The 72,089-nt window shown below is 29.5% G+C and overlaps 4 protein-coding genes across 8 annotated transcripts; 1 reads left to right on the top strand and 3 right to left on the bottom strand.

The window, feature by feature from the left end:
• Window positions 1-11,539: 11,539 nt before the first annotated feature.
• LOC111276353 (auxin-responsive protein SAUR78-like) lies at window positions 11,540-12,338 on the bottom strand. The gene has a single exon (XM_022862094.2). The coding sequence runs from the start codon at window positions 12,253-12,255 to the stop codon at window positions 11,857-11,859; it is 399 nt and encodes a 132-aa protein (XP_022717829.1). The 5' UTR covers window positions 12,256-12,338; the 3' UTR covers window positions 11,540-11,856.
• A 24,320-nt stretch (window positions 12,339-36,658) lies between these two features.
• On the bottom strand, window positions 36,659-39,682 carry LOC149511599 (uncharacterized). 3 transcript variants are annotated; one of them, XM_089754491.1, is made up of 4 exons: window positions 39,664-39,682; window positions 39,459-39,529; window positions 38,780-38,839; window positions 36,659-38,045 (listed from the first exon to the last, which is right to left on the bottom strand). In XM_089754491.1, the coding sequence occupies exons 2-4, from the start codon at window positions 39,525-39,527 to the stop codon at window positions 37,980-37,982; spliced, it is 195 nt and encodes a 64-aa protein (XP_089610617.1). In that variant the 5' UTR covers window positions 39,528-39,529; window positions 39,664-39,682; the 3' UTR covers window positions 36,659-37,979. The 3 variants fall into 3 exon arrangements, 2 of the variants coding, with proteins under 2 accessions (XP_089610617.1, XP_089610616.1); XR_016333683.1 differs by lacking the exon at window positions 39,664-39,682 and having other exon boundaries at window positions 36,659-38,381; window positions 39,459-39,501; XM_089754490.1 differs by lacking the exon at window positions 39,664-39,682 and having other exon boundaries at window positions 39,459-39,550.
• Window positions 39,683-45,954: 6,272 nt separating this feature from the next.
• On the bottom strand, window positions 45,955-48,324 carry LOC111276036 (uncharacterized). Its single transcript, XM_022861746.2, has 5 exons — window positions 48,165-48,324; window positions 47,749-47,836; window positions 47,494-47,651; window positions 47,054-47,132; window positions 45,955-46,347 (listed from the first exon to the last, which is right to left on the bottom strand). Exons 2-5 carry the CDS (start codon window positions 47,795-47,797, stop codon window positions 46,151-46,153), a joined length of 483 nt encoding a protein of 160 aa, XP_022717481.2. The 5' UTR covers window positions 47,798-47,836; window positions 48,165-48,324; the 3' UTR covers window positions 45,955-46,150.
• Window positions 48,325-48,918: 594 nt separating this feature from the next.
• Window positions 48,919-56,836, top strand: LOC111276039 (protein PAT1 homolog). 3 transcript variants are annotated; one of them, XM_089754180.1, is made up of 6 exons: window positions 48,919-49,274; window positions 50,119-50,176; window positions 50,266-50,432; window positions 51,908-51,964; window positions 52,690-52,753; window positions 54,060-56,836. In XM_089754180.1, the coding sequence occupies exons 1-6, from the start codon at window positions 49,233-49,235 to the stop codon at window positions 56,138-56,140; spliced, it is 2,469 nt and encodes an 822-aa protein (XP_089610306.1). In that variant the 5' UTR covers window positions 48,919-49,232; the 3' UTR covers window positions 56,141-56,836. The 3 variants fall into 3 exon arrangements, with proteins under 3 accessions (XP_089610306.1, XP_022717487.2, XP_089610307.1); XM_022861752.2 differs by lacking the exon at window positions 50,119-50,176; XM_089754181.1 differs by lacking the exons at window positions 50,119-50,176; window positions 50,266-50,432.
• Window positions 56,837-72,089: the final 15,253 nt, after the last annotated feature.

Below are 72,089 nucleotides of genomic sequence, written 5' to 3'. Positions count from 1 at the left end.
TGGTTTAATCAATGTTTTTGAAGGATTCTAGGAACCTATAATGCTGATTTAGTGCTTTGAGTAAATTTTTTTAATTTCTAGAAAGTTTTTTTCTAAAATTTTTTAAATTTCAATGAATTTTCTGGCAACATTTTGGCATGATTTTCTAGATCCCAACGTGCTTTTTTCAAAAATTGGTGAAGATTTAATCGGTGTTCTTTTAAGTTAGAGAGAGAAAATAGAGAAAAAATAAAAAGAATGCAGAGGGTTTTGAGGGGAAAAAAAATAGAATTTGAAAATTCATATCCAATTGACATGACATTGTTTTAAAGTTAATTAACACCTAAAGTTCGCGTGTTTTATCAAGATCTGACCTGACCCATTGCACGCTCAACTTGGCGACCTAATGCCCATTAGCTACTGTTGAGCTAAGTCGATATTCAAGCTGCTCCAACTACCGTTTGTCCCTAAAGCTAGGTCACCTATTCAACCCCAAGTCGAACCATCCTTTTTTTGGTATTGTTTTTTTTTTTTTAAATTTATTTAAATTTTATTTTATAATTGATATTGGTTGTTATTCTTTTCCAATTTATTTATTTTAGTTATGTATATTTTATTTGTTTTAATTGATATTTCTAAAAAAAATAAAAATAATTTTTTCAAATAAATATATGAATCCTACCAAACAATTGGAGGATTTTCATGGATTTAGAAATTTTTTAATTTTAAATTATGAATTCTATCAAATGATTGGAGAATTTCATATCAATTTAAAAAAAACAATAAATTATTTTTAATCCTACTAATCGATTAAAGAATTCAAATATCAAATTAAGTACTACCAAATGATTGAAAGATTTAATGAATTTTCTAAATAATAATAATAATAATAATAATTTTTCAATCCTACCAAATGATTGAAGGATTTAAATCTCTGAATTAAATCTTACCAAACTATTGGAAGATTTAATGACATTTTTTTAATTTTCATAAAAAAAAGGTTTTCAAGTAAAAATCTCACCAAACGATTGAGGGTATGTATTGATATAAAATCCTACCAAACGATTGAAAGATTTTATTGATTATTTTTCAAAACTAATTTCTTGAAAGAATACATTAAAAAATCCAATGGTAAAGCCTCTTTAGAGTGGGACGCTGGTCTTCATGAATACTCCTGATATTAGAAAATTATCTTAAATTATTACCAAATGATTAGAGTAACTTTCAGAGCAATTTTTAATATTAAATTTAATTGGTAAAATTACAAACACTTTTTAAGGCTTGGAATACACGAAATCAAACTGGTATCATTCTTTAGATAGTCGTTGTGAGAGTGTTATAACCTTCCTACATGTAATTGTACTCTAAAACTTAGATATGATTTTGTAAACTAGAATCTACCTTTTAAAGTTACCACAGTCAAGCCCAGGACTTTTCTTTAAAATGGGATAGATTTAGTTAGGTGGCTAATACACCTAAACAAAAAAGATTTGTGGTGACTTTTAAAGTTTATGTCTAGTTATAGGTTTACAGATCTATACATTATAACAGTTTAGTGACTCCATAAGGGATGTAGAGAGTTGGGCCAGTAAATGATTTTTATGTTATCCAAGCTTAACTTAATAAATTTATATATTTTTTGACCTTTGTGTTTTATTTTATTAAATCATGTTATATATTAGCATCTATATACATGTGCATAACGCGAACTTTACACCCAGGTTCTATCTCTTAAAAGAGAGTAAAGTACCTATGCTTTTATGAGATTTTTTATCTCCACATGGGCTAACAAAATACTCCCACTCAAATTGAACATTTTCTGCTTATCGACTATAATGGAAGAGGATTATGGTGCCTTACTAATTTATGTTGGACAATGATGTAAGAAGCAATTTGGAAACTTGTAGAGTCAATTCCAAACCACATATAGTAAGCCGTAACGGATTTAACTCATAGGTAGAGTTATGTCCTTCCTTTTTGTAGAAATGATCCAAAATTAACTCATATATCTTTTGTTATATGCTAACCTATTTTTTTTTCTTTTTTTTTTCATATTGGATGCTTACTTTATTCTTGTATGTTACTCCTTGTTTGCAAGAGTCATATTTAGGTTCACCATTATTTTATTTTTATTTACTTATTTGTTTGTTTGTTTGATTATTTATTTTCATTCATTTAATGCATCCTACTCATTCATAAAGCATCATCATTCATATAATACATCAATCATAGCATTGCATAATATAGAAAACTGTTACTTTATATGGGGTAGCAATTTAGAAGAAATGGGTGATCAATTAAAAACACGGATCCAGGTCTTAGAACTCATCCAAGAAGAATAGGGGCATGACTTGCGAAAAGTGAAAATACAACTTGCCAAGCTAGTGGAAAAGTTAAAAATCTTGAAATGGCCTATTCACAAAAGTTCTCACGAATTTGTGTGTACATTAAGCAACCAATTTGCTAAGATAAAAAAACCTTTCACAATACTAATGCTGGTTCAAGCTATGCTAGTGCATTGGATGGCCCAAGAAAATATCAAGTCAAAAAGGAGATAAGGCCTTCTAACTTCACGCCAACCTCTTGGTTCATACCTAAATCCTTATCCCCAACCTCAACAACCCTTTTTGGCACCCTAAACAAAACCTATACCTATTCAACCCCCACAGATTGGCCTAAACCTATACTATGGCTAGTTATGAACAATGTTTATTAGCCTATCCAGTAATCAGATTTTCTAATGAACCCTCTGCCTTATATACCCATTTCTACTCTAAGATTTGCACCTATGAGTCCACCCATTGTTCAACTTAAGAATCGTTGAGTAAGAAAAAAGAGATAATCATAATTAATCTAATCCTTGTGACCTATAGTGAGCTATTCCTATTACTTATCCAAAACTATTTGATCACAATAATTTTTTTAGAGCCACTAAAACCTCCTTATCCTAAGGATATGATGCTGAGGCTCAGTGTGATTATCACTTTAAAAATACAAGTCATTCGATAAAAAATTGCCTTGCCTTCAAACATAAAGTGCAAGGTTTGATCAAAATGGGCCTGTTGAGTTTTGAGGAAAATGGAAAGCCTAAGATTATTGAGAGATCATTGCCCAATCATAATGGCTAAAGAATTTATCCATGCAGCACTGGAGTCTTGAAACTGAAGAATAGGACTGAGAAATAGATTTTAAGAATGTTTTTGATATTTTTGTTAGAATAATTTTTAATTTTTTTAATTAAGAATTTTTTTCTCTTTTATATGAGTGTGCATCCATTCATTCATTCATAATTTTTCTTTACATAAAATTTATAGCTAGATATCATTCTAATCCTAAATTGTGGTACATAAATTTTAAAAGTAGCTTGACCGTCTAAAAACTCTACTCAAATGACCCACCATCAATACAACACTAGAGCCTGAGCTAGATAAATGGAACAAAAAAATATAAATTATCTGAAAAAAATAGAGATGGCCTAAAAAAAACTCAAGGTAGAGTTGTGTAAAATTTTAAAAACCTTAAACAAGTTGAACAAAGAGAAGGCTACAGAAAAATATGCCAACCCACAAGATCATCTATCATTGGATGTTGTTGATCCTTTTTATCCTTTTAATTATGACCTATATCAGGCCCAGTTTATCCTAGGTATTCTTTTTTAGCAATTCTCATTCTTGACATGATATACCTACCTTGGAATGTTTTTCGCATCAACTCAAAGGCATTTTCGAAGTTATGGTAACGTTGTTTTTATGAAAAAGGTAATAGAGTCAATCTAAGTCCTCAACTTGGATTATTTGAATGAGAAAGAAAAACTAAAGCTAAAGGCAGTCGAGTCTCTAAAGGATTCAAAGTTTGAACAAAAGATAAATCTACTTGAAAAAAGATTATGAGACATAGAGGGAATTGACTTTTATGACTTCATGAATACGATTGGACTTTGTTTGGTTCTTGATGTAGTTATCCCATTGAAGTTCAAAATCTCAGAGTTTGAGAAATATGAATATAGTAAGTGTTTATTGACTCATGTCACTATGTACTATCCAAATATGGTCGCTTATACAAGTGATGAAAAATTATTGATGCATATATTCTGAGATAGCCTTACTGGTTTTGATACTATATGGTATGTCCAATTAGACAGACTCACATTACTTCATAAAAGAAATTAGCAAAAGCATTTATCACCCAATATTAACACATTACAGACTTGGCTCTAGATCATCTCTCTTTGTAAAGCATGGAGAATAAGGTCACAAATCTTTCAAAGAATATATCCAAAGGTTAGTAGATATGGCTACTCGATCCAACCATTTTTTACTGAGAAAGAAACTACCATCTTATTTATCAGTACCTTTAAAGCTTCTTACTATAAGAAAATAATAGAAAATGCTACCAAAAACTTTGCTGACATAATAATCTCTTTTAAGATAATTGAAAATGTCATAAAAAATGGTAAGCTAAAAAGAAGAGAGTAAGCTAGCATGAAGAAAAATGAAAATTTAAAAAATAAAAAATGAAGCTCAAATCATGAGCTATGATAATCAGCACTTCAAAGGTTTTTCCCAATACCTACCACTAATGTATCCAATCTATTATCCATCCGTGAATAATGTAGCACCTTACACCTATCAATTTGTCTCATCATTTGCTCATCTACATACTTTTTTGTCAACTCATATATATAACTCCACCATTACACCTATTATAAAGTCTATTTTAAAAGCTCATAATCATACTAGCAATTCGAAGAGATAGTGAAAAAATAGAAAGAAGGCTTCTTTTAATCCCATTCTTATCACATATGTAGACTTATTGCTACAGTTGGTGAAAAATCATTTGTTAGTCCCTGTTTATGTTGAGCCAATGAAACCTCCCTACCCGGAATGATATGATACTAATGTTCAATGTGACTACCATTATAGGATCATAGGTCATCAATAGAAAATTGTGTTGCGTCAAGGCCTCATTAATGATGGGTTGATCAAGTTTGACGACAATGAAGGGCCAAGTGTCATTAAAATTTTTTTGTCCAATGATACAAGGGCATGTTTTTAAAAACATGTTTTTAGAGCTTTTGAGGATGGTCTTTTATGTGTTTATCTTGTGATTACCTCATATTTAAATAAAATGACAATTGCATTTTATTACATATTCTTCTTTTTATCCCAATTTTTGTGTATATCCCTTTATGTTTTACTTATTCTCACATTCCAAGTAATGAATGTTCAAACAATTGTGACAATAATTTTGGGTTCAATCTTGGAAATTTTATTCATATTGATGAGATTGACAATTTGGACTCCTAATCTGTTAGGGTGAATTAAAGTTGACATGTAAAAAGTAGGAATAAAGTCATTTTAAAAGAATGTGGTTCCTTATATCCAAAAGCTTGCTTTCATTCAATATAAGTTTTTCAAATATTCACATTTGAAATAAGAAATGATTATCTTTTCCTTTACCTTTCACAAGAAGTAAAACTATCTAGTTGTTACCCAATTTTGAGCTTATTATGATTTTTTTGAAAGAAACTCACTAAGGATCACCTTTCACATTGAAGGACAAAGCTCGAGAAAAACTTTATTTGCAAAAGAAAAAAAATGTGGATCACAAATGATTACTAGGGAAAAAAATGAAAATTTAAAAGGAAAAAATGAGATGAAAGGAAAAATAAAAAAGAGAAAAAATATGAAGGCACTTGATAAAAAAAAGGACAAAATGCCAAGTTGCTTTAAATAATGAAATATGATTATTTGGTTTACACCCTTTTAAACACAAATTTTTTAGCCTACTTTATCCCTTTTTTTTTCATAATCTTTCACCGTAGCATAAGTTATGTACCTTAAAAGTCTATTTTGATCAAACATGAATGCTAAAATTAAAGAATCATATATTAAACTAGAGCATGCCTAGGGTATGATTAAATGTCAATGAGAGAAATGAGGACTTATGTTTTAGGGTTTTATATGAAATTTGGTGGGGAATGAAAAAAAAAAAGAAAGAAAGCAAAGCAAAAATGAAAAAAAGAAGAGAATGAAAAAAGTAACAAAAAATGAATGAAAAAAATGAAAAATGAAAATGAGGAAAAATGAAGGCTTAAATTAAAAACCCAAAAGAGTGATTTAAATAAAGAAAAATGTATTGGCTGGAAACATGAAAAGATAGCTTAAGAGTATTTAGGAATCCAATAGGCTAAAGGGCAAATTTTGGATTTGAAGTTTGAAGAGATCAAAAGTGACAATAAAATGAGTTTTTAAAAAAGAATTCTGGATTAATGTAAAAAATTATCTGAATATTCATTATTTTGGATGTTTAAATAATGCTTTGACATTATTTATCTATCTATGACCATTAGACTTTTCTTACATTGAATATCCATTTTCTTTAAACCACTGTGTTTCTCATCATTGTTACTTCCCCATAATAAGAAAATATATGATGAATTGCATTTTTCATGAAATTGGAATGATGAAAAATAAATGAAAAATACATAAAAGCTTTCTACATTACTTCAAAAAAAATGATAGTTATAAAGGCAGAATGAAGATAGTGTGATGAAAGATATTTGTGAAAATGTTGATCCATAGAACTTTCGAAAGAAGAAAGAGACATATTGAGAAAAGTTCAGGATATTTTGATTCATAAAGTGGTTGATAGAAGCTATGAAGATAACTAGTCTTGAAGATGGAAAAAAAAAAGTCTTGAGAACCTTTTTAATTATAAATGCATTCATTACATTTCATGCATTGCATTCATGATATTCATTGCATACATTGCAAATAAGAAATTTGAATTAACAAAATGATAAGAGAATTTTTTACTAGTAAATCCTCAGTGGAGAAAAATTTTCAAAAGATAATATTTGATTGAGAAAATGATAAAACTTGGTTGAAAAGTTTCAAGAAACATTCTTCTATCTTAAAAGGTGAATAAGATTTGTAAGTTCTTTAGGCATAATCTCAAAACCCTTTGAGTACGATCTATAAGACTTTTGAACATGATTTTTAAAACTTACGATTGTTATTTTTAAAAACATTTGATCTTATTTTTTATTTAGGCTCAGACCTAGTCATTTTTAACCGTAACTCAGTTTGGTCACTTTCATTTTCGACCTTGGCTTAATCCGATTATCTTTTTTTACAACTTTGGTTCAGTCTGGTTACCTTTATTTTCGACCTTGGTTTAATCTGATCACCTCTATCTTCGATCTTGGCTCAATCCGATCATCTTCACTTTGACTTATAAGCTCAGACCAAGTCACTATCTTTATTTTTTACTTAGGCTCGGACAAAGTCATCATTTTTTTACCTTAGCTTAGTTCGATCACATTCACTTTGACTTATAGGCTTAGACCAAGTCAACATATTCGACTTATAGGCTCAAACTAAATCATCGCCTTTATTTCAACTAATTGGCTTAGACCAAGTCATTCTTTTCATTTTTGACTTAAGCTTAGACCTAGTTATTTTTTTTATCTTGGTTTAGTCTGATCATTTTTATTTTCGAGCCTAGTTTACTTCGATCACTTTCATTTTTAACCTTGGTTAAGTATGGTCATCTTCATTTATGACCTTGGTTCAGTCTGATCATTTTTGTTTTTGACTCTAGCTCAATTTGGTCACTTTCATTTTTTACTTTGGCTCAATTCGGTTATCTTTATGTTCGACCTTGGTTTAGTCTAGTTATTTTTATTTTTGACCCTTACTCAGTTTGATCACTTTCATTTTTTACCTTGGCTTAGTTCAGTCATCTTTATTTTTAACCTTGGTTCAATCCGATTATTTTTATTTTTGACCCTAGCTCAATTCGACCACTTTCATTTTTGAACTTAGCTTAATCTGATCACTTTCATTTTTGTACCTCGTATAGACTATTAACTTTTATCTTTAACTTTGGTTTAGTCCAATCACCTTCATCATTCAATTTTTGGCTTAGTCCAAATTAAGTCATTTTATTTTTTGACTTCCGCTAAGACCAAGTCATTTTCATTTTTTGACTTTGGCTAAGTCTAAGTCATACCATTTTCTAACTTCAATTAAGACCAAGTCATTTCATTTTGGCCTTGAGCTAGGTCTAAATAATTTCATCTTCAAACTCAAATGTAATGGATATCTATGCCTTTGTATAATTTTTGTTAAATAAAAAATACATAAAGAGGGGTAACTGTAGACACTCCATTTAGTATATGGTTTAAATCATCTGAACCCGATTTAATTTTTAACCCAATGGCCCGAATCAATCGGGTTCAAGTTTGATCCAAGCTTAGTTGTCAATATTGTAATTTTACTTTGTTTATCTATATATTTTTTAATGTATCTTTTTTATTTTATTTTGTTACTTATTTTATCTTACCTAGTTGTTGTTTATTTTTAATTGTATTTATTTAATTTCTTTATATTTATCTAATTTTTTAAAATTTATTAGGTTATTTAAAAAAAAAGAGAAAGATAATTGAAAAAAAAGAATGAATGGTCATAAATCACAAAGCAATGGCTGGGTGGAAATGGAGTTTTTTTGCTTCAGTGATAATTCATATCCTTAAATTTGAAATTGAATGAAAGTCTTTTGTGGATAATATCCCATTTCTCTTTTGGTGATAAGATAGATTTTTCAAGAGTCCAGTCTTTATCAGAATATTGATCAAGCCTCAACAGTGTCCTATAAATAGGCTTTGATTCACCACACAAGAGTAATAAAAAAACAAGCATAGGGTAATCATAGATAGTAAACACAATAGCCACAGAGCAATATAAAAAACACAAAAAAAATCGAGTAGAAGTAGAGAAAAAGTTTATGGCAAAATGAATTTTTGGAGTTTTAAAGTTGTGAAGTTTGATATGGTTTAATTAGTGTTTTGGAAGGATTCCAGGAACCCAGAAGGCTGATTTGGTGTTTTAAGCATATTTTATAAATTTTTAGAAAGTTTTTTTCCTAGAAATTTCCAAATTCCAATGAATTTTCCTATGGTATATGAATTTTTTGATGACATTTTGGCATGATTTTCTAGATTTTGGTTTGCTTTTTTCAGAAATCGATGAAGATTCAACCAATGTTCTTATAGGCTAGAGAGAGAAAATAAATAAAAAAAGTAGAAAGAGAAAGTGCAAAGGGTTTTGAGCGAAAAAAACAAAATTTGGGAATTTATATCCAACTGAAACAGCATCGTTTTGAAGTTAATTAACACTCTAGGTCTGTGTATTTTACTAGGATTCGACTCGACCCGTTGTGTGCTTGACTTGGCAACCTGGTTCCCATTAGCCACTATTGAGTCAAGCCAAGTTGATATTTATGCTGCTCTAGCCGTCGTTTATCCCTGAAGCCTAATCACCTTTTCAACCCCAAGTCGAGTCGTCTTTTTTTTGTATTGTTTTGTTAATTTAATTTTATTTATTTAACTTCTATTTTATAATTGGTTTTGATTGTTATTTTTTTTTCAATTTATTTATTTATCAATTTATTTATTCTAGTTATGTATATTTTATTTGTTTTAATTGATATTTCTAAAAGAACGAAAATATTTTTTTTTCCAAATAAATATATGAATCTAACCAAACAATTGGAAGATTTTCATGGATTAAATTTTTTTTTTTCAATTTTAAATTATAAATTCTACCAAACATTGAAAATTTTCATAATAAATTTTTTTAAAATAAATAATAAATTATTTTTAATCATACTAAACGATTGGAAGATTCAAATATTGAATTAAGTACTATCAAACTATTAAAATACTTAATAAGTTTTTTAAAAAATAATAATAATAAATTTTTAATCCTATCAAATTATTAGAGGATTTAAATTTTTGAGATAAATCTTATCAAATTATTAAAAGATTTAATAGTTTTTTTTTAATTTTCATAGAAAGGGTTTTCAAGTAAAAATCCCACTAAACGATTGAAGATATGGATCGATATAAAATTTTACCAAACGATTAGAGGTTTTTATTAATTGTTTTTTACAAATAATTTCTTGAAAGAATGTATTAATGAATCTGATGACAAAACCTCTTTAAAGTGGGGCATGAGTCTCCATGAATATTCTTGAAGTGAAAAAATTATCTTAAATTACTATCAAACGATTAGAGTAACTTTAAGACTAATTTCTAATATTAAATTTAATTGGTAAAATTACAAATGCATTTTAAAGTTTAGATAATACAAAATCAATTGGGTATCATCTTTTCGATAGGCATTATGAGGGTGTTATAATTTTTTTCATACGTAACCGTACTCCTAAACCTAAATTTAATTTCGTGGATTAGAATTTACTTTTTAAAAATACCCGAGTCAAGCTCGGAACATTTCTTTAAAATGTGATAGATTTAATCAGATAATCAATTATATCTATGTAAAAATAATTGGTGACGACTTTTAAAATCTATATCTAACTATAAATTTATGAATTCATATGTTATGATATTTATATTAAAATAAATCAAACTCAAACCAATTTGAAAGCTAAAGCGATACAGATTTTAAGTAATCTAAATCTGTAATGATATGAAACTGAAACTGAGACGTTTATAATCAACTTGACCAAATACAAAAGGATTCAAAACCGGAATAACTTGAATCCAAGATGATTCATAACCAAAATAAATAGAATCCAAAATTATCCCAACCGAAAATGACATGAACACTTGAACTCGAAGACAGACTGATATGAACCCGATCGAATGCACCCAATTACCACCTCAAGTTTTGCCTGCAAATGGGAACAGTGGGAGGGGTGTTCCGAGGAAAACGAGTGGCCACAGGTCTAGCCTTTGCAGGGGTACCGCCTGAATCAGGATGTCATCAAGCCCATTTTATTTGTTGTGAAGTTATCTTCAGAGTGGTTGTTGTTAGATATTTTTTAGTTTTAGCATTTTTTTTAGATAAGAAAAACCCATCTTTTTTTGTTTCTTTATTACTATATCTTAACCAAACATAATTTTGTCTTATGGAATTTATTTTTAATATCCAATAAACTTTTTTTCCTAAAAAAATTAAAATAATGAAAATAGTTATGAAAGCAGGCCTTTTAGATTTTAGGAAGACTCAGGTTTCTGTTGCATTTCCGTGTGGGATTTGTTGAATGAGTCCAATGCCAGAAACCGAGGAGATTATTGTTGGAGAAATGAGGGGTGCTCCATGATGCTTACCTTTGAAGGAACCTACCAACAACTAAAATACCTTCACCCATTGCTTCTCTCTCTTTTTTTTTTTTAAATTTATTTTTTATATAAAAAATGACCTTGATAATATTAATTGCCAAAAAGGTTGATGGTACATAATTACATAAATGGGTTATGAATCATGCTATACATAATCAAATAGTTTTTCTTCTAGTCTACAAATTCTACTTTCATTTTTAACCTCAACATAAGCCAATTGAAAATATTAAATTTTTACTGTTTAGGTATACCATAAAAATATATGAGATATGAGGCTTAATTTGTTGTTGTTATTGTAGGTATCTCCTAAAAACACTCTATCAATAGGTTGCATGGTAATTATAACCAACTTGTTTCCTAAAAAAAACTATTGCCAACTTTATTTAGTAATACATTAAAAAAAATTCATCCTTCAACCATTATTTGTTATACATAATATCAATAAGAATTTCAACCCAAAAAAAAGAAAGCAACAAAAAAAATTGACAAAACCGCATGAATTACAAAGAAGGGTACTCCAATTCATGCTCAATAGTAAGCACTCGATCCATCAAATTAAGTCATTGACAAATATTGAATTATCACATTAGAACACTGAATGATCATCGGGAATCAACCATGTCATGATCGCAACCTTACATGAATATTAATTGATCATGTTTTTCTTTTCTTATCTAAAACAAGATCAAAATATTCAAAAGCCATACATATTGATCGCTGCTGATTCAAAACACATAGAGGTCAGCCAATTCTTCCAAGGAATCCAATATGAGATTAGGATCGGAATTCTCAAGCATCCATAGAAGATGATCAAACAAAACTACCTCACATCTCACCAATATGTCTTCCCCTCCATGCTTCTGTTTCGACCTCTGGATCAATGCATTCAACAATGGATGATTAAGGTACTTTGAACTAATCACATAACGTTTCCTTGTACTCCCAACGTAAATTGTTTCACAATGCTGCTGATTATCACCATCATTTCTTCCTCCCATGTGATCATTCCACAGATGATGATCTTCCCTAGCCGATTTCGAGCTTAGGCTGCTATACGAAGATGATCTTCCGAGTTGTCTCGACAAACTCTTGCATTTCCTAAGTATGAGATTGATCTTCTTCATTGGATTTTTTTTTTTTTGGGAAGAAATTAAAGGGATTGGATAGAGATGTGATGAAGAGAGACTTGATTTACACTCAGGAAAGAAAAGAATAGGGTACTTAAAAGGGTTAGGAGGGGAGCATGGTGGGTGCAAAGTCATTGTATTTCGGTGCAAGAAAAAAATGTGGGGTCGAACTTTAGCAACCAAACATTTTAATTCAATGATATATGAAAGAGTCATCTTTTTAATGAATTTGAGGGAGTGGTGGGGAACTTTTACGCCCCACATAAAGACACTAAATTCTATTAGCTCTCTATTCACAAATTTGAGTGCTATGATTTAATTACAAGAAATTATCATATTTATTGAAAGTGAAATTTTACGATTTTATTGTCAGAATTAACAAAGTAATACATACATTTTAGAATATAATAAAAAAGTAAAACAAAAAATTTATAAAAGCTACGTGATGGTCCATTAATATTATAAAATTAATTAAAAAATTTTAGTGTTATCTTTGTATAAAAGCGAACAATTTTATTATTAAACATCATGGATTTTTTTGGTTGTATATAAGCCTATTTTTTCATATTTATTGATGGGAAGTGAAATAAAAACAAGACAAGATAGAAATTCCAATACGCATGGATATAATAAAATTTTGTAAAAATCACTTTTTTAAACTAAAGTAAAATTTGTTATTATATTTTTCACGGATTAATATTGAATTAATTTTTTAAAAATATTTTAGTATTTTTTTTAAAATTTTGCTAGTACACTTTCAATTTCGTTAATTTTTTAATAAATAAAAGTAATAAAATTTAAATATTTCATAAATACAAGTGGAAAACTTTTGTGCAAAAATAAATAAAATTGAAAGTGTAATAACAACAATCAAAATTAACCCATTATGTACTAACAAATTTGACCTTATTAATCACTTTTTTTCTTATATGGTATGAAGTGGAATTTATTTATATTATTAGAAACGAAAACTGACGAATTAATATATTAGCTCTACTTTTATATTATTGGAATTTCAGTTACAAATGAAAATGAAAGGTAATCTTCTTTAAAAAAAAATTATACATTTAGCTTATGATCCATATAGAAATAAAAGGACACAAAGAAATTAAACAGGAAGAAATCTTCAAATTAAAATTTCAAATTGTCAAAGAAATGTAAATTCAATCTCATAAAAACTTAAACGGTAATGCAAAAATTGTTTTCAAGAATAAACATTGATTGAATGAAAAAAAAAAAATTTCTAAACACTTTCACAAACAGGTTCAATGATCATAATCCAATGGTACAATGATTAAAGAAATTTAAGCCCTAAAGAAGGAAAAATGCAATGAATCTGATCACCATCCTAATAACCTACTAAAAGATGATCACAAAGGAATATTACAAAAGAAAACAATTATTTTTAGAAAAAATGAAACATTGGGACAAAGATGGAAGCAAAAGAGGGGGGAGTTGTCCCACAGGATGGAAGGGCTTGACTGACTGCCTCGTCCTGCATGGTTAAGTGACTAAAAAAATGCACGTGGATATCTTTGTCTCACCTAAACAGTTGAGCACTACATGGGTTTTGGTTTTTAACTGCGTTTTTTTTTACCGTTTAGTGGCGTTTATTAAAGTCACTATAAGGTTGTGGCATTTGTGAAAAAACGTCACGTAGAGTGCCACCTATACACTCGTCGCTGTAAATAGCAGTGTTTTCAAAAAAATACCTCAATATTAGAGGCGTTTATATCAGAAGTGCTGTCATTTTAGCGGTATTTATATCTTTGAGACACTGCTACTTTAGAGGCATTTGAATATGAAAATGCCCAATATTAGCTGCGTTTGTATCTTTTAGTCATCGCTATTTTAGTTGTACTTTTATGAGAAAAACGCCGTTGCATTGACGGCGTTTGTAACAAAAAACGCCGCTACTTTGGAGGCATTTGAATATGAAAATGCCTCAATATTTACGGTGTTTGTATCTTTTGGGTGCCGCTAATTCAGTTGCATTGTTATAAGAAAAACAAGTTGCTTTAGTGGCATTTCTATAAAAAATGCCACCTAACTAGTGGCGTTTGCTGGAAATAGCACCGCTACTTATAGTGGTATTTTATGCTATAAACGCCACTAAATTATTTATTTAGCGGCATTGCCCAATGCAAACGCTGCCATTATGTAAAAATGTACTTTTTTTAGTTTCTTATAATAAATTTTTTTTTCAGTAAAGAGCTTAAATTTAAAAACTAAAATTAATATTAATTTCATTCACATTTAAATATACATCTAATTAATACAAAGTTTAATAATTAGTATAATAACATTCAAATATAATAAATACATTAACCAAATAAAAAATTAAAATGTATGAAATGGATGACTACATACATTTTGCTGGCTGCCAATTAATGAAGAAAATTTTCCACCTTGGTCACTAGCGTGCTCAATAACCTATTAAATAATACCATACAATTTTTAACACTTCATTGTATGCTTATTTTTTATTTAAAAATTTTAATATTTACTAAATATAATACCTGAGTTGATGGAGCACCAAGATAATTTCCTAAAAATTATTGTTGCACAAAATTCATAAGATGATCAAATCGATCATGCAACTACTGAAATTTTGCACGCTTTACCTCTATTCTAGCATGTTCTTTTTCAATTTTGGCATGCTTCTATTCTCTTTCTTCTTTCATTTGCTGAAAACGTTGTTGCATAGTTTGTAACTCTTCTTTCAATATTGAAATGTCTCTCGAAGACTGACTTGCTGAGAGTGTAAATTGCGAAGAGTTATATCCATAGTAGGCAGATGGTGTTGGACCCAATCCAAGGCCTCAGACCCATCCATGCCTTTCTTTTCTAGCAACTTCTATGAATATTCGATTTTTAATTTCTTGCATGTTGAGAGAACCTTCAAATGCTATTTCAATCTGAGTAGCCATTTTCTCTTTTACTTTCTCCTGTGAATTTGTCATATATAACTATCAAGTTTAATAATTAATTGATTATATGTTAAAAAGAGTTAATTTTTACTTTATGTTAAAATAGATGATACAAATTACCACAATTTTTTATGTTTCAACATTCATGTAAGATCCATTTTTTTTGTATGTGTTATGCAAAAAAGTTTCACAAGTCCAATTGTACCGCCCATCTCATTCTCCTATACAAAAATATATTTTATTTGATAGGATACATATCAACCGTAACTTATTTATGCATATCAATCCTGTTAATCAAGTATTAAAATTTCGAATAACTTTAATCTCTTTTATTTATATTTTGGCCCTGTAACAACACAATAGCCTTAAATATATGCAAAAAATAAAAGTATTTTGGGCTTTCACACATATTGATCATGGAAATCAAATTCAATCATTTTCTCTTGGTTTAATATGAAGGATTGAAGCCATTTAATATGTTGAAAGGCATCCAAAATTTATTTATATATTTGCCTTTTATATGTAAAAATATTCCTAAACAAACATAACTGACAACTTTTTCTCCCATATCAAGTATAGAAACCAAGTTCAATCAATCGGACAAGCTTAATATCAAGTATTGTAGCTATCAAAAGTGTTAAAATATAACAATAATAATAACCAGATAATAAAAGGCATAAATATACGTAAACAGTAACTTTTCATATATATCATATGTGTAACTAAGTTTAAAACTTTTGATAAGTTTAATATTATGTATTGAAACAATCAAATCTATTAAAACATAACAATAAATGTTAATTTTCATATTTATCTTTTAACGGCAGAAAAAGTTCAGTCATTGGAATAAGTTAATTATCATAAACTTACGATTTCTTTTTGCTTCTTGTAAAACTTTTTGATCCACTTGTGTGGCTATATTTATGTTTCTTTTTGCTACCAATCCTAATCAGTTCTCTTTCCTGTCATAAAAAATAATTGCATATATGATAGAAATACAAATATTACTAATTGAAACCATCAAACACTTTCATCATTTAATTATATTATCCAAAGTTATAAACTAGTACCTCTCCTTTTCTTGAGAACCAAAATCTAACAAGTTGTTCATATTGTCACCTAATCACATTACGAGGTAGATTTTGCATCATCTCCTCTACAGTAGTATTTTGATTGAAATATTTATTCTTCAAACTATGCTTATAATCTTTCCATTTCTTTCCCAATGATTTAAGCACAAATAAAGTTGATATTTGAAGTACAAATCTTGACTGTAATAATAGAATAAAAAAAGTTTCAATAAGTAAACAAAATGTAAAATAAAAATTTTGAATATATCTAACTAATTATACTAATACCTCAATAAAGTTTAATGTATCGGCCTTAAGTTCTTCTGAAATTTTATGCCATGTTTCATAATGAATAGGCAATTTCATTCTATCATGGGCTAGCATGCCTAGAAATTCAGCCAATAGTTGAGTCTATTCACCAATTGGTTACCTATCAGAGTTTGCAAATACTACAATAAGCTCGTTAGGAGGTAGTGCAAACAATTCCTTCAAAGTTGTCCAACCTTTGGTCTTTCGTTGACCATTGTTATCAACTGCAACAAATATAAAATATATTTGTAAAATCGTAATACTTTTATCATTATACTCAAATTATAAGATTAGAGTATATCATAATGCATTCAAATTTAAAGCATAATTAATTGATGTGGTACTATCTAAACTTGGACTTACCGTATTGCAAGATCTAATATCAGTTGAAGGGTTAGAAGTGATAGAGTTAGATCTGACAATACGTTCATTTGCCTCCAAAAGATTTAGTCCATAGCCAATATCTACAGATGTCACAGACGGTTCTGATATAATATCTCTAATATATTTTTCTTTCAACCTACTTCTCCGCATTGTAGCTTACTTACATCATAAAAACAAATATAGAAAAAATGTTAGTTCAGAAAATATATAAAGACATAAACAATTTAAGAAATCAAAACCAACGATATATAAAGAACATTTTGATTTAATTAAATCAAAATATAATATATGATTTAGAAAATAATAATTATACAATAGCGAATGTGACATTATTTACATACAATTATTTATTACATTATGTTTTAAACACTCGAATTATAGGTGCACGGAATCATAGTTCGTAAATGTCTTTAGTAACATCTTCGCATACCCACTGAGCATAGGTACTGGAGATATTCTTATCCAAATTTTGTTCAGCAAAAAGATAACATTCAGTTTCATGTTCAACATCATCTTTGGTATCTAACCTCATATCAAATAAGTCTCTAGGTGTGTTTCACAGAATAACAAACCAACCTAATTCTTTCAAATCTTCAGAGTAAAATACTTGTTTAACTTGAGATGAAAATACATAAGGTTCATCGATGAGTTATTATCTAGTGTAAATTAATCGAGAAAAATTCATAAGTGTAAATCCTTACTAATCTTTCTTAAGACCTTTCGCACTGTTCATATCTGCCCAATCACACCGAAATAAGACAACTTTTCACTTGCCATAATAATTCAACTCAATGATGTCATTAATCACGCTATAATAGTCAACATTTTTCTCTAAAGGGTTTGTGTTCCTAGCACTAGCATAGCTAGTAGTTGATGAAATCATAACAACTCTTGAATTTTATGTACTTTTAAATCTCTCACAGGATTTTATGTGAAATCTAAATCCATTGATGATGAAACCTTTGTATCATTTCACAATCCGATTCGAACCGTATGAAAGACACTTTATCTCTTCACTAACAAGCTTTCCACTCTAAACTTATAAAAGTGGAATAAATATATATATATGTTATTAATGTTATAATCACCGTAAGCATTCTATGTAGATAAAAAATAATGGGAAGTATGGCATTACTTACAGTTGCTCCTAACCATTCATGAAAGTTTTTAGCGAACAACTTATCAACTTCTCAAGGGTTTGATCATCGATAACATGTAGGATCTCTCAAATTATTTCTATACTCACTATAAAGCATCATGATAAAGTATTAACACTAAAAAAAACACAATAAATTATGCCTAATGTAATGAATAATTTTCTTGCTAAACAACTTACGTGCGAAACGATTCAATTGAGTCATGATGAATAAGAACATATCGATGTGATTGTGCCCAAGATTTATCATCTAACTCCATCAATTCAGCTTTGCCTATGGGTTGTCTAAAACTTTGAAAAAGATAATTGTAGGCCTAGTCTGTATGCTGCATACCAACATTTCTTGAAGGTCTATTAAATATCATTTCAACATATTTCAAATAACGAGAACAAAATGTCATACACTATTTTGTTAAATATCTTTCAGCAATAGAACCTTTCGGATAACATTTGTTGTGATAATAAGACTTTAACCTTCCCAAAAACTTATAGCATAAAACATTAGTCATATGTTATTTTAAGTAGACTAGCTTGATAATTAATAAAAATGTAATCAATTTATTAACAAATAATACCTTTCAATAGGATACATCCATCGATAATAAATCGACCTTCGACTTGTGCTTTATATGGAAGGTGGATAAACAAATACATCATAATAGTGGAGAAGTTTGGAGGGAGATCTTCTCTAAATGACATAAAGTAATTGCGGCTCGATCTTGAACTTTGTCAAGCTCTTCCACATTCATATATTTCTAACATATATATTTAAATATATTACTCAATTCAATTACCACAGAAGTCACTTGCTTCGACATTAATGAGTGTAATGCAATTGAAAGTAAGTCTTGCATCAAAATGTGATAATCATATGGCTTTAATAAAGAAAAATTTTGCTCTTTCATATTCACACATCTTGATATATTTGACGCATAGCCATCCGAAACTTTGACATTTTTTAAAACCTTATAAAACACATCTTTTTCAACTTTAGAAATCATAGAATAAACAACATGCAATCGATATTTACTATTAGGAAGCAATATCCGATGAATGTCTGGGCGAATCCCTATATCAACTAGGTCAAGCTGACTCTTTAAGCCATTCTTGGATCTTCTATTCACATTGAGAATTGTCCCGATAAAATTTTTGTAAACATTCTTCTCTATGTGCATCAAATAAAGGTTATGACGTAAGAAATTATATTCTCAATAAGGCAACTTAAAAAATATACTTCTTGTTTTCCACAACTCATATTCATTGGGGTCATCTACTTCATCATCTTTTTCATCACTTTGAACATCAAGATCACCAACTTTTGTATGACTATCACCAACTTATGTAATACGAGGTCAGACACCTTTAAAGATGTCCATCATTCTTTTTTTTTATGGAGTTATTTTTTCATATGTGAAATTGATATCTTTTAACTTTGATAAGATATTAGCTTCACTAATGGGTAAAGATGATCTTTTTAACTTTCCAGTTCATCAAAGAGATATTTTTTGAATCTAAATTGATGATTATCATCAACCATCAATAATGTCCCATATAGCAGAACTTTTTACCATTACGTAATCATGTCGAACATGTCTGTGCAGCACAAGATGGACAAGCATAACGATTTTTTTTACTTCAATCAGATAAATTTGCATATGTAAGAAAATCGTTGATAGTCCATAATAAAGAACACGCATATTAAAGTTCTTTACTTTTAATGCATCATAGGTCTCAATTCTTTTCCATAATTACTTAACTCTTTAATAAAAAGTTGTAAGTAGATGTCTACATCATTACCTAGACCTTTTTCCTTGAGAATTATCATAGATAATATAAATAACTGTTGCTTCATAGCAATCCATAGTGGCAAATTGTCAGGAATCAATACAACTAGCTAAGTACTATAAGAAGTACTCATCATTTGAAACAGATTGAATCTATCAGATGCCAGTCTAAGCATAACATTTTAAAGATCAGATGTAAAGTTTGAAAACCTAGAATGAAATAACTTTCATGCCAAAAAATCTGTAGATGTTTTAATGATCCATCATCTGTCCACTTCTCATGATGCCACCTCATTGAATCTGTAGTTTTGGAAGACATGTAGAGTCATTGAAGTCTTGGTATTAATGAAAAATAACATAAAACCTTAACAGGTTTCTTTTTGACACATACCTCATCAACATCATCATTCAACCTTTCATCGAGGTTTTTATCAACCAAATGAGAAATACCACACAAATGACAAGATTCTTGATTTTTTCTATCCCCTCAATACAACATGCAATCATTGGGATAACTATGAATTTTTTCATATCTGAGAGCTAAATTTTTTATCATCTTTTTTAATTCCTTACAAGATTCAGAGATTTTTGTAAAAAGAAATATTTTTTTTATAAACTGTAATAATAAAGTCAGAGAGTTTTCATCCATCCACATAAGCATTTCAAGTGAAAAAGATGAACACAGAAAGATAACCTTGAATGCTTCGATCCCTCAAAAAGTTCTTCATTCATTTCTTCAAGCAACTTACAAAATTTAGATGCTTTTCCTCTAGGTTGTTGTTCACATACACCTATCCCAGGTTCACTAAATTCATGCATTTCAACATTGGACTGATTAAATCCTTCATTTTGGAGAAAAAGATTACGAAAATTTTGGTTATGAATGTTAAAAGTATCTCGTAATATGCCCTCAATGTCATCTGTAATAAATAGATTATATTGGTGATGGAGAGCCTTTGATGTTGAAGGAACTATAGTGGAAGTTCTTGAAAGTACAGACTCTTCATGAAAATATCAATTAACATATCCCAATAGAAATCTAATACAAATTAAATGCTCATAAACAATTTTACACATTTACCACTCGATATTAGCACATTTTACACATGTGCATGATATCATATTATCTTCACTTATATTCTCAAATGCAAAATTAAAAAAATTTTACACTCCATCTCTATACTCTTGACTTAATCTTGACTTTTACATCTAACTCTTATCCATTTATTACTTGCTACATTATCAGACCAAATGTATATAAAAAATTAATATGAAAACGAACATGTAGAATTGCATAGTTTACTATGTTTTAAACAAAAGATAATAACAAGACCAATACTTACACAAAATGAGAACTCCTTGTTGTGAAGTAATTTATCAGCTACCAGATATTATGATTATTAAAACTCTGCAGCTAATGTAGATAGTACCCAAGAGTATTTGTACTTGGGGTTGACATAAGGTGAAATAAGGTGGGTTTTGTAGAATTTTTTTTCACAAAAAAAAAAAATCATGAATTGTAAAAGTTGAAGGAATAGTTGAATGAAGTAAAAGCTAAAATCAATAAGTTATGAATAGTCAAAATAGGGTTCTAAAAGATAATGCTCGAATACAAAAAGTGAAAGGAAAGGGAAAGTAAATTGTACTTGATCTGGAAAGAGAAATAGTATAATAATGAAGATGAAACTTGAAGTTAGTGATTGGATGCGCTAAGTTTAGGAAGATTTTTATTGGACAGGATTATGAAAGGCGTTTACTAACAAAAAATGCCAACAATAATCCCTCATACATATTTTTTGAATATATTATAAGTGCCTTGAACAGACCACCACACAAATTCTAACACTATTATTGAAGGCGTATATCCAACAAAGACACCTTTAATAATTTATATCATAGTTTGTAGTTAATTACTGAAGGCAGTTGTAGAAAACAATGCCTTCAATAATTTTTTTCAAAAAATTTTTTTGGATTATTAAAGGCGTCTTTTATTATGACACGTCTTCAATATACCATGATGGTAATGAAAGGCGTTTATTAAAAAAAGCACCTTCAATATACCTTTAAACTTACTAATCCATTAGTGAAGATGTTGGTTAATACTAGATGCCTTCAGAATTTTTTCACTAAATATTTTAAGAATTATTAAAGGCATCTTCTACTGTCAAATGTCTTCTATATACCGTCACATAAATTCTAACACTATTATTGAAAGCGTATATTTAAGATAGATGTCTTTAATCATTCCTATCATAGTTTGTAGATAATAACTGAAGGCAGTTACAGAAAACAATGCCTTCAATAATTTTTCTAAAAAAAATTTTACTGATTTTTAAAGGAATTTTTTATTATAAATCGCCTTCAATATACCAAGATGGTAATGGAAGACGTTTATTAAAAAAGGCCCTTTCAATATACCTTTAAACTTAGTAATCCATTATTGAAAGCGTTTGTTAATAACAGACAACTTAAAAAATTTTTCACTAAATATTTTAAGAATTATTAAAGGTGTCTTCTACTATCAAATGCCTTTTATATACTACCACACATATTCTAACACTGTTATTGAAGGCATATATTTAAGATAGACGCCTTTAATAATTCCTACCACAGTTTGTAAATAATAATTGAAGACGGTTGTAGAAAACAACGCCTTCAATAATTTCTCTTAAAACATTTTAGTGGATTATTAAAGGTGTCTTTTATTATAAATCGCCTTCAATAAACTGTTATAAGCTTTGGAAATCCATAATTATTGAAGGTAATTTTTTTACTGAAAACACCTTTTATAATAAAAAAAATACCTTTAATAAGTTGGTTGGACAATTTTAAAGGCTTATAATTAAAGGCATCTTTTTGTAAACAATACCTTCAATAATCTCCAATAAAATTTTCAGGTAATTATTGAAGGCTTTGTTCCATGAAAATGCCTTTAATAATTAATTTTATATTCATTTTCCTACCTTGAACATAAAAATTTGCAGAAGTCTAGTACACAAAATGACTAAAGTTGCGTTATTCAACCAAACAAACCAAACCCTTAAACACTTTTCTAGCAGATCATTACTTTTTTTCTCCCATTCCTCACCATCGATTTTCCACAAATCACCGCTGCAAACCTCTATTTTAATCGGTAAGTCTTTTTTTTAGTTTACTGTATTATTTACGCTTTCAATAGTCGAATTTTTATTTTTTCAATTCCTTAATATTGACATATGCATTTATATATTTTCATTAACATCACCGTCAGTATAGTTGTCCAAGATTCTATTCATATTGCAAGTATGCTATTTATGTGTAGTACTCATTAAATATTATGGTTTGCTGAACCTTGTTGACTGATGCTGCATTGTCGAATGGTATTGTATGATATTGGGGGTCTGAATAATATTTCATGTTGAATGGTTTACTAAACCTAATTGTTTGATATTATTTTGCTGAATGGGTTTGAATGGGGACTGAATGGTGTTTTTGAGTGGTTTGCTGAAAGGTGTGCATGAGCACATTGCTGAATGGTGTGATACATGTTGTTTCTGTACATAGTATGGTATTGGTTGTATTAAATTAAGTACAATAATCAATTTATAGGGTCATGTTGTATAATTCGTATAATTATGATCAATATTGCAGGTAATATGGACTTTGAACAACATTATTCTTCTTCTAATAAACATACAAAAAAAATAGTGTAGGCCAAAAAAGAAAATGAAGGGGCCTAAATAAACAAACTAAAGTGACTGATACAAAAATTCATGTTGACTTCAATCAAAGTGGACAGTCTGTGTCGGAAGGAGCTACCAAGATGGCTACTCATATTGGAGCCATCGCCCATCGGAGGATTTCAATTACGTACACCGATTGGCGATGAGTTTTTGATGATCTAAAAGATTAAATATGACAGTCCGTTGTGGTATGTTTATTTAACTATTTCATAAAATTTGTTATATGATCATTTAATTAAAATTCAATGTGTTGATACTATTTGTGTTAACTTATTTAGGAACAGTTCGACATCCCAATTAAGTGTAAAAAGATTGTGTTGCAATCTACTAGAAAAATTTTTAGAGACTTTAAATGCAGATTGACAACCCAATATATTTTATCGCTGGTTGGTGAAGGTGATGTTTTGATTGTTCCACCTACGGCATATGCAGATGTCATAAGTGTTGAAGATTGGATAAATTTTGTTCAATATTGACTTTCAAAAGATTTTTCGGTACGTAAACCCATTACCAAATTAGTCTAAGTTTATAAGTCTTTATGCAATATAGCTTTTAATCTTCATATGTGGTTGACGTAATTTTTTGATTTTGTAAAAAATCAAAGAACAACATCGGGACATTCGAGCCAAATAGCAATATCACCATCGGATAATAACAAAAGGATATGCAACTGTGAAGTATGAGCTTGTATGTATTTACATAATTTTTTTATACTCATTAATGAATATTTATGAACATTCATTTCATACATTATAATTCTTTTTTTATGGTAATTTAATAGGAATCAATGAGCTCAAACACAGAAGTTTCCAGATGGGATGTCTGGAAACAAGGACATCTACGAAAATGGCAAAAAAGATTGTATTATAACTACTTTTTTGATATAATGTATGATTTGCATTATGGTTGTATGCATGAGTGTACACTAGTTTGTGTAGATCTATTCTAATAGCCCCTTTTATTATAGTCTTTCAGGATGATTATGTTGCTAAAGTAAAATTTGGTGAACTGGCAACCTAGTATAGCGAAGATCCTTTGTCTTTAGCATTAGGTGCTAAAAAAAAGCTTGGTCAGGTTCATGGATTGGTAAATTTGTCTTGCCATCAACGTATTTTGGTAAATAACCAAAAATCCCACGAATGAGAAATGCACAATATGAAGCAATAATTAAGCAACAACAGCAATAAATTAATGACTATGAGCAATGCCTCAATGACCAACAACAAAGACTCATTGGTTTAGGTCTATGTTGGCGGTAATGCAGCAGGTTATGTCAGTACCCCAGCTTGATAGCATCGTCCTCATACAAGAAGTTTTTGTTGCAAGTAAGAAAGCCATCCCATCATCCACTACCACCCAAGAAGTATGATATTATTTATAATTTGAATATTAATTTGTTTATTATATTGATTGATTTAATTTTAATACTTATATTTTATTAAATATTGTAGGAGGATGTACATACTCAAAGTTTGACCCTTGCCTAGGCTTCCATGGATGAGTTAACAAAATATTCGTTGGAGAATTGTACCCATAAAAACTTCATGTCCATTGAGTCTAAGGAAGACTTATTTGATAAGCAATCATTTTCTTTCATTGGTGTGGATGAGGTGAAAGAATTTTATGAAATGGATGAATTATCAGCTGTTGAAATCATTACTTATATGAGGTTAGCTTATAAATACAAATATGCACATTCAATATGTAGTAAGTTAGTATTAGGGTGTAATACTAACCAGCAGTGTTGATTATTATCGTGTAGCTTCCTGTATAGAGAGTTGAAGGCAAAATAGTTAACGAATAGATTTAGATTCATTGAACCCAACTTCATTAGTGAGCAGAGTGGCACAGTTATGTATCATGTTAATCATATGATCCTATGCATGAAAAGATTGATTGATTATTATTTGCTCCCATATAATGTGCAGTAAGCTATATTCCAACCTTACTTGCTCCAACCTGCTCCATTTTATGATCTGATGCGTATTCTGAGTATATCATTGTTATTATTTTGCAGTCGTCATTTGGTGCTTATTGTGATTGACACCAAATCCTTAACGCCATACTTTTTTAATTCAGTTAATCTAACGATGATGCCTAACCCTGATATTCAAACTTTTATAAAGAGATATTACAATACTTTATTATATTGTATATGTTCTGTTTCTTTATAAGAAATTTTATTTATGTTCTCACTAATTTTTTTTCTTTTCGATTTGGGATAATATCTGTATTCAATAAGAAGATAAAGAAACTGAAATGAGTGTCATTATCGATAAATGTCAAATTTATTCTTTTAATACAGAGTTTGTGTAGATAAATATTTTCTAAACTGACTCAATTTAATTTTTAGGTACCTCATCAACCCGGTAATATTGAATGTGGATATTATGTCCTTCGTTTTATGCGAGAGATAGTGTTACATGATTTTATGACAACACCATTAAATGTTAGTATAAATTTCGTAAACTTGTTATATATTCAAAAAAATAAAAATGGTACATTATGTTCTCATTTCTTAACATTTACTTATGATATTTTTTTTTTAGTGGGAGGGTAAAGAAAGCTTCACGAAAAGGAGCTGGATGAAGTCCATAAAGAATGGTGTGATTATGTATTGTCATTTATCAATGTTGATAAATCTTCAGGTTAAACATTGTTGGTTGAATGTAAATATATATGGAACAAATTGTTATAATGTTTTTAACATGTCATGTTGAATGGAAACTTTAAGTTTGTTCATTGGGGGTATTGGTTTAATATTATTGTTATACTTAATATGAATACACTATGTGTACTTATTAAATGACTGAGTACGATTATTTTAGAAAAGTATATTAATATGGCAACGTTATCAGTTTTAATTTCGGATGTGTGGTCAATTTTTTGAAATACAATAATGTTCATTATGCAAATTCCAAAATGTAATTCGTAGTATCAGATATATAAACCGAATATTTTTTGGGCATAAATATACAATTGACAACAAACATTTTTCTGGGCATAAACCTACAACTGACTTCACATATAAAGTATTAATTATGTTTTTTTGATGCAATTAATGAAGGCATTTTTAGCAAGAAAACACCTTCAATCACCCCTAACAGAAAACATTGAAGGCATTTTTTACCAAAATCTCTTTCAATAATCCCCCCAGGAAATTATTGTATGGAATATTAAAGGCATTTTGGGCAAAAAAAATCTTTCAATAATACCAACTAAAAATTAATCGAATGGATTATAAATGGTGTTTTTCTACGAGTAATGCCTTCAATAATCATAACAAAATGTTTATGAATGCGTTTTTGGATATAGCTACCTTCAATAATCTGACAATTAAAATTTATCGTTGGAAATATTACAGGCGTTTGAAGCCTAAAACACCTTCAACCATCCTATCCAAGTTTTGCCTATGGAATATGAAAGGTGTTTCTTGCAAAATCGCTTTTAAAAATCCAAAAAAAAAATTTACTGATTGGATTATAAAAGGCGAGTTCGACTACAAACGCCTTCAAAAATCGAGTTCATATTTTTGCTATCGATTATTAAAGGCGTCTCTCCACAAAAAATGCCTTCAATATTCTATGAAATTTTTTTTAAACCAATTAATGAAGGCCTTTTTGCCAAGAAAATGCCTAAACTAATCAATAACAAATAATTTGTGCCTAAACCCAAAAAAAGGCTAAATTAAGGATGGATCGAACCAACAACCTTATGGTAAACATCTGTACGATCCAAATAATTTGATAACCTTAATATTGAAGAAATTTTTGTAGAAAATAAAAAAAATTTAATAAGCCTGGGAAATTTTTAGTATAAATATTAAAGGCATTTCTTGTAGACAACGCTTTCATTAATCTCATACAATTTTTTATGATATGATTATTGAAAGCGTTGTCTGCCAAAAATACGCCTTAACTATTCATCAAAACTTTTAATAAAAAATATTCAAGACGTTTTAGTCGAGAAACGCCTCTAATATCAAGTCTTAGGTGGCATTTATAAGTAACAACGTTGTTATTTGAATATTTAGTGGCGTTTGGATAATAAACGCCTGAAGTTTTATAAAAACATGGAAGCTAGCAGCATTTGTAAGTGAAAGGCCGCTACAAAACTGTCGTTAAAATGCCATTTTGCTGTAGTGTAGCTTTTCTCCCATGGCTCCCTTAACCCAATCTCAATCTATCAATTTGCCTTTTCATAGGCAACAACTCGTGCTTTGAACACTCATCTGCAAAATGCATACAAGGGTAAATTAAGGGCTTTTAACTTTCCATGATGCATTATATTCTTGTATTAATTAGGTGAAAATGCTGATAGATACTTGTATATAAAATGTGAATTCTAAAATTGTTAATAGTGATCGATTTAAATATTTTTATAAAATTTTAAATTAACAAATTTATCCTTAAATATATTATTTTTATTAATTTATTTAAATTTAATTTAAATAAAATATAATTAAAAATAAAGTTTACGAGAAATAAAACTACTTAAAATTTTAATTTTAAGTGTTAACAGTAATTAATTAAAACATCTTTAGTAGATTTTTTTATAAACTTTAATTTAAGTAAATTTTTGTTATTAGACTTTTTATAATTAAACTAAAAAAAATACTAAAACTGATTGACTAATTAATAAAATTTTAATTTTGAAAATATTAAAAGTGATTGATTAAAATACCATTAGTAATTTTTTTATAAATTTTAATTTAAATGATTTTATTTTTATTATTAAACTCTTTTTCATAAGTACAATGATTTTTCAAATCAAATGAAAATACAAATAGAACGATATAAAAACTTAATGTACATAAGAATAAAATAATTATATGAAGTTTGTTTCTTTAGTTGTTATAAAAATAATTGTATATGCAATTTATGTTGTGAAATAAATTTATTAAGATTAATCTTAATTAAGTTATTTAAGAATATTTGTTTTTTTTTCTATTTTTTATTTTAATATATTAACATATATGTATGATAATAATTTTATTATTTATATATTTTATGAGTTGATCATTTGATAATTGATAACATAATTGAATTTTTTTAGTCTTTGAAATAATTTTTTAATGTATCAGTCTTTCATTTTAGTATGACCTATATAATTAATTTTTTTTTGTTTTTTTTAATTTTATAATTGTTATTCCTATGAACAAAACTAATATCAAATCAAATGAAAATTAATTGCACTATCTTCACCAACAATTAGCACTATGTCATTCATTGAACACTTTAATTAGATTTTTCTCTTGTAAAAATAGATAATTCAAAAGATGATATAGTTACCAGTAGCTTAAGATTAAGTCCCATCAAATTGTCATAAAAATTATTCATCTTAATTGAAATAATAATTTATTTAATTTTTTCTAAATTTTTATCTTAATATGCTTATATATGCTTATACATTCAATTGATGGAAGCATCAATGAAAGATTATCCTAAGTAGAAAAATGAGATAAAAGATCGATTCATTATGTATAACTTCATCTTTTTCATATAATAAAGAAGATTAGTGTCACATGATGTTCAATGACAAATAAAGAAATATATCAGTTTCAAATTTCTTTAAGATTAATATGAAACTCTTTTATTTAGAAAAAAACATTGTATAATCCTTCATTTTCTCCTTTATGTCAGTTAAAAAATATTCGTTGTTGTATTAAAATTTTTAAGATTATCATATTAGGTAATATTTGTTTAAAAGAATTGAAATTTATTGAATTCATTATCACTATTACATTTGATATAAAAATATTTTTATAAATTATAATTTAACTAAACTTAAAAGGGATTTAAAGGCATTCATTAGTAAAATTCATTTGATAAAATCTTTATTTAATTGTGTATTTAGTAGTTCAATCCTTTTGAATTTTGAGTTTTCATAATTTCAAGTTAGATTTTAGACTTAAAATCAACAATCAAATAGGTTGAGTCAAGTTTTATTATTTTATTTCTATTCATAGTGTACTCAATTATTCACTTATACTACTAAATAAATTTGACTAAATAATTGAAGCTTTTTTTATTTAAAAAACTAGATTCAAATTGTCCTAAATTCAAATAAAAAAGTATACTCAATTACTTATAATTGTAATTTCATTTTAGAAATACTTTTAAAATTAATTAACTAATTCAACCAAAAAAATAATAAAAATAAGACATTGAAAATTAAGGAAAAAAAAAACCTAAATAAGGAACTTTTAAATTGTTACAGAAAATGAATAAGAAATATTATATTTTAATTGGGTTACTATTTCAATTCGAATTTTAGTTATGTTCATCATTTCGGGTTTTAACTAATTACTAAGTTGTTGACTTTTAAAATCAATTAAAATCGAGTTAAGTTAGTTCATTTTTATAATTATGTATATTATATTATTTTTAATTAAATTAAATTTTAAAATAAGTAAAAATTTTATTTATACTCAATTTGAGTTTTGAATTATTTCAAGTTTGAGTTGATTAATTTATGTTGTTTTAGCTATACTTTTATGACACCAGTATAAAATTTTAAAATAGAATGAGAATATAATACAATGAAACTTTAAGTGCAAAAATATAGAGATACTAATAATAAAGAAAATCCTTATGTTTAAGTCTTGCAAAAATGAAAGGATAAATTTTCTTTTTAAGATTTTGAAATTCGTATTACAAAAATATTAATATAAATCAACGAGTTAATTGACATCAAAATATAAAAAAAAAAAGTCATTTTGAATGATGGTAACAATAATAAAGCAATAATTAAATATATGCCATCTTTTTGTTTAGTAAAAAAAATTTTTTTTTTGCAGAGTATGAAAGTAATTATTATGAATTTAATATTTTTTTAAATTGTAGTTTGTTTAATTTTTATAAATTTTATTTAATAAATTTGTTTTTATTACTTTTATCACATACATAACAAAATTTTTACTCAAAATTATATACTTAAAGATATAAATATAAGATAAAATTTATAACTTTTATTGGTGATAGGACACCTCAAAACTTTTAGTTTTTTATATACAATTGTATTTCGCTAATAGATATGAAAATATATATACTAATAATTCAATCAAATTATTAATAAAACTTATTTTAATATATATTATTTTATCATGAACTAAAATATTAGAAAAATATCTTAGAAATGTTGACTTAATTTATATTATATATTTATTTAATTTAGTTTTAATATTTGCATTAGTATAAAAAGTTATGATTTTAATTTATTATTACGTATTAAACTACTGATAATAAATTAAAAGCATTTACTCATGTTTTTCAAATTATTTACACTTTAAACTTTTTCTTCCTTATTTGTTTATCTTATGAATTACATCATTTAGTATAGATTGTAATTATTTATATTTTTGGATATACATAAATCTGTGATAACATAGTAGTATATAATTAAAACCTTAGTAATTAATCATTGAAAACTTAAATGTAATCGATATAATTTAGTAATAAATTAATAATAACTTAATAGCGAATGAATGATAATTTAATAGTTAATAGTTGATAGCTTTTTAATGAATCAATATTAGTACAATAATAAATGCATAATACTTTAATAGTAAATCAATTGTAATATAATTATAAATACATAACAAATTAGTACTAAATCAAGAATAGCTTAACAAAAAATAAGTGATAATTTCATTGTTAATTATTGACAACCTAGTAATAAATTAATAATAACTTAATAATAAATTAGTGATAATTTAATAGTAAATCAATTTTAGTTTAATAGTAATTAATTGATAGTAGTTATTCATTGAAAACTTAAAATTAAATAAGTATAATTTAGTAGTAAATCATTAATAACGTAATAGTTAATCAATAATAACTTAATAGTAAATCATTCAAAATTTAATATAAAATGGTAATAACTTTGGTAGTAAATCATAAATAATTTAGTGATAAATCAATATTAATAACTTAATAGTAAATCATTCAAAATTTAATATAAAATAGTAATAACTTTGTAGTAAATCATAAATAATTTAGTGATAAATCAATATTAATTTTGTGATAAATAGTTAAAAATTAAATAATAAATCAGTGGTAACATAATAATAAATACATAAAACTATAATAGTAATTCATTGATAATTTAGTAATAAATTGATAACTTAATAATAAACAACTAATAACGTAATAGTAAATTATTAATAACTTAGTTGTAAATAAATGATAATTTAGTAACAAATTGATAATTTAGTAATAAATCACTAATAACATAATAATAAATTATTAATAACTTAGTTGTAAATTAATGATAATTTAGTAATAAATTAATTAATCATTCATATTTATTTAGTAAATTATCAGCAAATTAGTCTTAAATCGTTTATAATTTTATAATAATCATCAATAACTTAATGAAAATCATCAACAATGATTGGTAAATCTTTCATAAATTAGTAGCAAATCATTCATAAATTAATAGTACATTATTGATAACTTATTAGTAAATAGTTGATAACTTAATTATTAATTATTAATAACTTTTATTGTACTTAAAGTTGTTAGGGATTGAACCTTGGGTAATAGTAAAAATGAAGTTAAAACTTTTATTATAGGAATTAGGATAAACTTACCATAAATATATTTAATAAAAAAATTAGTGAAAAAATTATAAATTTATATAAAATAATAATGTTATTGTATAAAAAAATTTATTTTATACTAGAATTGAACCTACGACTTCTTCTAAAAATCTATTATTAAATATATGATGATATAAAATTTATCAATAATTACAAAAAATATATTATAAGTTATCAAAAGATTACTAAATTTATATAAAGAGGTTACTAAAATTTTATAAAAAATTATTAAAATTATATCAATAGTTATCAAAATTATATCATAAATTATCAAAATTATATCAAAAGTTATTAAAATTTTATAAAAATTATCTAAATCAAAATTATATCAAAAGTTATCAAATTTTACTAATATTATATCAACATCGAAATTAAATTATTAGTGTTTCCCATTATTATCATAGCATAAAAAATTATTTTTGTCAAAAAATTTTAAAAAATAAAAATTACACGTGCATAATGCATATGCCAAAAACTAGTGTATATATATATATATATATATATATATATATATATATATATACATACACTTCTCTTTTGGAATGTTTTATTTTACAAAAATATATATTTTTAAAGTAATAGGATCAAAGTTTAGTTCCATGTTTTGTTTGATTCTAATTTTTTTCTCGAATAATTTTAAGAATATTAGGGTGTGCATATTAGGTAAATTTTGGGTGAAAAAAATGTTTAAAATTCTTAAAAGATGAAGATTACCAATTAAAAACACAACCGAAACAAAGGAAATTCGATTTTAAACCAAATTCAATCCTTCGAAACTCACATCATTCGTACCTAAAAGGTGAATCATCTATTGGGTTTTATTTTATTTTATTTTTATTTTAAAGAGAAAAAGGAAAAGAAAAGAAAAGAAAAGAAGGGTGAGATGACAAAAGCTCATATTAACATTAGATAATAGTATTAAAACATAAACAAACAATTAAGAACACAATATTATCATCCAAAATTCAGAAAAACATCACTAAAGAGTATTAAATTACAAACTTTTTAAATTTCTTCAAAAATATATATACCTTTTAATCTTTGCCTAAGTCATTCATTGGTATTAACCTTTTAATTTTCTTATCAAACTATTTCTTTTTTTTTTTTCTCCAAAGCAATTATTCATCAAACTTAATAACTACATTTGAAGTTTTCAGGTACGTTTTAACCGTGGGATCACTATAGTAATTATTACCATTATGTATATCGAAACAAAAATATCATAATTTTTCAAATCTAACGTAATTTAAATAGATAAAATAAATTAATAATTTCAAGTTAAACTAAAAAAACATCTATTGATGGTTCAAATTATTGGTGCAAACACTGAAAATCTAAAATTATTACTTCTGGTAAATATGAAATTTTGAAGAAAGACTTTAAGGCATGTAACGGTGCCGCTTTCTTTAAGATTTTATTTGCCGTGATTGTATTATTTACTTAATAGATGTGTAAAAGGGTCGCAAGCAATAAACTTTAAGGATATAATGAAACTCAATGATTAATTGCATTTTGCATTAGCAAAATTAGTCCATTAAACAATCACCGGCGTATCACAAAATCATTGAACTTTTATAAAAATTTTCTGTAGCAAAATTTTTATACAAGAAATCTGGAATTTGAAGAAAGAGAGAATTTCAATAATTGTTTCTGTGTATTTTCAGAAGACTAGAAGAGTTTTTTATAAATAAATAAGTATTATTTTTTATTGACATGATTGTCTATTTTTAATAGACAAAAACTGTTTATTTTTAACTAATTAAAACTATTCATTTTGAATAAATTTATTTATCTATTTTGAATAGATTTAATTATCTATCTTTATTATTATTATTTTTTAAATGAGATTATTTTTTATATTTTATTTTAAAAATCTCTAACTCATATAATTTATTAAAGCTAGAGTGATCTATAACAGAAGGAACGATTAAGAAAATGTCGGAGGTTGGACTCCTCGACGCTCAAGTCATAGTCAATTGAATTTGGAAACACCATACAATTGCTCCTGTCATTGATGTGTAGTCTAAAGATCAGTAACATAGTGAGACTAAATTGGAAGATGAGAACAAGCCATGATCAGTTGCTTGCATGAGATCACTTATGAACAAAAGCTATATCATCAGTCTCCATTCAAAAGTCACTGCCAAGTAAGTTGTAAAGAAAAGCAATTGTGTGACAATACAATACCAAATGTCTTGTATTGTAGCTAAATTTAGTGGAAACCCCGGAAATCATTCTCATCCACAAATACATCTCGTGTGTGGTTTCTATCAGCTAAAAAATTTATTTATGCAATCCTTATTGGTGTTGTCTTCTGCCAAATATTAGCTATGTCGGATGATCGATTATCCCAATAACTCAAACTGTTATGAAAGACTTATCGTCGACAAGGAAAAAAAATGGCCAAGGCCATTTTTTTTTTTTTTTTTATCTTGTAAACTCTTCAATTTTCATCTCATAATTCAAGTATGAGACTTTTAAATTGGAGTCTTAACTCCAACATAACTTTATAATAGGAAGAATTAAAAGCCTAAAAATCATCATGTCCCATACACTCCACCATTTAACTATTACAAGAAAATTGGCCAATAGAAAACTATATTATTAAAAGAAATTTTCAATTTTTTTTTTAAGAAGGTCATGGATTGTTCCTCCAATTTTTATCCGAATGTAATTTCCTCAATCGAACTTAAAAAAATATATATATTTTTTACATTTTAATTTAGTGTATTCAAAATTTTATTCTCGAAATAATCTCACAAAAATCAAAATCTAATTGAAAATTTTTTTTTCAATCCTTCCCAACCAAACTAATTAATGTGATTAAAAAACTAACTATTTGAAGAGAGAGAGATTGTATCCACTTTCAATGGAGTACTTTGGCATTAGAGCCTCATAGAAGCTCTCAAGTAGTTCAATTTTCTGGTAAGATATTATATTCAACCTTTTTCATTGATGGTATGCTAACTTTCCAAACAGAAATGCAAATGGATTTCAATTGTTGATTATATTTGTTGGTAACGGTATCAAACTGATTTTTGCTTTTTCCACTTTTGGATGCATATTTATAGAGTACCCTTATCCTAAAATTAATGAATTAAAGGGAATGAACATATTAATTAGTTATAAACATTACCAAACAATTAAAATACTAATTAGAGTTGGTAAAAAAAGAAGAAGAATTTAATAGAAAATTAGGTTGCAACAGCAGAAGTTTGATGAGTCATTTTGACCTAACTGTGACCAACATCCAAGTTTTCAACTAATTCAAAATCATGAAAAAAGAGAATATCAATTAATTATGTTACACAAGTGACTTGGGTTTTTTTGGTTACTTTTTCCAGAAGCAACATTGCTAATTACTACATTATTTAATTGAAAAAAATTATGACACTTGACATGTACCACCATATAATTGAAAGAATTTCTATGGATGATCTAGTAATTAATTATTATGCTAGTGTCATTATGTAATTGATCGAAAGCCATGTCATCCACCTTGTCTAACAATACACGAAAGAATAATATATAAATCACCAGTGGCGGAGCCACGTTAGAACTTGAGGGGCCATGGCTCCTCCAACATTTCTCAATTCCTCAAATACGTATATAATATTTATAGTTGTAATTTCAAAAATAAAAATTTTAAGATAAAAAATTTAAATCTTCAATTTTTATTAATTTGATTCCTCTTAATTTAAAATTCTAAATCCGTCACTGTATATCACATTATACATTTTAAAAAATAAAAATATTATATTAAAATTTTTCATAAAATATATATGAAAAAAATGACATTAACTTTATTTTTTAGTACAATTACAAAGACCTATAAGATTAATTTCACTATTTAAACAAAGATAAACATTTTTTTTTTGGTTACATTAAAAAGGCAAAACTTTAGTATAAGAAAAAGTAAAAAAAAAAAAATTCGAAATCAAACTTTTAATATCTTTTTAAGTGACTTTAACCATTAAATCATAGATTTGGGGATACACTTGGAGACACGAGAATACAAATTTTTGAAACCTAATTGGAAGAAAACAAATATATATGTATAAAATTTTCAAATGATAAATGCATATATTTCATGCTTAAACAAATTAGGTTTGAATCTTTTCTTTACAATAAAAATTTAGAACATAGAAAAACCAAAGGCAAATTTCGTCTGGACATAAAAATTTTTTGTCTAGCAATATTGTTAACACCATTTCTCGAATATGGGGGCCCAAACCCTGTTTGGTTCCATCAATATATATAATACAATTAGACTAGCTGTAGTGTGAAGTAACCCATTCCTTGTCGATTTAGGAAGTTGCATGTTAGGAATTCAATCATCCATCTCTTGAATTATTTTCTGTTTGCCTATTACCATACTGTCATTTAAAAAAAAATTTTGAGACTCTAAATTTATTTGGTTGGTCTGAATCAAACCTGAAATAAAATCATTTAAAAGATCAATTAAATTTGGTACAATTCAACTCATGAACAAATCTACTTAAAGATGATAAAAGAAAAAGCATGTAACAACAAAATAAGACATTTTTTTTTCCCTCAAATGAATGATGAGGACAATTCTACAAATTGGCCGGCTATGTAAACAACTAAAAATGCATAGAATTGATTCAAGACATGGACGGGGAAAGCGAAGCAGATATGCAACTACTAAATCTCTTTCTTGACAAGGAAATTTGGGAAAGCAATTGATGGTTCAAAGACCGAATCTTTCATCCCACACCACATTATTGAATTTCAGGTCGTCGACAGCGAAGTATCATGATTTCCTAAGACAGAAAAAACAAACAAGTTGCAATATGACCCGGGTCCAGGATGTAGGAGACAGGAACTTCCACCTTAGCTTCAAAGTGAAAACAACTAGGAATTCTCACTTTCACTTGCTTAGAAGCAAAAGCATTGATCTATTACATCAATCAAAGTTTTAAAACAAGGCCAAGAATAAGACATTTCCATTAACCTTAGGACTATCTGTTGGAGACAAGGACATCTAATCTATTTTACCACTTCATTAAGTATGAAATGATGATCTTCATTGATTTAATTCAAGAATGATACAAGTAAACTCTTGTTTTCATACTGTTTGCCCTGGTTGCTGAAACTTAGGAACAATTATGGGGTGCAAAGATAAAGGCATGAAGTCATGTTCACTCACCTTTTGTTCCCTCGATTCAAATAGGAGAAGATGAAATATGAAGAAAATAAAATGACATGAAGTTCAGCTGCATCCAGATCCTTAGGCCTTTAGCCATTATATTGATAGATCAGCAAATATGTTTTGTGCAACAAAGAAAAACATGCTACCTTCCAAGTAGTATTGTAAAATGCAACAAAGTAGCAGATATAGTTCGCTAAAATTTCTCTTTAAGGGCAAGATCACAAGTAAAGGAAATGATGCCCCAAAATATAGGGGCATATATTCATAGGTGAATAAAGTCAGAACCTTGAGGTGAAAATTGGGGGGGGGGGGGGGGGGGATTTTGTTTTCCCTCTGTTTACTTTTGAATTATGAACAGACAAGTCCTTGAGCAGATGAATATCTGCATATATCTCTTGTTTTAGTAACGGTAAATGAAGATTTTTTTTTTTTTGGCCAGTAAAAGAAGAATTTCAATCCTATACTATTTACCCGACTTTGGACATGATATTAGACTGCTGAAAATACAAAACATGGGAGGTATACATATCTTGTTCAGTACTTTGAAGGTAAAGGAGTGATGGAATGCCTTCAGCTTCAAAAATAAAGTCATCAAACGTTGAAACGAAGCGGTATTACATCTCCTTGTACTACGTAATCTTTACCCTCAGATCTCAGCTGCAGAAAGTTAAATATTACAGAGAGAGAGACAGAGACAGAGACAGAGAAATAATATAGCTGAATGTTGTAAAGAGACAGCTCCAATATGTAGGAAATAAAAGGATAATGAGGGAAAATATGAAAAAAAAGAAGGTAGAAGTTGACAATTTTGAGCATACAATGGATTAATTGGAAGTGAGAGTAAAGGAAAAATATAAATTGAGACAAGTACAGAGTGAAGAGGCAGTGATTAAGGGAGGAGTGTAGCAACCTACTCATTGCAACTAGGCACTCATTCTTCAGAGACTAGATGCTAAGGCTGCGGCCTTAGCTTGTACAGCCTAAGTTTTTAACCTAGAAAAAAACAAGCATATTACTCAATAGAAAACTAAAAGAGCAATGGCACATGGAAATGATATCCCTACTTTCCCCTCGAATTCAAGGTTAATGTCTCCACTCCAAACCAATTTTTGAAGTAGGTTTTGCTGGAAGGGGGAATAGGAGAACTTAGGAAGAGTTTCACCATTTGAGGAAAAATAAATGAATGCAAAACAATTTTCCTTTTCTGATTGCATAAGTAAAACTTATGCAAGGTATTGAGCATGTACCATTCAAGAAATTTATTATGTAAAAGACCTTATAGGCTAGTAGCAATAAAGCAACTTGTACTTATGCAAGGTATTGAGCATGTACCATTCAAGAAATTTATTATGTAAAAGACCTTATAGGCTAGTAGCAATGAAGCAACTTACAAGTCCTTTTTCCCTTGCTGCTGCTAGTGAACCAGCGGCAACAAAATTATCATAGGATACCTATTAAGAACAAGACATCTGTTTATAAAGAGGTGGCAACGAAAAAAAGCCTATATTTCATACTCATGATCAATGATTCCACATATATAATCTCCTATAGATGCATGTGAATGCATATGTCGAACCATCATACAACTTTGACACAAGCAGATGTTCAAAAAACTAAAAGATGCTCATGTTCGGATGAAAGAATCATGTCTAAAATATGTAAGCAATCTCTTCAATTTTTCTTACTTTCCATATATTTAACCATCATGCAATTTTGACATAAGCAAATGGCCCTCAACATTATTCCTTCTTGCTTAGCCCAATGTCCAATCAATTCAATGTTTATCAATAGAATAATGCCCTATACAGCTTGCATATGACCACAGGGAAAGTAGCTGACTGCAGTACCAGAGCCAGGCTTGTAGAAGCAAAAAGATTGAGTGTTTTATTTTTGTTTTTTGGAGAAAAAACTTTGAGCTGAACAATATTTTTCAAGACAAAAGACAGGAGAGAAACATATAGCAAAAAGCAATCAATTTCTTCCATCCAGCCACTCAGAGCTGATGGGATGGGAGGATAGAAATCTGAATATTTATGGGATGGAATCCACAAAATTAATGATGATGCTTACTGTCTCAGCGTGAATGAAGCCCTTCTCAAAGTCAGAGTGAATAACACCAGCAGCTTGAGGAGCAGTCATTCCTGATCAAGAAAGAGCGAAATTAGACAACACTGATCTACACTCAATAGCAGTAAAAAAAAAAAAAAAAATTCATAACAAGATAAGACTATCTCCACATAGTACAGATTGGACACCAAGCACAGCCAAAGCTAACCTGCAAGTCCATGCTTTTGATTCCTGCAGCATTAAGAACAACACTTTCAACTAATGAAGCAAATAAAAATTCATGCAGACATGAAATCCATCTTCCCATGAAACCAAATTAAGAAAAAAAAAAAACCATTAAACTAATTCTGAGAATGTCTTTTTACCTTCTCCGCAGATGTAAAGTACGTTCGCAGCCCCAGAAGGCTATAAGTTTCTCTAATAAGGTTCCCAAGCCACTTTCATTAACACCAAGAGGTTTCAAATATTATGTTCGTTTTCTGGTGGATGTTCAGTGATCACTGACTCAACCTACAATGTTAAGCTTCCTTAGTTCCTTTACTAGATATAATAGCTAATACTACATTGATCTGCCACAGGCCTTAAATGATCATACAAAATTTCTTATTTTTGTAAAAGATGACAGGACATCAATGTCTAGCAACAGCCTTGAGCACATCAGAGAGAGAGAGAGAGAGAGAGAGAGAGAGCAGATTACAGAGCTCTATATTACTTGCCATTAGAATATGCTTTTCAAAAGTATCACCAAACCTTTGCAGAAATTGTTACAATCCCAGATTGCAATTAGGATGCAAGATTCACTGCTTCATTAACATGGGGATTATTTACAGGCTCAGCGAGATCAGATTCTGCAACATTGGCCACATATATGATTGGTTTCATTGTCAACAAGCAAAGATGTTTCACAGCACCCTTCTCAAAGTCATTAATGCAACTGATTGTGCCGGTTTTCCATCCATAAGTGCCTGCTGAATCCTTTCCAAGGCATGCTTTTCTACTTCCTCCTAAAATAATATAACTTTAAGAGAGTCAATGCTAAGACCAACAAAAACCACATTGGAGTATAGAATAGACAGAATAACAGGCAATGACAAGAGGCTCCTTTCAGTAAAAATGGAAGGGGAAAAATAATTTCACCTTAAGTGTATATTGTGAATCCTTCGCCTTCTCCTTTTTAAGCTTTTTCAATCTTTTCTCAATCTGTATTTCTTACAAAAGATACAATTACTTTCATATGCTTATTTTGGTTTAGGTTGCCACACGAATGCACTAAGGCCATGAAGGAGTTCATAAAGGAGCATTCAAGAAAATATATTTAACGTTTAAAGCTTAACCGAGAAAGAAATATTCAAGCAAATTTATTGGAGGGTTAGTGTGTGACTAAAACATAACACATGACCAGCGAATTATTAATTTGAAACCATAGATAACTATGTGTAAACAAATATATCTGCATAGTAAGAAGCACAAGCATGGACAAGGTTATCAGATGCTAAAAAACAGAACACTGACATGGAATGTGTACATGCATATTAAAGGAAGCAATATACAATGATATGCCAACACTTACCGGTGTAGATCCACATTATTCAAAACAAAAAGCTTAGGCATAAGGGTTTCATAAGTATAAAACAGATGCTTTCATATCATGTTAAAAAGGTAATATCTTGGTCCAAACACCTCAGGCCCAATTTCTTTTCAAGTTAACACCAAACGAGCTCAAAAGATTAAGCTTAAGTTGCTAAAAGTGAGTGCTTAAACCCTTATGTGTGGTTCAACAATCACACTCCTATATATTCCTTACTATCCCTGCCCTTTTCCTTGATGTCCTCATCAGATTTCAGTACCACATATCACAGTCAGAATTGATACGCATAGGAGCAAAATCACACAATGTGACTATGTGAACCACGTTGAATAGGCATATGCTTTGATTCCAATGGTAATATCCTCGGCAGGTGGGCACAAGCACCACTAGCCCAACATCTTTTCAGTCCTAAACCACATCCACATGACCTTGAAAGCTTAACTCAAGTTGTTAAGAATGACTTAAACCCCTTATGGCTTTCAACAATCACACACCTATTCGATATAGGATGATCTATTACAAAAAGAAATACAGTCTCCTAAAACTTTAGACCAAGTAACCACCAAAGAGCATCCAATTAGTATGGTAACAAATTTCAAAACTCTATTTAAAAAAATTGGAGTTGGTTAGATCCCTTTCCAAAAATGACCTTTCAATCTTTGAAAATGTTCAAAGAGTGCTATGATGCATCTTCCTGAATGGGAGAAATATAGTTGACATATGGTGCAGCCCATTAAGTAAATACAATACTCTGCTTTAGAGGTATTGAACACAACATGTAAGCAAAACGTGTATGCAACTTTCTGTTTTGTAATATTACATATCAACCAAAATCTCCAATGAATCCCAAATTATTTGGAACTAGAACCAGCTTCTTCTTTCCTTTTGTACAATTTACTTAAATGTTGTTAGTAGCCTTACCAATCATGTTCATTGTGAAAAGTTTACTTCTACAAGCAACAACTTTCAGACAAAATTGAGAGTCTACAGAAACTTGGATAAGCGCATCAAATTTTGACACCTTAGTTCAGAACTCTACCCTACATATAATGATCTTTTTACTCATTAAAACCTGAGTTCTTTCCCAATGGGCGGAAACTGATGGATTGCAAATTGCGTAGAATTCTAGAATTATTTTAACAACTTATCACCTATTAGAATTCTCAAATGAACATTTTACTAATAATCATGATAAAAGAGTCAGAACTTAATTCTTCTAAGAAGAAAACAAACTTTGCACTCTCGAAGCATCTTCAAGGTTCCACTCCTGAGAACCTATCAATAGCATTCTTGGTACCTTTTGAAGAAGCAATACAAACAATATTTCCCACCTCTGTATGACCCTAAACTTAAGGTTAATCCTCAATTTGGGATCAAAGTTTACCTGTCCAAGGAGATGAATTCTCCTGCATTTAACCTAAGTTTCCTCTCTATTTCCATCATATATCCTCCTCAAAAACTACCTATTTTTCCCAGTTTTCTCAGCTGCATCTACATGACCATTTGTTTGCTAAGAAACTAAATACGAAGCCAAGCTACTTTAAACTTTTTAAGCATCCCCTGCTGCCTTAAACAGACTCTTAAGTAGCACTTGAGAAGAATTTGAGAGACTTAGTGGATATGATAAGTTGGTTTATATTTGATCAGGTCAAAGTTTTGTGATGGAAATATTTTGGACTATTTGGGTTCTTGGACAGTGTTAAACTTGTTCAAATCTTTTTACACTTTCGGTTTCTTTTTAAAATTACATTTAACCATATCCCCTGTACAGTGACAAACTATCCAGACCAAACAAGTCATAAACAGAATAAATATTCTATCATAGAGTTTACTTTATGCTGACCCTGAGTTCATTACAAGATCTAAACTATATAAAATCTTTTATTCTTGACAGGCAAAAAACTATTCAAGCATTTTATCCACATTACAATTGAATTTACTTCAACCTTTAATATGTCACTAGATCTTTTGAAAATTGAATATTCCAGTTTTTAGTTTCAGATTCTGAAAACTGAAAAGACCTAACGATTAGCTAAGAATTTAATTCCAAAAAGATCTAGTCCTTTATGACTGCTTAAAGCATCAAATAATTTGTAGAAATCTAACAAGACTAATGTAATAACCTTTTGAAAGAACCCTTAATGGAAATGACACTGCAAGTAAATAATTAACTAACCAACTCAGAATGCTACTTTATTTTATCAACCAAAACAAAAGTTCTGGAATTTGTAAGTTACAGAAAGGCAAGCTCAATTTTAATTCCAAATTACTCAAATTGTCTGAAGATGATATAATCTAACAGATCTAGAAGACTGCTAGCTAATCAAACACAAGCCTTATTATAGATTCTCACTTCCAAAAACACCTGAAGTAGTAATTTGATTCACATCGCTGAACAGGCCATTAAACAAAGGGATCTCAGACAAATAAATTAATTGGGAAAAAAATAGATCCACCCTTAGTTGCTAAAAGGGGCACAACTTTTGCAAGCATAGATCTCTTTGGATCAATACCAGCCAAGTGTAAGAGAGAATATTAAAACCTTTTAAAAATTTCTCTTAACATGTAAATTAGACACCACACGACCAACATGGTTAGAATGGACATTATATGAATACGAGATGTTTTAGATGCACTCACATGATGACATGTTCCAAACTATTAAATAAGCATCAGCACCTTTCCAAGAAAGATGCTGAAGCTGAATTAAGCTCCATTGAGCACACGACATACCTGATCTAAATCTGAGAAAACTAGTTTCAAATTGATAACATCAATATCTGTCTTAGGACCAACTTTTCCATTCACAAGAACAATGTCATTATCTTCAAAACTGCGTACAACCTGAAATAATAATGAAATCAGCACTTGATTTCAAAAAATTGAAAGCTAATGATTATTTCACCAAGCTTTTCATTAGTAAATGATATGCATAAAATTCAAGCATGTCTCCAAAGAATACTTTCAGATTCAATTAACAAAAAAAAAAACTGTTCAGAGATAGAGATGTTTAGCTGGGTTTTTTAATTCTCAATTTTATGAGTAGTTGTCCTGTACAAGGATAAAGGAAAAACTTGAGTCATAGCGAGTTTCTTTAAACTTTAAAGTTTAAACAACTAGAATATTGGAAGAATGACTCAACAATTAACATAAGCCCTTGCCCTAAGATCAAAAAGACCTCTCTGTCTGCTTTACCCCTAAAAATTAAACATTCAAAAAAAGATAGAACTCACATATTTCAGGGGGAAACTACAGTATTTATAGTTGAAAAGATACAGACTTCTTCTTATTACTTGAAATTTTTTTTTTTTTGTAAAGATGCTGAGTTAAAAAGCAATGAAAGGAAAAAGAAAAGAAAAAAAATCACATAACACAAAAGGCAGTACTAGTTCGAACTTCCAATTAAGATAATTTGAAGGAAATTGATCATTTAAAGGTTTTATGTATCCCGAGCATTAAAAATATACTCATTCAGATAGAGATAAGTGTTAAAAAGGCACCCATTAAATATAACTATAGATGACCATAAACCATACAGAGAAAATTAATGTTGTAAGCGATGCACAGAGCATAGTATGCATTTGACCGCTAGTTTGAGCTACTCTCTAGAAAGATTATATATAATGAAAGCCATTTAACTTTAGTTTGCAAAATGATGTTCGGACTAGTATATATGTCTTTAGCAGTTTATCCTGTATATTCTATTAATAACACTTCATTTGAATGATGCAGTCACCAACTTAAAGACACATGAGAAAAGAAATCGGTTGTGCACATGCAGAAAAGAATATGGGTGAGTGGTGAATAAGGAAAGAGAAGAACCTGAATAATGGAGTCCACCTGCCGAATATGCCATAAGAATTTATTTCCTAATCCCTGCAAAACGATGACATAGATAAGAAATTAAGGAACCAATTGCAAGCCTGCCAGGGATTAAATCCTGGTCCGGAGCTAATAATCCAACTCTCTATCAACAATCTACTATTGTTGGCTTCAAAAACAATACTATTTGCTTTCATATCCATATGTACTCGATTGTTTTGGAAAAAAAAAAAAGCCCAAATAACAACGAAAACAAATATTATGAGATGTATTACCTCCCCTTGACTGGCACCTTTAACGAGACCAGCAATGTCAACAAACTCAATAAAAGCAGGGACAGCTCTTTTGAGACTTGCCGAGTTCAGAAAGAACAAGGAGTCAAGGATCTGGAACCGCAACAATCCCAACATTTGGTTCTATTGTACAAAACGGAAAATTAGCAGCCTGTGCCTTCCCATTCTCAACCTATATGTTTCATTTAAAGTAAACAATTCAGTCATAAAATATTCTCTTATTTTTTCTAAGACAAGAAAAAAAAAAAAGGAAGAAAACCCAAAGTTGGAAATTAAAACTTACAACAGCATTGAAGAAAGTTGATTTACCAACGTTAGGGAGACCAACAATGCCCGGCTCTAACGCTCATGCTTGTTCTAAAAGAAGAAGATTATAATTTGTTTTCGTCCCATTGAATATATAGTTATATATTTTACAAATGAATAAAATTAATAAAGAGCATATTAAAGAAAATTTGCATTAACGTATAAAGTTTGTACGATGTTCAAATTTTATCAAATTAATTTAAAGCTTATTATTTTTATAATTAATGTAAAATTAAAATTATTATGAAGATAAAGCAATTTAGTGTAAACTTTAATTCTTTTTTATTTATTTATCAGTTTAGTGAAACAGAGAAAAGATAAGAAGCATTACTAGTTCAGCCCTCCCACTGAACCAGGAATTTGGGACAAGCAGTGCAGTTCTGTTGGTGTCGATTTAATACTAAGATATCAAAAAATGAAATGGAGGAGAATTATAACTCTGATAAAAGATAAATAGCACATGGGAATTTATGGAGAGACAGCATGAGTATACTGCTAATAGAAAAGCCAGATCTACTGCCATATTAAGACTTAAAAGAAAAGAAAGAACGAGTGGGTACAATTTTTACGCTAACATCAGCTTCTATTTTAAGATCAATCACGGTTACTAGTTGTCAAAAAGAATACAGCATCAAGAACAATATGCAATAGGTTCCAAAAATATTATATCAATTTGCATAGTTCTCTCATCTTCTTCGATTTTCCTGGTAATCTTCATCACTTTCTTTATCGTTTAAGAAGCCTAGAAATGCAAGAAATCCAAAAAGGAAGAATCCACCAGACCAGTTGCCACCACCGCCTCCCCCGCCACCTCCACCACCATCATCATCACGGGGAGGAAATCCAGAGTCACCATCATCTAGTTGTGGTGATTTCTCCTTGTCTGCATTTCAATAAACCAAAATAAGTCATTTAAATGACACATTTTCTCATAAACGCACATGGAGTTTAACTAAAAAAAAAAGAACAGTTGGAATATGCGGACTTGAAGCAAGCAGGTTATATCCCACCTCAGGCATGGGAGTTCCACAGGGCCAGGGTTCTATCCCTAGCTCCCGCAAGTTCAGGCATTTATCACCTATATACCATAGCAGGAAAATAGTACACCAAAAACATAGATAAAAATAACATAAAATTGCATGGAACTCAAAGTGAAAACATGGATAACGCCAGGACATCATTAAATATAGTACATTTATCACACTAATAAGATTTAGCTAAAAACCGGGGCCGATACGGTAACTTGATACAACAAAAAAAAAGGTACATTGTTTAATGCTTCTAGCCAACAGGCAGCATCTGGATTCTAACATGTGCCAAAACAAACAATAATCATCCTACCAATGCAGAGGAGCATAACAGTGCAAGAAAGTACACAGCATGGCTAAGTTTCCAAAATAGTATGAGAATTATGCATGCCTATCACCATGTCTTCAGCTATTCTAATGAAATCAACTAGCCCTCCATAACCTTCCTAACCACCATTCAACCTAAGGGTGGTGGCTAAAGGTTCAACTAGAAAAAACACAAAAATGATTATATCTAACCAATTTTGTCAAACTATTGAAAGTTTTTATGTTTGTTATTACCATGGACAGGAGCTTGGGTTATTGTTGGTGCCTCACGAGTAATGGTTTGAGTTTGGCCCGATGCACTGCAAGTTGCATTCTGCAGGAAAAAGAAATCAGGTCACAAACTCAGAATACCAACATCAACAAAACATCTACATTTAGCATGTGTAAAATGAAACACAAACACATAAGCATATGTGCACACAAGTTTAGACCTTTTTCACTACATTTATTTCTGGATTTAATCCTGTTTATGCTAGTAGATGAACATATACATAAAGAGTTTTCAATTAATATTGATAAAAGACAATTAACATTCTCTCAGTAATATTCTTTGTTCAATGTTAACCACACTAAAGGAAATCAAAATACTTTTCTCTGCACAAAAAAATTTCAAATTTTTAATAAACTATCAAGAAGGAAGAAAAGTAAGCAATTATTAACAGTGACAAACTTACCAAAGCAGCAGCAGCACATATAACAGATAAAGATTGCTTTCTACTTCTTCCAACAATTGGTTGTGATTGTAAGCTAAGGCCTATTGTCTTGATTTGCGTAGAAATCCTGACCGTAGCACCACAGGTACTGCCCTTAGTTCGTGACTTCAATTGACTTCCTGGTGAAAACCATGACAAATATCATCATAAAACAAACACAACAATATGAATAATAAAAAGTAAATCCCAAGAAAAATAGCTGGACTCAAAGCATACCAGGAGATAATAGAGGCGGCAAGGGGGCAATAACACTAGCAGTCAGCATTTGCAAATAACAAAAAGGCAATTTGAATAAGAAAAAAACCTGAAAACATAATCAAAGCTTGCATTATTAAATTATATGGAAATTTTTAAGATTCAAAGGTATTAAATCCCATCAAATTATTCGTTTCCTAATCAAAACAAATAGCCATACATGGATTGCAGTTAAAAATCCTATCGGCTAAACCACCGCAGAAAAATCTATTAATAGCAGAAAATGAACAAAAAAAATCCAGTTCTCGACAACAAAAAACAATCTCAAAAGCATAATCGGAATTGCCAAACCGACTTAATTTATAAATTAAGTTCACTGAATTAATTATAGAAATTATAGAAAATAATAATTAGATATTGGAAAAGAAAATTGAAACCTGAAATCGAAGCAGGAGGATACGAGAAACCCAAGAAGAAAAAGAGGTTGCCAACTTTAAGGAAGATTGAAGAACGAGGGCAAAATGATAACTGGAAACTCGAAGATGACGAAGAAGAGGGGATATACCCAGATATTAAAAAAATTAAAAAAAAAAAAAAAGAAACGCAAAATTTGGTTATGATTATTTCCTATTTGGGCCTCTAAATTTTTGGGCTTTCTTCTTTTTATAGCCTAATACATAAATTTTATAAATCTAATAATTTTCGATTTGGAACATAAATAATTTTTGTATTTGATATGTATCTAATATGAAACTAACATAACATGAATACATTAATAATAAAATAATTTATAATAAAAATTAAAATTAAATTTATGATTATATCACGGGCCAATATTAATTTTATTATTTTATTTTAATTAATTTTTTTATATTTAAGTGGATAAAAAAAAGATATTATTAATAGTCGCAGTATATAATATAATTGTGAAAGATCCCAATCCTTTTAAGATAGGGAACCTTTCTTTCCCATTTTGCGTTATAAAGGCCACAAAAATCCAAAGCCAGGCCGAAAAGCTTAACAAAATAAAAAAAAAAAAAATTATTATTTTTCACTTTTTTTTTCCTGTCTCAAACTATTATTATTATTATTGGCCAAAAAATATTATTTTTATTATTATAATTAGAAAACAATAATAAATAAATCAATAACTAAATATAAAATAATTAACCTCCTCGTTATCCCGTCTTTGGGGTTCCCCTTCTCTCTTCTATTTGTCTCAACAATTTTGACTTGAGAAAAAAAAAATTCAAAAAATACCTTAACCATTAAATAAGACTGTACAGATCTTCTGTCCACCAAACCCTATTTCATTTCAAAGGGATTTTGCTTATTAAACCTTTTTTTTTTCTATCTCCTAATTCCTTTCTTCTTTTCATTATTTTTTTAGAGATCAGATTTTGGATTTTTAAAGAAACCATCAGATTGAAGAGTCAGTTAATTATTAGGGTTTTTGTTCCGGCTTTTCGATATTGAGTGGTAATTTTGAAGTGTAGATAAAATGGATGCTTCTGAAGATCTTAAACAATTTGGTGATACGTCTACAGGTTTGATGTTCGATTCTTTTTGCTTCAATTTCCTCAATTTATTCTTTTTTGGCGTAAAATTAGCTTTGGGTTTGTCTTTGTAGTTTGATTTAAGCTTAAATTTTAGATTGAGTAAACATTTAATTGTTTATGGTCAAGAAGTTAGTGTTAAGTTGATTGTGGAGTCAAATGCGTAACAAATTACAAGAAAATGAAAATTAGATCCAGAAATATTGAGTTTTCGATTCGAAGGTTTGGGTTTTGTTGCAAAAGAAATTGTGAATAATACTATTTGATTCAGTTCCAAGTCAAATGTCGTTGTTTTGAGATGTGAACAATTTCTAGTTTTGGATTGTTTCTTCATTTCGTAGTGTTATGGGAATTTTCCAGTTTTGGAATTATAAAGTTTGAATTTGGGTGCTAACACATTTCAGCTTAATGGTTTAAATGTGCTTTTGTTTCGGTTGTGTTGAATTTGATTTCAAATTTTTTTAGTGATTGAAATAGTCACAATTTATTTGAATTATGGTCGGATTGGAGAGAAAATGGTATTGGTATATGTTGAGACATACCGGGCTTTTGCTTCACAAAGGGTGTCAACTTGCTCCCATCTACATTACCCCATCCCATGCCCATTGCCAAGGATTAAACTTGAGACTTCCAAGTTGCAGTCTCAAGATGTAACTATTGTGGTATCCCCTTGGTTATACAGTACAAGTGGCTGTTGTGGCAGCACATGGTGGATTAGATAGTCACTTGATAGCTAAAGAAAAAAAGGAAGAACCCTTGTTTTTTTTTTTTTTTTTGCATAATTGCGTATGTACTTTGTTTTCTGATGAAAAGGCTGGATTAATGTATGTTTCAGTTGTCTTTCATGTTTCAATTTGTTTTTCCTGAACATGCATTGCTACTGAGTTTTAGTGGTATGATCTTTTCCTTATGTTGTGAGTTTTTTTTTTTTTTTTTTGTTGAAGAGTGCATTTTTAGTAAAATTAACTTTTCTATGATGCAGGATGTGCAGTATTTGATGCGTCACAATATGCATTTTTTGGAAAAGATTTTCTCGAGGAAGTTGAATTGGGGGGATTAGATGATGATGATGATGATGAGGAGGAGGAGGAGGAGGATTTACCCACAGTTGGACTTGATGAGGAGGAGTTTTTGTTTGATCGAGAGGAAGTTAATATTCTTGTTTCTTTTCAGTTTTGTTTTTCTTGTTTCAATTGTTCTTGCAAATTTATACAGTGTAGGACAAAAGCAATGACTATTCGTTGAAAAAATAAATCACTCTTTTCCAAACATCATGCTTAAAAATAGCCTTATGGAGTAATGCTGGTTGCTTTTTCCCCCTGTTTTCTTGAACAGATAGATGCCACCGCATTTAAGTAGCGTTTTTTATCCTATTTTTTTTATGGAGTAAAACTCTGTGGGAGCTCATATTATATATTATTCTATTTGCCCATGCAAGACACTGTAAACCTTGTTCTCTATATTTATAAGTTGATATCATAGCCATCGTGTTTTGGATGTTTTCGTGTTTTGGTATTCACAATGATATGTAGCTCTTGTATACCTTCTTTAAGAAAATTATATTGTATAAGCTCTTGTGCAGTGGTCCAGTGGCATGGTATCCTGTCAATAAATTTGTATTCCACATTTGAATATATTTTGGGGATTGTGTTACTTGTTCTTTGGTGCTTCTTGAAGGTTTGTTGTTTCGCATATGCTTCCTGAAGCAAGTATATTGGGAAGGTAGTTTATGGAGTTTTTTTTTTCCAAGTATTTATCATGTGTTTTGATTTATCTTTTCCTTTTATTGAGGAAAGAACTGGAATTGGATGAGTTCCCTTACACCTTCCTTCACACTTAAATTCTTTCCATAACACCTCTTTCCTCAGAGTGATAAGGATTTTTGAGTTTACAACTTCTAGTGGTGTACGAAGCCTTTGCGATGGAATCAAGTTTATGGGGTACTTTATACCCTTCATGCAAAAGTTTTAGGTGATAACTCATTCCCAATTTCTCGATACAGAAGACTGCCCTTTTGCCTGGGGTGGTTTCTCCCCCTCATTTCAGTTTCTTTGGTTGTTGAGTCTTGAGGCAGTTTTATTCACTAGTGGCTTTCTTTTGAGGTGTTGCTTCTGTATGTCTTTTTAGAAAATGAATCTGTCTCTGATATTCACACAAATTTGACTGGTTATGCCAATGGATTTTAAAAGTTAGATTAATTATGGGTGTCAAAAATTTAGTCTTCTCATATGTCTCTGGAAGGAGATGTGGTTTACAGATAAATTAATGGAGTTAATTGTGGAAATTTGTTTGAATCAATTTTGAATTGTTTTCTAATAAACTTTTTAGCATGTTCTATTTCTGTTGGAGTAGCTAAAGTCTGATGAGACATGTGTCACTAGCAAATGGAAATCCAAAAAGAGAGGAAATCAATCCCTTCCCCTCTTTCTCTTGGTGTAATTGTGAACTTCAAATGGTTGCTAATATGGTTAAAATTTCATGTTTTAATCAAGAATTTTCATCACACTAGGTGTTTCTTTTGGCACATCAGACTAACTAATCTTCAAGATTATTCATTTCATAGTTGATTTTAGTAGAATATTCATGTGCTAGGTGCTTCATCTAATTTCTCTTCATATGTGCAGGGTGAAGTTTTGAGATCCTTATCAGACATTGATGATCTTGCTAGTACATTTTCAAAGGTTAGTCCACTCCATAATTACTGTATTTTGCAACTAGTGAGATAATCAAAGATCTTTTCCCCTCCTAAGGATTAGCTTCTAATTTTAACTAAGTCATTTTCATCTCATATTTTCATGGGCCTAAAACAATTTAATCCTTGCAACTATTCTAAAAGTGGATCTGCGGAGAGTTCAGTCATGCAGAAGTTGGTGCGAATGCCCCTGGAACCACATTTACTGTTAGCTGTAGACCTTATTCCAATACTGAGTGAATTAGTGGGATGAAATCTCATTATCTCACCAAACGAATCCCTTACTTTTGAGCGTTTATCTGTCTGGTCTCTTAAGAGACACAAGAAATGTTTTACCAAGCCCTTTCCAAACTTTTCTGACAGTGCTCTTGATCCCCCAAACCTTTATTGTAGCTCTGTCAATTAAGGGCACTTGTATTAAGTTACTTTTAGATTGAACCTTAACTTTGCTTAATATTTGGCTTAATTTTCATATAATTCATCAGAAAAGATAATTTCCTTTTAAATTATATCTTCTTGTTTTTTAGTGCCTAGATCAAATCTTTGGGCTATAAAAAAGCCGTAAAGGATAAAGTTCCTACCTTTTTTCCTTAATATTTCTTAAAATCATAATTCACCAGGCATGTATTGGAGATGCATGTTTCTTGGCGGGTAGCTCTGGTTTAGCATTGGTGATTGAGTGTTTGCTGATGGTAGCTAGTCGTCTTGTTGCAGTTGAACACAGCTGTTAGTGGACCAAGAGGCTCGGGGATAATTGGTGATAGGGGATCCCAAGAAAGTGAGTTTGTTTATCTCATTACTTTCATCTATCAGTCAATTGGTGATGATTGATGCTGTTGAGGTCCAATCATTTTGGGATTTGTTTCTTGTAGAAGCTTATGATATGTTCTATTTAGCATCAATGCTGATTGTTGAACTTTGATATAAGCATCCTTTTGCCTGTTTGAAGTGTGGAGTGTAGCTGTATGGTTCCAATGCATTTAATGGAAAATTATGTTCAAGTTCAGAAAACTATCAAGTGATCTGAATAAGGAAATATAATATCCTGGGATCAAGTGGAATATATATATATATATATATATATATATATATATATATATCAAGAATTAAATTCAGTTAACTGTTTTAAGAGTGTTTTTGTCCATTAGTGATTTCATAGCTAGAAAAAAAGAAATAATAAAATATGAGTTAGTTGTATCAGGATTATGATTGAGTTATTTGGTGGAAGGTCATTACTAGTAACACTTGATAAGACTCCTATACAGTTGTTGCGTATAAATGCTTAGGTGCGGTGGACACACTTCCTTCTGACAAATTGAAGAATATAGTTTCCAATAGAAGATGATGAAGGCAATCTATGGTTGTACTAAAAATCTGGGATGGAATTCCCTTTTCAATTGGGAGTTGGTGGTTAAGGGTTAACATTCATGAGACATGATATTCATAGTACTAATTAGTTAAAATGTTGTTGGATTCAATTATTGTTGTTCTCACAGTTGTTTATGAAGCCTCTTATAATAATGTAATTGTTATGGTCTATGCGGCATTAACATTCTCAAAATTTTCTACGCTTTCTATTTTTCTAGTTTAGTTTTATTTTAATGTGATTGGGTTGAGGCAATGAGATGCCAGATGTGCAAGGAGTGCATCAAATAAGCTTAAAATTTTTATCAGAGTGAAGGCACCAATTCCCACACAAAGACAGAGACACACGTATAAGATGAAGAATTTTTTTTATTGCATCTGATAAGCTTACAATATATATATATATATATATATATATATGTATTACTAAATGCTAAAGAGTTTGCTCCATTCCATTGTCTAATGTGTTCCATGATGACATTATCATAATTAATTAATATTCAGCATCTGACACTAGTGCAAGGTTTCCTGCATGACCATTTTTAACAGAAAGTTGTGCATGAACTGTATTACCCATTTTTTTTATTTATTGTTTTAAATAAATATCTAAGCACAAGGACCCTACATCATCAGAGTGAAGGTGACAACAACACAGGTTGTGCAATATTTATATTGACATTTTTATTTTCATTATGCTGACCATGGAGTTCTCCTTCAAGGTTCATCTATTGCTGAATGGGCACATGGGCAGGAATTTCCTTACTGGCTTGATCAGCAGGCTCTTGAAACTGAAAGTATTCCCACAGGCAAACGCTGGTCATCACAACCATCACCCAATTTGGACTCAAAGCATCTCTACAGGACGTCATCATATCCTGAGCAGCAGCAGCAACAACAACAACAACAACAACACCAACAACATCAACATTTCTCTAGTGAGCCAATTCTAGTTCCAAAATCATTTCACACTTCATACCCTCTACTCAGTGGCAGATCTCCTCAAGCTTCACCAACCCAACATTCTGGTCACTTGAATATTCCATATGTGGTTGGTGGATCACAGATGACATCTTCGCCCAATTTCTCTGCCTTCTCTAAGTCTCAGCTTCAAAAGCCAAGTTTACATCATGGGTCACATTATGGTGGGAACATGCCTCAGTTCGCTCCTGGTCTGTCTGTCATTAGTCGACCATCAAATCAATGGGGGAGCCAGCCAAAATTATATGCTGGAGATAATTCCAGTGTTTTGAACAATATGTTGCAACAACAGTTATCTCATCAAAATGGTTTGATTCCGCCACAATTAATGCCACAGCTGCAGGCTCCCCAGAAAAGACTGCAGCATCCTGTTCAGCCATCATTTAACCATTTGTCAGTGTTTCAGTCACAATTATATAATCCTCATCTTTCTCCGTCTCCACCTCTAATGAACAATTTTGAAGCTATACTTGGTATTGGTGATCTGAGAGATCAAAGACCAAAATCAGCTCAGAAAGAGAGGCAGAATCCACGAATTTCTCAGCAGGGCTTTGATAGCAGTGGACTGAAGAGTGATATTGGATGGCCTCAATTTAGGTCCAAATACATGTCAACCGATGAGATTGAGGGCATTCTTAGAATGCAGCATGCTGCAACTCACAGTAATGACCCTTATGTGGATGATTATTACCACCGGGCTTGTCTTGCAAGAAAATCTGCTGGGACAAAGTTGAGACATCATTTCTGCCCAACTCATCTTAGCGATCTTCCTCCTCGAGCACATGCAAATACTGAGCCACATGCTTTTCTCCAGGTTGATGCTCTTGGGAGGGTTCCTTTCTCTTCAGTTCGCAGGCCTCGTCCTCTTCTTGAAGTTGACCCTCCAAATTCATCAGCTGTTATCAAGAATGATCAGAAAGCTTCTGATATGCCCCTGGAACAAGAACCAATGCTTGCTGCTAGAGTTGCAATAGAGGATGGTCTATGCCTTCTACTTGATGTAGATGATATTGATCGGTTTTTACAGTTTAATCAGTTGCAGGATGGTGGAGCACAGCTAAGACAAAGACGGCAGGTTTTATTGGAAGGGCTGGCTGCATCACTTCAATTGGTTGACCCACTTGGCAAGAATGGCCACACAGATGAGCTTGCTCAAAAAGATGATCTTGTGTTTTTACAAATAGTTTCCCTTCCTAAAGGCCGGAAGCTGCTTGAAAGGTACCTTCAGCTTCTTCTTCCAGGTGCTGGGCTTATGCGAGTTGTCTGCATGGCCATTTTCCGTCATTTAAGGTTCTTGTTTGGAGGCCTTCCCTCTGATCCAGGAGCAGCAGAAACTACTAATAACCTTGCAAGGGTTGTGTCCTCATGCGTGCATGGCATGGATCTTCGTGCACTTAGCGTCTGTCTTGCAGCTGTGGTTTGTTCCTCAGAACAGCCCCGTCTTCTTCCTCTTGGAAGTCCTGCTGGAGATGGGGCATCTTTTATTCTGAAGTCTGTTCTTGATAGGGCAACAAAACTCGTGATTGATTTAAGAGCTGCTGGCAATTACAATATGACCAATCAGTCCCTTTGGAAGGCCTCATTTGATGAATTCTTTAACCTTCTTACCAAGTATTGCATAAACAAATATGATACTGTGATGCAGTCCTTGCGTATGCATGCCAAACCAAATACGGCAAGTGAAGAATCAGATGCCACCAAAGCTATTAAAAGAGAAATGCCAGTTGATCTTTTACAGGCATGTTTACCTCACATTAATGACCAGCAGAAAAAGCTGATATGGGATCTCTCTCAACGGTCTATGCTTGTAGGACAGTCATGATAAGTAAGTGGTACCTAGGAGAAGTTTAAATTCACACATGTTTGAGACAGCCATGTTGAAGTACAATATGAAGCAAGTGATGCCATGTGCTGAAAGGAATTCAATTAGCTATACTGTTTCACGCGGCTATGATGGAGCACCCACAATTGTTTCAGGTGAAGGTCCAATGATATTTAAAGTAAAGGTCAATTTAGCACCTTTCAGATTTGAGTTTTATTAGTTGGTGCGCTTTTATCTTTAATAATATGCTGCTTTATTTAGCCAAACATTTAAGTGGTTCTATGTGTATTATGATAGAACCGGGCTAGGATATTTTCCTTGGGTCCTATCCTTGCATTGGAGCTTATTTTGATGCTCTGTTGTGAAATTTCTGGTAAGGAGATGTATTGGATTAGTATATACAGGGTTCTGAACGGAAGATTTCCCGCATTCCGACTATTATTTTTTAAGGAGGTGGGATGGATCATGTCTTGGTCTCTGTCTGAATAGTCACCGGGCAATGTAGCAGACACTGATTGAAGGCATGCAGATGTTGCTTGTAGCTTGCAGGGAGGTGTGTTAGTGTTGCCTTCTCAGCAAGAATGGTGAATTTAACTTTACTATTTGTTGCTTTTGATTTGATATTTCTGTTCTTCCGCGAATTTATTGTTTGTAATCTTTTTTCACTTATAGCAAACAAAGGCTGTTCATATCTCAGTTCTGCATTTTGGCATGGGGTGTTGTTATGAAGGCTATAATTCTCCTGAGCCTTTTAAGGCCTGCCCTGAACTAAACTGTTTTGCCCTTTTATTTTTGCTTAGATCGTGGATGACTCACCGTTCTTTGCAAGGATGATTTACCCTTTTATTTATTTTGCAATTTTTTTTGTCAGAAGTTCAATTTGGTGTACTCATAAAATTTTGTTCAATTCGTTTTTGCAGTTATCAAATTTAAATATTTAGCCATTAAAAATCATAAAATCTGTATTATATTTGGACCTATAAAGAGTTGACATGTGCCATGACAGTTTGGCTTACTTGGGTGAGGGGCATCTACTTTTATGAATGATAAATTACATTATTATTTATGATGGAATTTAAAAAATAATTATTAAATTATTAAAATATTTAATTTAGTTATTAAAGGTTGAGTAAATATTTTTTTTGTAAATTATTAGTTTTTAACAATGTATTGATGTGACAATAACAAGTAAGTTGTTTGATAATAAATTTTTTTTAAAATTTGTAATATCATGTTATTAATGTCACATAATATATCAAATGATGTGATAATATAATATGATAATTGATAGTTGAGTCGATATGTTATTAGAGATTATTTTAAAAATATATTTCAATTTTAGTGATTAAATAAAAAATTTTAATGGTTAAATGATTATTTTAAAATTATTAAGTGATTAATCATGTATTTATCATTCTATTAATATTTTGCAATAATTTCTTTTAAAAAAAATTTACTGGACTTAATGAATTAATTATTTATAAAATAAAATTCAAATAAAAAAATCAACCAGCTTTCTGTCCTTCGACCCTACGTCCTCAGTAGTTAAATTGTATAGTAAATTCCTTCATAATCCATTATGTGAGTTGATTTAATCTTAGATTTTCAACATAGGATCTGAAATTCTACCCATTAAAGTATCCTTAATGATTATAAAAAATTCTTTATTCTTTGTAAAATAAACTTAAAGAGTGAATTCAATGAAAATTGCTTGTATTTTGATGTCCATAAATACCCTTAATTAGAAACTTTATGTTGGATCATTAACATGACAATTAAGAAGGAACGATACCTCTTAGGCCCCGTTTGATATTAAGATTGGAAAGCCTACAGCCTGTTTCAAGCAGCACAGTAGAAGCACATCCAAGTGAAAAATTGTGTTCCAGAAAGAAATTAAATTGTTATATATTCATATATCTTATGATATTTTATTATTTTATGTATATAATTTTGAACATTTTAATTTTTTAAGTATAACATTAATACCAAACACTTAAATTTCTTATTTTTTTTTTGACAAAATGCTGCAACATGATAAAAATTAGGATAAAAGAATATGGTTAATTTTCTCGATTAAAAGTTTTTCCGATCACAACAGCCACATAGGCCTTGAGTTGTCGATTACACAAATCACAACCCTCTTATTTTAGTATACAAATTAATATTTTTATATTAAGAGAGTGAGCCTGGGGGAATATAGGTTATCATGTTCCATATAAGTAAAATATGACAAGTAAAACTACAGCCAATGTCATCAATCCTGTGGAAATCCAAATGATAATTCTCACAGTTAGAATTAAGCCATAAGACTTGGTCTTGTTCGTTGACAGTGTGACTAGGACTAAAGCAAAAAATAGTGAGGCACACATTAAGAGAATTCCAGCTTTAAACAAAAGCTTGCCTGTCATGGTGGGTTGACTACTTCTTGGAAATCCAGCGAGGAAACTAAGAATCCCAGTTGTAGAAACTGAGATAACCAGGCATGAGACTTTTAACCCATTTTTGAGGTTTTGCACTTGAGCTTCAGTTTCAGCTTCAGCAGCCATATTTTGCATTAACATTCTTTCTGTAACAAATCTTGAGAGTATAATTTCCGTCTGTTGTGCTGTTGTAATTTGATCGCCCTCCAGCTGCCATTTCACCGTCAAAGATATAATCATCATCAACTTTTTCAAATCCATTTAACTTCAGCCATTAATAATTGAATTTATATTTAATGTATTATTAATATTTTATACGCAATCAATATATCATAAGTTGTTACATAATTAATTTATTTTAAAATAATTAAATATTTAAATTTTAAAAATATTTATTTTTAAAGTTCTAAAATTTTAAATTTATTACTAATGGTCTGGTACTTTACAGTGCATTAATACTGACAATGTATAAATCCTTAATAATTATATCAATCCTGAGTAAATTGCTTTGGATAGATCTTGTGTTACAGCCAGCATTACAGCACAATATATTTGCAAGTTTATGGCTTAATTAAAAGAGATGGTGAAAATATGTTGAAGTTTTCTGTACTTAGAAAATTTTAAATTTAGTTTATATATTATAATTTATAAAAATTTAATTCTCATGATAATTTTGGTCTAATTATTAATTTCATTAATTTTTTATCGTTAAAAATATTGATGTGATTGTTAACTTTGTTGATATGGTATTGACTTGTTGACATGTTAACTTGAATGGATAAAATCAATTATTAAATTATATAAATAGTCTTTATATTCATATGCAATCTAAAATTTAATTTTTATACTGTAGACATCCAATTGGGTCCAGGCCCAGATCAATTGGGCCTGGCCTAAATGGGTAAGCCCAATGTAATTTTTACTTTGTATTATTTTTTTTCTTTCTTTTCTTTTGTATTTTATGTATTTTATTATTTATTATTATTACATGTATATTTTTATTTATTTATTTTTTTTTCTTTTCTGTTAATATGTATATGTATTTTTATATAGTTATATATTTATTATTATATTATAATTTATTTATTATTAGTTTTTATCTTGTAATATTTTTTGGGTTTATCTTATTTTCATTATCTGTTAATCTTATTTTTATTCATTTATTTGATTTTTTCGATTATCTGATTGTTATCATTATTTTTTTTTTCTTTTTTGAGGGCTGTGATTGAAAGTTAAAGAATCCCACTGTGGATGGGAATTCAATCAAGAGAGTCCAGATTGGATTCAAAGATTGAATCCCCATCCAAGGAGGAATTGGAATTGATCAGGAACTCCTGATCAATCCCTATAAAAAGGACCTCCTGGAACAAATGCTGGACACACAGAAAACAATAAGCAAAAGCTACTGATTAAGGGAATAGAGACGTATAGAGAGCTAAGAAAGGGTTTAGGAGTGTTCTGGGAGTGAGAAGAATTTTTTTAAAGTTTTTTTTTACGATTTTTTTTTCTGGAAATTTCTGAAAATTCCAGATTTCGGTGAATTTTCCGGCAAAGTTTAAATTTTTCGATGAAAATTCCGGTCAACTTTGAAGTTTTCGGTGACCTGCCCAGTTTCCGACGAAGAATCCCAAAAACCGGTGATCATCCGGCCACTTCCGGTGAACTTCCGGCGAAAAAACCCAGATTCCAATGACAAAACCCAGAATCCAGTGAATCTTCAATCGGAGTTCTTTGGCCTTTTAGAGAGAAGGGAGAGGAAAAAGGAAAAAAAGAGAGAGAGGGGAGGAGCGTTCTGCCGAAAAACAGAAGAAAGTACCTTTTATACCCTCTCAAAACGACGTCGTTTTGGCCTTAAGTAACCCAGAAGATCCGCGCATTTTGTCGAGATCCGACCCGACTCGAGCGTCGACCCACTTCCTAACCCGCGCGTGTCCGTCCCCCTCCAAGCCGAGCCGAGCCGAGCCGAGCTCCAAAGCCGCTTTTCATAGCTGTTTTCTCTTCCTTTAGCCGAGCTGAGCCGAGCCGCGATCTGAGCCGCTCCAGGTTTTTTTTTTTCATTTATTTGTTTATTTGTTTATTTTATTTTTTTATTTACTAGATTAGGTTTATTTAATATTCTTTTTATTTTTATTTTATTTTTATTTTTGTTTAACTTTTCTTTATTTTTTATTTTTATTTATTTTTTTTATTATTCTATTTTCTTTAAATAAAAATCAAAATTTCCAAAAAAAATATTTTTAGGGAAAAGTTGAAAGTATCAATTTTTCTTAAAAATAAATTTCAAAAAGGGTTTTGAGGAAAAGTTGAAAATATCAATTTTCCTTAAAAATAAATTTCAAAAAGGGTTTTTGAGGAAAAGTTGAAAGTATCAATTTTCCTTGAAAATCAAAATTTCCAAAAAAATATTTTTAGGGAAAAGTTAAAAGTATCAATTTTCCTTAAAAATAAATTTTCAAAAAATATTTTTGGAGAAAAGTTGAAAGTATCAATTTTCCTTAAAAATAAATTTTCAAAAAAAGGGTTTTTGAGGAAAAGTTGAAAGTATCAATTTTTCTTAGAAATAAATTTTCAAAAAGGGATTTTTGAGGAAAAGTTGAAAGTATCAATTTTCTTTGGAAATCAAAGTTTCAAAAAAAATATTTTTGAGGAAAAGTTGAAAGTATCAATTTTCTTTAAAAAATAAAATTTCCAAAAAAATATTTTTGTGGAAAAGTTGAAAGTATCAATTTTCCTTAAATAAAAAATTTCAAAAAAAGTTTTTTGAGGAAAAATTGAAAGTATCAATTTTCCTTGAAAGTCAAAGTTTTCAAAAAATATTTTTGAGGAAAAGTTGAAAGTATCAATTTTCCTTAAAAATAAATTTTCAAAAAGTATTTTTGGAAAAAAGTTGAAAGTATCAATTTTTCCTGCACAAAAACAATCATTTTTTCCTTCCTTTTTATTTTGATTTTGATTTTGATTTTGATTTTTCTTTAACTAATCCGACGACGGAGCCTCTGCAAGTAAAACATTAGTTTTTCTTGTATACTCCTGAGGTGAGAGAATTTTCTCAATTTTTTGCTAAAAATATTAGAGTCAATTGAGAATAATTTTCAACAATTAATTACTTGGTAAAATTTTAAGGCTTATTGGATAACACAAATTTAAGCTGGTACCATCTTTTGATGAGCATTGTAAGGGTGCTATAACCTTCCTCACACGTAATCGGACTCTCGAACCATGTTCTGGTTAACAGACCTGAATCTATTCTTTTAGGGACCCTTAAGCTTAGGTGTTCCCTGAAAGGACAGATTCTTTAGGTGGCCAATTGCACCTAGATAAAAAAGATTGGTGGCGACTCCCTAAAAGTCAATGTCTAGCGATAGATCCCCGGATATAGACGTTATGACATATACTTATACGAATTTTAAAATTTAGTCCTATACTCGTATGAAATTTAAAATTTAATCATTCTAATAGAAAAATATTTTTAATATTTTTATTTTTTAAAATTATTAAATTTTAAAAATAATTTATTTCTTATAATATAAAATTATTTTTTGAAATATATTAGTTTTTATAGTATATAATAATTATTAATAATATCATATTAGTAATAAAACTATTATCATTTATATTAATAAATTATAATTTAATAATATAAATTAATATGTCAAAGTGAATATTATTTAATTAGTTTAGTAAATTACTTTAATTTATTTAAAATATTTAACCTAGATTTGATTATAAAAAATCATTTAAATAGATTTAATTTAACGAAATAAAAATACTATTTGATGGATAATTTTATTAGTATGAGATATAATAATAATTATAATTTATTTAATAAATTAATAAAAAATAATAGTTTATTAAAATTAGATAGTAACAATTTTGTATCATATATTAAAAAATTTATGATAGATTTTTAATATGATAGATTTTTAATAGATTGGTATTAAATTTTTTATATGACCACAATATACTACAATTATAACAAAAAAGTGTAACAAATTATATTAGTAACAAATTGATATTTTATGAAGAAATATAACATAAAATAGTCATAGAACTAATAACAATATTTTATATGGATAACAAAAAATTGTGATAGATTTAATGACAATATATAAAAATTGTGACAGAATATTGTAATAGATTTTTCAATATTGTGATAGAATATTATAAGATAATATTGTGATAAATTTTATATTTTAATATTTTAAAAAACTAGAAATTTTTTTAAAAATTTAAAACATTTTTTGTATTAAAGAGACTAAATTTTATATTTCGTACAAGTATAAAGACTAAATTTCGAGTTTTGTATGAATACAAGAATCATTTGTATAATTTAACAATTGATTTTATCAATTTCAATTATCATGTCAATAAAATTAATAGCCATATCAACATTTTTAACGATAAAAAATTGATAGAATTAGTGATTGGATTAAATTATTAAATTAAAATAGTATAAGACTAAATTTTCTTCAATTATAATACATAAACTAAATTTTAAATTTTTGTTAAGTACATGAACTTATGGCATATTTTTACCAAAAGAGATTGATGCTGAATATATATACCAAATCCAAACAGTTAAGCCAATGGCGGATCTAGGATTTATTTTTGGGGTATCCACTTATATATATAATACTGATAGCTTTATTAATTTTATCATCGAAAGAGTGTTTACGAAAAAGTTTTGAAGGTATTCAGATTAAAATTTTTATTCAAAATTTCCTATTTTCTAATTTTTTTAGAGTGTCCATAGATGCCTTCACTCTACATGCGGATCCGACAGTGAGTTAAACGTACGTCTGCGGATATTGGCACATAGTTCTTGCACCATGATTCACGCTCATGCATAAAAGCAAGTACATCGGAATGAAACTGACATAAACGAAATAAATTTGACTTCATAATGCACACTAAAGAGACATATAAGTGGTCCAAAATGGAGTAATTATATCTAGTTATAAGGAATAGTCAGACCTCTTCTTCTACTACTTGTGTTCGTGAATTTAGTTGATTGGGGATATGCGAAGTTCCAGTTTGACAAGAAGGTTGGCCAAGCTCTAATGAGCCAGCAGGTGCAATTTCTACGGTATCGTTCCCTGCTGTTTCATCACTGAAATCATGGTGCTGCAAAGTTTCTGTGTTCTGTTAATAACCAAAACATATACTTCTATAAATTATATACTAAGAAGATAATTGGAGATTGGTGCCTATAAAGCAAATAGATTACCTCATCTGCCTCAACATTATTTGGTTGTTCATTCTTAAATTTTTCAATCAGTATAGTAATCAGAAGAGCTGCAAAAGCATCAACAAATAGGTATTAACATTGTATCAAATAAGAAATGATATTGCAAGACTATACGGAAAAAAAAATTTCAAGAATTCTGCTTACAAAAGAGAAGCATGGAATGGGAAGGAAGTAACACAACTTGGTGAGAGGATGAAGAAGGCTCCATTAATGGCTATTACTAATTTTCTATATCAATGTGGAATTGGAAATGCAACTCAATTACACTAGCTTTTATATATACATATATATATATATATATTGTCATTTCAGAAATACACGTTTCTCATTGACTGATTAAGTCTCTCTTTTGTTTTTTTTTGGGAGTCTCTTAGAAAAGGAGCTTACCCCTTCTTTCTCTTTGTCTAGTTAGTGGTGGATAATGCGTGGCATTTGGTCATGCGGAGAGGAAACAATTCTAATTACAAAATAACAATAACCTTTATGTTTGCATTTTTTTTTTTTCATTTTTTTTCCAGAGTAGTTATCAAATTCTGGCTGAAAACATCGTCTCAAAATAAGAGAAATCAAATTAATGAAATTATTTTATAACTTAAAGATAATATTTGGGTTATTTTTCTATTAATTTAATTTTTTTAGACAATTGATCACCAAGACATTATAGATCTCTGAATACGAATCCTTAAAAAAAAATTTCTCCTTTTTAATATTTTAAAATTTGATATGGTGTTAAATTAAGTGAGAATGATTAATGGACTTAAACCATAAGATAATATAATTAGGGTTTGATTTTCAATTGATTTCGTGCCTGAATCTTGAAAAGCGTGAAGAAAGAAAATTGATCCTTTTTTTTTTTTAGCCATAAAAGAAAATTGACCTTAATGTGCCATTTTGAATTCTTTTACACAACAAAACAAAACAAAACAAAAGCAAAAGATTGAAAAGAAGACCGAAGGTTAAAGGTGACCCAAAAATGTTTTCTTTTTTTTGGTGTAAAAGTTTTCTTGTTTCATTCGATCATTTGCATAGCATTCATGAAACAGGTGGTCCTGCATGCCCCTTGATAGAAGACAAAGCTCCTCACATTTTCATGGAAATTAAAATCCTGTCCAATTCAAGTTTCCATTCCATTAATTTTAAGTATCTCGGTTCATTCATATATGGTAGACTGAGAAAGACTTTCCCTAGAAGCTCGCGGTTGCCATTTTCTCCATAACCCTCTCTTTTGTCATTCGCAATTGCTTGTTTCATTAAAAAATAGCTAATTTTGACTATAATTTATCCAATCATGATAAAAAAAATTACACTATAATCTCCGGTTTAGATTGTACTTTGGGTTTTGATTAAAAATATCCCCCAATTGCCATCTTTATTACAACTATATATGTTCAAAAGCTTACCATTAGAATTGAAAGCAATTCTTACTATTGGACAATTCTTTCTGAAAAAGATTACTCTGACTGGTACATTTTGTGCCTTTTTGGGTGGATCAGACAACAATGCTTCAACTTTACTTATGTTTATTATGTACCAACTGATTTATTTATATCGACAAAAAAACAATTGATTTATTTTATTCTTTTTGTAAAAGAAAGTCACTTATAATTTAAAGTAAAATTATTTATTTAATATATTATGTTTTATATACATTTATTTTAAATTGATAAAATTTATAATTTTGTAAACTTGTTAATATATTGCATGCATATATTTATTAATAATATAATAAGATATATTTTTGTAAAAATATTGCGCCATAATATAACTATCTTTCATTTTAATTCTCTTCAAGGGGGGATATGCCATTGACTGTTTATACCGTAGGTCGGGTGACATCCTCGACAATACTGTTGCCAATAAATGTCTTTTGTCTAATGTGAGCAATGATCTGATGACAAGAGGCAAAATAAAGTGACAACCGAAAATGAATATATTTTGCAAACATCTCTTTTTTTTTTTCCCTAATTTCTTTAGTGGCAAATGAACAAAAATACTTTTGAAAAGTCCAAGTTCGAATATTTCTAAATCTGATTTAAAAAAATAAAATAAAATATCCAAATTTGAAAAGTTTTTAAACTTAAAATTATCTAAATTAAAAAATCTCAAATTTAAACATAGTTTGATTAAAAAATATTAAAATAATTATATTTTTCATAAAATTTTAAGACATATTGACTAATTTAAATTTAAACTCAAGCCAAACATAAAAAAATTTCAAATTTAATCTCGAACTCAAGTTCTTATTAACTGTGTTAATAAAGTATAATTTTTTTGCCTTCCACCTTTTGCTTTAGTGGTTAAAAAGTTTTGACGGAGGCATATGAGCATAAACTCTAACCCACCATCCCCCTTCTTCTATAAACTTTGCCTTTCTAAGCCTTAGGAGATTAAAAGTATATGAGTTAGTTACTAAAAAAGAATATAGTATATTAATTAATTGATCTTTACTACATGTGTTGTGTTTTTCTTTTTGGGGACACAGATGGGTCTCATTTGCTTTGTCTTTTAGAGAGAAAAAAATGGTTTGAACTTTGAATAGTATTATAGATACTTTATTTTGTTTGAATAGTTAAAATGATCCATAATTATTTAAATTGAATTCGATGCAATTTAATCTAAGTCGATTGTATTTGAAAGCTTAAAGGTCTAATTCAAAATTTTACATGGGTCTAGTCCAATTAAATTTAGACTTGAAAGCCCAAAGTCTAAATGTGGTCTAGATTCAACTAAAAATTAAAAGCTTAGAAAAAAAGGTGTCTGCAAGACTCAGCAATCCCGCAAAATTTACCTTTCCCAGATGCCTGAACCCTTCCCCTTTTGGTACACTATTTTCAAGTTTATAATTTTCACCTCTCTTTTACCCTACTGACTTCTAACATAAGTTGATCAAAAAAAATTTAAAGCCCCGAACACTAGCAAGCCATTGCTACCATTATAGCTACATTCCAAAATTTTCAATCATCATTTTAAATGAATTAAAGGATTCTACTGAGGGCTTTAGATAACAGGGAAGAGGGATTCACAACATGAAAAAAAAAAAAAAAAAAGACTCTCATCTAAGGGAGAAAAAAAGGGCCTCCAACCACCTCCAACAAAAATAAAACCTATTTTTCAACTAGCTTTCACTCATTCCCCTCACCCAGACTTGATCACCTTCATAGCCCCAAACCCCTCCCAAAAAAAAACAAAAAAACAAAAAAAAATCCCAACCCAAGACCAACCATATCCTCACCCATGATTCACCTTGTATCACCATCATCGACTTAACATAAACTCATAAACTATCAAACCTGAAGCTAACCCACCATGAAGCCCATTGCCAACACAGCTCTTCCATCACTAGAGGAACAAGTCTACTTCAATAAAAAGAAAAAAAAAAAACCCTGCAACCACCATCACTTCTTGCCTTTAGTTGCCACCACCATACCCAAATAGTCTTTCCTAGTTGAGCCCTCCACACCAATAGAAAAACCAACACCTAAGCTACCATCAATAGCCTACCCCATTTGACTACATTTTATGATCAATATGGCACCCATTCGACTACATCATGTCATGATCAATATGGAACCTAAAAAAACACCACAAAAATGATCAATATGGCACCCATAAAAACACCGCACCCATTCGGCTAGTCACCAGACCTGAAACCAACCCATCTAAAAAAAAAAAACAAAACAAAACAAAACAAAAATAAATCATAGTCTTTACGTGAAGAACCCAATGCCACAAAAAAAATGAAGGAATGGTAGTTGTAAGAATGAGAAGAAAAAGCCATTAGAGGTGGTAAAAATAGGAGGCAATAGTTGGGGGTGTTTTGGGATACACGGCTTCTACATGGTTTTAAATCTTGAATTTAGGGGAAAGGGAAGGACATAGTAAAAATTTGAAGCCAATGGAGCAACGAAAGTGGGTGGTTTAGCGCTTTAAAACCAAAACTTTATGTGCAAATCTACGATGTTTTAGAGAAATTTTAGGAAAAATAAGTTGAGAAATAAAAAAAGGATGAGAAAATCTTTACTTGGGTGACTTTTGGAAAACAAACTAACGCCGACAAATAGTGGTCAATGTGGCAAGCCAGCATCGAGATCTAGGTTTTGTAGTTTGAATGACCGATTGTTTTTAGAGCTTTGAAATTTTTTAGAAAAGTGATAAAGGTAAAGCTTTTATAGCATTAAAAGAATTATCAGCTAACTCATGCACCGGCTCAAGCTTAACCCAGGATTTACACACCCGACTCGGACTAAAGAGCTACTGTTAGACTTAAATTGATCTAACTGAATTGATTCAAGGCTGGCTTAACTTATTAAATCGTAAGTGAACCATCTATTTCCTTTTCAAATTGATGTTGGTTCATCTGAACTAGATCAAACCCTAACAGACTGCTGTTAGACCGATCAATTTAGGTAATTTTTATATTTTATATTTTCTTAATGTTTATTATTATTATTATTATTATTTATTTTCTTTACACATATTTAATATTCAAATTTCCAAAAATAAATATATATTATCTCTTTAAAAAATAATAAAAATAATGAAAATAATTTCTAGACTTTCGGTAATTTTAAATTTGAAAAAAAAATAAAAATAGTAAAAAAAAAGAAAATGAAGAAAAAGAAATTTTAAATCTGATGATGAGATTCTACGGTATTTCGAATAGTGATACCAAAAAAATCTCTAAGTGAGAAAATTTTTTTTAAATACTACTAGCATATTAGAGTATTTATAAAAATTCTTCAAAATAATAAAAAGTTTCTTTTTTTTTCTAAAAAAAATAATAAAAAAAGAGAAATTAATAAACATATTTTTATCCAAAAAAAAAGAGAGTAAGAAAATGAATTTTTACCCAATGATGAGATTTTGAGGTTGTTTGAGTAATGAGGCTTAAGAAATTTATCGGCGAAAAGATTTTTTTAATACTAATAGCGAATTGGAATATTTACAAAAATTTTCAATATAATAAAAATTTCTCTTTTTTTCAAATAAAGAAAAAGTAATAAAAAACCAACAAACCAAAAAAGAGAATTATTAATTAAAAAGGGAAAATGAAATATTGGCATTAATATTTTGTCATTGGCATTGCATGCACATAATTCTTGAAAAATATACACGAGCCTCCAAAGATGGAATTCTAAAATAATCCTAGTAATGTCTAGAAAATTCCTATGTGAGAAAAATTCTTTCAATGTTACCAATATATTAAGACATTTTAAGAGTTTTTTCAATAACAAGGTTCTAGTTGATTTTTCTCGAATAAAATAGAGTAACAAAAAAATAATCAAAAAAGAGAAAAAAAATAAAATTATTACAAATAAAATAAATCAAGGAAATTATTGATAAATACCAAGTTTAAGACCAGTTTTGTTAAAATTCAAAGGATAACATATAATTAATTGATACCATTTTAAACGAATGCTGTGGGGGTGTTAATCCTTCCTCATACGTAATCGACTCCTTGACTTAAATTGTTTTTGTAAACCTAAAAAAATTATCTTTTTAATAAAATTGAATTAATTTTAAGATTTTATTAAAAATCTAAGTTTTAATAGGTAGCCAATTACACTTAACCAATTTTAAAATTCATCTACCAACCCTAAAACTGTTACAATAGTTTAGTAACTTCATTGGGGACACTTTTTTGTGAGTTAGACCAAAATTAATTATGTGTTATCCTTAATTTTAAAATAACAGTTTTAATTATTATTTAACTTTAATTTCTTTGATTTTGATTTTATTTAAAAAATAATAATAAAAAGAAAAAATCATATGCATTTCATTTTTATTGTCATTTGTTCATTATTTATTTTATGTTTTTCTTAATAAAATGTGGGGCATGTAGGATAGAGACTGCAATGTTATTTTCTCTTACATATACAATAAGCATTACATGCATAGGCTTTATATCCGAGCTCTAACTCTTTTAAAGGAGAGTAAAGTACCTATGCTCTAGTGAGGTGATAACCTCCACAATAACAAGTGAAATACTCTTACTCAAATTAAACCATTTTCGTTTGAAGCCTATAATTGGTGAGGATTTGGTACCTTACTAGTCCAACATAGACGATAGTGAGGAAGAATTTGAGAACTTTTTAGCCTCTATTAGTTTTGAGCTTTGCATAGAGTAAACTATAATAAGCCAACCTTAGATAGAGCAATACCATTTTTTTTGTATAAATTTTACTCTAAACTAGGACGCATGAAAGCATTTATTTTAACTTGATTGTTACCCTAATTTATTTTATTTTCCTTTTGTTTCATGATCAAACGTTAATATAAACATCAGTATATGGGATGTGTTTGTCGACGTACTAAAAAGTTAGGAGATTTTAGGTTTTGTTTCAAAACACTATCATATTGTCCTCAGCTTTAGAACCCAACATATATGAAGATGTTAATAAGGTGATAATTCAATCATCAAAAACCTAAAGAAGAAAAGGACATTATCTGAAAGAATCTAAAAAGGAAACTTTACTTGAAAAAATCATGTTGGGGCTTCAACAAGATGATATCTTCGAGTAGTCGAGATTTGGTGCATGTAACAACACTTAATAAAATGGCTTTCGAGGTAAAATATGATCATATTACTTCATTTCTTGAGGTGCCTATAAAAGACCAGTTGATAAGAGCTTTGATTCAATTTTGGGACACTACTTATAGATGTCCCATAGTTAATGAGATTGATATAACTCCAACAATTGAAGAATAGTCTATGTTATTGTAGTTGCAACTTCTTAATCGAGATAAGATCTATTGTTGAGGTAAAAATTTTAGATCCTGAAAGAAATTTACCCACATGATAAAAGTGTCCACTTAGGATGTGAGCTCGTATATCCAAACAAAAGGCAAAAGCAAATGCATCCTATAGGAAATCTTGCACAATTACATTGTCAAACACTTGGAGGATGAACGAGGTATGAGAATGATAACTTTGGTAATTTATTATTTGATCATTTTCCTTAAGGACTTGAGACACATTAAGGTGTTAGTAATACACTTCCTTGAGCCAGTGGACAATAAAATGAATCATATTTTATCCATATTGGCAAAAACTTTAGATTATCAAATCATTATCGACAAAAATGAAGACAACGCATAAGGTGTGCACAACTACTTTATGTTTGGGAAAAAAGTTATCTTCAGAATCTTGTGGGCAAATTTCACCCTATTTATTGTAAGAAGATGACATCCATTGAAAAGTTTTGTAATATTGGATGGCCAACATCAAAGCCCAAGGAAGAGTGGTTATTATTTTACAAAATTTCACCAATGTTCAAATTATATAGAAAGCTCCATAAATGCCATGATAAGCTATATTGTACAAATATGGCAATAAATTATGGGTTTCAGTCTTAAGACTGTGAAGAGGCATAGGTTATGCTCCAATTATGGTCTATAAATAATTAGGGTCAGAATAGTTTGTTCAAATAACTTATGAGCTTCGAGAATTAGAATTCTCTTTTGAGGAACTAGGATTTCTTAAGAAAGAAAGAAACTATCAAATAGTGGCAGCAAACTTAGAGAGTAGGTTGTGAAAGATATACAGATAAGGTAATACCTGAATATTTGCTATGAAGAAAGCGATATGCCTCAACCAATGTTATTCCCATGAATAAAAAATCATGCCCACTTGAAGAAGCCCATTGTGAAAGGGGCCCTGAAAATATGAACGTTATGAAACATATATTGGAATAAGAGAAGGAAACATAAGAGATTGAAAAGTAAAGACATTAGCATGAGGTTAAGGAATAAAAGTCTAAACCTAAAGAGAATAAAGGAAAATTTCAAAGATTTGAAAGAGAACAATAAGAGATGTAAAAAAATATACATAAATATATTGTGTCAGTGATCACTAAACTTAAAGAAATAAAAAAAATACCGAACAACTTCAGTCTAAGTTGTTGTTTAAGGAAAAAGAGCTCATTAGGTTTATGAAGGAAAAAAAATGTTGCAAAGCCTTGTTGATGACTTGAAATAGTAAATATGCCATCAATGTGAAGCCAATCAAATCCTAAAGAAAGAAAGAGATCAATTTGAGCTCAAAATCAAAGAAACCCAATATTGGAAAAATGAATGTCTACTAAAAGAGTCTTAAACCACTCGTTTGGTAGAATAGATAAGAGAAGTCAACTTCAAAACAATGGACATGACCCAAAAAGCTAAGCAAGTAAAAGAATAAATGTATCTAGGATAATATAGTCAATGCTTGGCTAATTTTCAAGAAAGTACTTACAAGCAGTACAAACACGTAGGGGATTTCTTTTGAAAATCTTAATATTAT

This window comes from Durio zibethinus, chromosome 25 (assembly GCF_047325235.1).
Source record: "Durio zibethinus cultivar Kanyao isolate XHJ-2024 chromosome 25, ASM4732523v1, whole genome shotgun sequence".
NCBI lineage: Eukaryota > Viridiplantae > Streptophyta > Magnoliopsida > Malvales > Malvaceae > Durio > Durio zibethinus.
Note: the sequence above shows the minus strand (reverse complement) of the source record. Positions and strands in the feature narration are given on the sequence as shown.

Coding starts and splice junctions, on each gene's coding strand:
- LOC111276353 (XM_022862094.2), bottom strand. CDS start 12,255: ATGAAGAAGATCAATCTCATACTTAGGAAATGCAAGAGTTTGTCGAGA.
- LOC149511599 (XM_089754491.1), bottom strand. CDS start 39,527: ATGACTGCTCCTCAAGCTGCTGGTGTTATTCACTCTGACTTTGAGAAG. Junction 38,840..39,458: donor GCTTCATTCACGCTGAGACA/GTAAGCATCATC, acceptor TGTTCTTAATAG/GTATCCTATGATAATTTTGT. Junction 38,046..38,779: donor CAGCAAGGGAAAAAGGACTT/GTAAGTTGCTTC, acceptor AACTTTCTGCAG/CTGAGATCTGAGGGTAAAGA.
- LOC111276036 (XM_022861746.2), bottom strand. CDS start 47,797: ATGCTGACTGCTAGTGTTATTGCCCCCTTGCCGCCTCTATTATCTCCT. Junction 47,652..47,748: donor GCCGCCTCTATTATCTCCTG/GTATGCTTTGAG, acceptor GGTTTTCACCAG/GAAGTCAATTGAAGTCACGA. Junction 46,348..47,053: donor AACCCAAGCTCCTGTCCATG/GTAATAACAAAC, acceptor ATTGAAATGCAG/ACAAGGAGAAATCACCACAA.
- LOC111276039 (XM_089754180.1), top strand. CDS start 49,233: ATGCTTCTGAAGATCTTAAACAATTTGGTGATACGTCTACAG. Junction 51,965..52,689: donor TTGCTAGTACATTTTCAAAG/GTTAGTCCACTC, acceptor GTCTTGTTGCAG/TTGAACACAGCTGTTAGTGG. Junction 52,754..54,059: donor TGATAGGGGATCCCAAGAAA/GTGAGTTTGTTT, acceptor TTCTCCTTCAAG/GTTCATCTATTGCTGAATGG.